The sequence below is a fragment of the Aplidium turbinatum genome, chromosome 13 (assembly GCF_918807975.1).
Source record: "Aplidium turbinatum chromosome 13, kaAplTurb1.1, whole genome shotgun sequence".
Classification (NCBI taxonomy): Eukaryota; Metazoa; Chordata; class Ascidiacea; order Aplousobranchia; family Polyclinidae; genus Aplidium; species Aplidium turbinatum.
The window spans coordinates 14738444-14810532 of NC_137484.1; the positions used below are offsets into that span (position 1 = coordinate 14738444).

The 72089-nt window shown below is 38.9% G+C and overlaps 2 protein-coding genes and 1 non-coding gene across 3 annotated transcripts; 2 read left to right on the plus strand and 1 right to left on the minus strand.

Moving 5' to 3' along the window:
* Positions 1–402: 402 nt before the first annotated feature.
* On the plus strand, positions 403–12509 carry LOC145781677 (uncharacterized). Its single transcript, XM_082593352.1, has 8 exons — positions 403–487; positions 1109–1276; positions 7087–7267; positions 8834–8908; positions 9410–9590; positions 10006–10144; positions 10772–10932; positions 11266–12509. The coding sequence occupies exons 1-8, from the start codon at positions 403–405 to the stop codon at positions 11569–11571; spliced, it is 1296 nt and encodes a 431-aa protein (XP_082449478.1). The 3' UTR covers positions 11572–12509.
* A 366-nt stretch (positions 12510–12875) lies between these two features.
* LOC145781989 (uncharacterized) lies at positions 12876–32234 on the minus strand. The gene is made up of 11 exons (XM_082593710.1): positions 30155–32234; positions 26571–26692; positions 25481–25529; positions 25162–25311; positions 23243–23425; positions 19305–19517; positions 18288–18393; positions 16398–16525; positions 15731–15898; positions 15067–15223; positions 12876–14757 (listed from the first exon to the last, which is right to left on the minus strand). The coding sequence occupies exons 1-11, from the start codon at positions 30410–30412 to the stop codon at positions 13622–13624; spliced, it is 2670 nt and encodes an 889-aa protein (XP_082449836.1). The 5' UTR covers positions 30413–32234; the 3' UTR covers positions 12876–13621.
* An 11697-nt stretch (positions 32235–43931) lies between these two features.
* Positions 43932–44034, plus strand: LOC145782655 (U6 spliceosomal RNA). Its single transcript, XR_014290879.1, has one exon. It is a non-coding gene; the product is annotated as a U6 spliceosomal RNA (small nuclear RNA).
* Positions 44035–72089: the final 28055 nt, after the last annotated feature.

Sequence of the window (72089 nt, forward strand, 5' to 3'; positions counted from 1 at the left end):
GTTCATACATTTTTTTTCTGTAAGGGGCCTATTTATGTGACGTTAATTTTGTAAGGATTGAGACAAACCACTGAAAATTGGTTGCTGAGTTTTCAGAAGAGATATTTAACAAACTCTGTTGCTACCGCAATGCAACATCGCCTGATGACATATTAAAACCAAATATAGCATATGCGTGATAGGCAGAATATTCCATTATTTAAGTTAAAACTCAAATGCAATCAGCATTTCCGTTCTTGTGTGGTCTGAGCCCTTGTGACCTGTGTAGGCTACAACGCTTTGTAGGTAGGCTACAGCTTGGACGAAATCATAAACCAAATCTGCAAAAAGGTTTTCTCAGGTTAGTTGCGAAGAAAGGTTAGAAAGTCTATAATTTCAAGGACAAAAATCAACGACGTAAATATGATTAGAAAAAGGTCAATCAAGGAGAGACGTGAATTGGGGACTGCAGCACAAGAGCTACCTCTTTGTGTGCAAGTGAAAATACGTAAAACGTGATTTAAATGCAAAACAACATGACAAATGTTGCTGATCATTAGCGCCAACTTATAACTGGCTTGTCGAGACTTAGTAGCCTAATGAGAAGCTGTGATGAGCTGTCTATTGGAGTGAAAGCAACTTTTGTTTTTTTTAATGTAGCCTAACGTCTTGAAATGGCACTAAAGTAAAAAACGGAATGCTTTTATTAGTTTACCTGTAGCTTATGCAGGTTTGTAGCCTACATTTTTAGCTGAATATTCTTTGAAAAGCTTAGAGCAAAAATGAAATTCGATTTGCTAATCAATGGTATTTTGAGAAAAGTATCTCAGTAAAAGTTTTCAAGGGTAGCCAACTACTCAACCAGCATGGTAAAGCAGCAACATGAATCTACGAAGTGATACACCATGTTCAGTTTCCAAAAATTGAATTTCAAACTTTCTCTGCTTGAGTCAGTCAGTCGTTTTAAGCATTGGTAGCCCAAAATTGTCTCAGAGAAGGATTCTACATCAGTCTACTGGTCAAATGGCAAAAATGTTTAGGACTGGTTAAGTGTAACGTCTTAAAACTTTTATTATGCTTTCATTGCCTAAAATAAGCACAAGGGTTATCAAAAATCATGTTTTTGTAGACATTCATTTAAAAAAAAACATTGTTGCTGGAGTAAAAATCATCATGAAAAGATCACCTGCCCCAAACAGACGTCAATCCAATTCCCTTGCACCGCGTCCATATTCGATGTTTGTTAGTTCACAACAGTATTCGAAAGTCGGCAACACCGAATTGTCTCTGCCTCCCAGTGATTACAACTCTCCTTCGCTGAAATCAAACACCTTTAATAGAATTTCTGCTGGAAGGTATGAAAGCCTATCTGCCAGCGAAGTAGCCCTATTAGTGCATCCATTCAACGTCTGCGGACGTTGGATCAATTTAAAAAGGGCTTACTTGCTGGTTGGATTGTGTTCTACAAATGTTTTGGCGTCGAGCCACTGTACACTAGGCATGTGCAACTTTTTTTTACTCGCGGCCTAATACGAAACTTTGAATGATAACGCAGGCCGTATCAATTTTTTACAAGAAAATTTAATACGATTTTTTTTATGAAAATAGTAAATCAAGAAACAGATTTAAGTACGCTCTACTTTGTCATTACAACTTTTTGTTTCCAAAACCCTGAAAACTTTTCGAAAACAATAGTGGCATATTATGCTCTTTGCACAGCAACACTGTTTGATTGATTGAATCTTTATCCTCGGACTGGGAAAGCTTCTTGCAGAGCTTAATCCTGGCAGTTACACATACTTCTATAGAGTCTAGACTTTGAATCATTGACGCAGGCCGGTCACCGAGATAGACAGAGTGAAATTTCCGATTGTTGAAGTCTTGTTGCCGGGGAATTAGTACGATTCATGCAAGTTTTTACGATTCATTACTCCCTCATTCCGATTCTACGCCCAAGGATGAAAACAATGAAATATAATTCGAGAAGGCTGGTATACAGCATACACTTTCAGCATTATGCTGAGTAAAACGCGGCCGCCGGTTGCACATGTGTGCACTACACCATTCGAAAATACACCTTTTGCGTGAATAGACTAAACCTAAACTAAAGTGTAAGGTACAACAGCAACAGGCCTACTGATAAATTAATTATGTTGCATGTTGAATCATCGTTTGCTGTGCTAGTTCTAGTCCTTGTTTTTGTAGGATACTTTAGAACTCGATGTTTGGTTGCAGCTATAGCTTCTTTGTTTCAGAATTGATAACTTTCAACCCGGACAGCAAGTCAACCGTTTTTTTTACAAAAGTCTAAAGACGTTGAATCAATGCAACAAACGGTTGATGTGTTGTCTGAGAAAGTGTGTTGTTTTTGAGTAGGTCTCGATTGCAGACCCATTTTGGAGAGGTTATGCTATAGTGTACGCCAGGGGTCACCAAATGGCGGCCCGCGGGCCGCATGCGGCCCGCCACGCTATATCGCTGCGGCCCGAGGAAGGTATCAGCGTACAAGTATAATCAAAAATACTTTTCTTGAGGAGTCAATGAGCATGAAGGTAAAAAATACTTTCCGGGAAGCATATTATTTTTGCTTTGCATACGATTCCACCGACCATTCAGATTGTAGTTCTAGGTGGGGGTCGCTCAACGTTATTCCAATGCGATGTCCAGCCACACTGTCCCAGCGGTTGATTAAAACGTCTGTTTTCGAATTTCGAAATTGTCTGTGAGCATAGGGTTGCTTATTTTAAGTTTGTGAGTGTCATGTAAACACTAGTGTGCGTTTCACCCTTATTGTGTTTCACAAGCAGTGTTCCCTTTAAGCAAGTTTTTGTTAGCAAAATAGGCCGGTGTGCCAAGTCAATTTATAATAAATTGACAAAGTATCATATATAAATTTAAAGACTTTTTCTGGTTGTATCAATAAAATGAAATATCTTCTGACAGGTGTTGTTTGTATTAATTCTGGTTGTATTTTCATAAGACAACTTCTGGTTGTATTATGGTTGTATTTTCATAAGACAACTTCAGTTTGCATTATGGTTGTATTTTCATAAGACAACTTCTGGTTGTATTATGGTTGTATTTTCATAAGACAACTTCTGTTTGCATTATGGTTGTATTTTCATAAGACAACTTCTGGTTGCATTATGGTTGTATTTTCAAAAGACAACTTCTGGTTGTATTATGGTTGTATTTTCAAAAGACAGCTTCTGGTTGTAGGCCTATTATGGTTGTATTTTCAAAAGACAACTTCTGGTTGAATTATGAAAATATTTAGTTTGATACTGCAAAATGTTGTTAATCAACAATTCTTGCCATGCTGATAAGCACCGCAAGTAACAGTTGTCAAATAATCAAGAAATACGGTTTTATAGACTCTCACAAAAAGATGAAGAACCAACTCATTGCTTTTTTAGAAGGAACACCGTTCATGAGTTACGATAGAAACGGTTTTTTTTTCGGTAATTTCTACAAGTGTTTGTTTTATGGTGCCTACTTTCTTTCTCCCCGTTATTGGAGCCTATTTTTCGCTGATATGTTAGCAGCATAGCAGGTCACTGTTGTTGCCTGTATTGCGATGTGTCAAACATTTGTTTGGTTACTGAAACTGTTAATTGCAAGATATCTTTTGCGAAGCGAAGTGACATCACTCTTGCTTGGCGATGAATATTCTAATGAAACCGTTCGCCTCGCTACAAGTGCGCAAAACAAGTGGCCTCGTTTATTCGACATTGTTAAAGAAGTCAAAAGTGTTGTTAAAGGAGCTTGGCCTGGCAGTAGCGTTGTTCGATTAATTTTGTTGCCGCGGTATTCTAACATAAATATTAACAACATGTAACGCTGAATACTGGGCACGAAATGCGTTCATTTCTAGCATAAGAGTCAACCTACCTAAAATTTTATTAGTGCGGCCCGCCACAGCTCTCCTTAGTGCCAAAGTGGCCCGCATGCAAAAAAGATTGGTGACCCCTGGTGTACGCTATTGATATAGGCTAGCAATCTAGCATACTTTAATTGTTTTTAAAGTGGTTGTTCTAACAATACTAAATTTTAGAAACGTCGTTGTTTTCGGTGAAGAGGTTTGTATTCGGTTTCTTTCCAATTTGAAATGAAATAGCGAGATACTATGCTGTACAGCAAGTAAGCTATGGGCGAACGCAGGATTTTCTGAAGGGAAGGGGGAGCATTCGAATTTTTTTCGAATCGAAATGAAAACGAATTAAGAAAACGCCCTTTGCTAATCAGTAATCTACGTCAATGTGTTAATTAGCTTACCACACTCAGCTTTCATTTGCGCATTTTTTTTTTGTTTTCAGCAACTATAGTTCACTCGTTTGGATAGATTTTGGATTTTGTATTGAAAACAAAAGATATGATATAACACTCTTGAAGTCGCATATAATGTTTTGCATAGACGACGTAATTAGTTTACTTAACCCAATGAATTAAGAGTATTGAGAGTACGTTCAGTGACGTAGCCTACGTAGAGTTTTCTTCCTGGGGGCAGGGAACGTTCAATATAACTTTTTGACATTTTTTATCAAGAGTATCGGTAGCCTAATGCTACTTTGCATGGCCTAATGCCCCCCCCCCCCCCCTGCGTAAGCCACTGGCTATACAATGTTGATATTCAGGGATAAACTAATAAGCTATTCAGTGATGAGCTAAGGGTATAGTAAATTAGTTATGCAAACCCTCTATAAATAAATTGATTTTTCTGATTTAGTGTGATACTTTAAGTGTGAAAAGCCTACTGCTTTTCAGTTTTAAACAAGATAATGCGAATTTACAAAGTAACATTTTATTTTTTTCATGAGATTATTCTGAGAAAATTCAGCATTTTGTAGTGTTGGCACCAATTTGTTGCGTGCAGATGTAGCTTGTGATGTTTACGTTTGTGATTTCTGCTTTTGTCACTGATATTTGAAATTTCGGACAAAACTAATTTTTTGTCATTTTTCTGTCATTAATGAAGTCTAGATGCGTTTCTATCTCAATTGAAGTCTGGACACGTGGGCGATCAAAACGACAAAGACCGAGCGATTTTAACCTTACGTTTCACAACGAAATTTCGTTTCATATTCAAAATGTTGTAAATTGATTTTTGAAAACTCTTAAAGCCTTCATATGGAGCAAGGAGACCTACTTTGAAATTTTGGCACTTTCTCTGCTGGCATGCGTTTGTGTTGTTGTTTTTTTCGGTGACGTAATAAAAGTGCTTCGATTTCCTAAAAATAGAATCGAAACCAAACAACCCTTTTAAGAAGCTTACTGGAGAGTAAAAATATTAGCCCACTCAATGCTAGTCTTTATTTTTCAACAACATGTCATAGGCTGACCCAGTGGCGTAGCCAAGGGGGGGAGGGTTTTGGGGGTTACAACTCCCCCCTTTGGCACGCGTATGACGTCACGATATTGAGAATAATGCTTTCAGTCTAAAAAAAAATTGCCTAATTTTAAACAAAATTGCATTAAAAGAGCGAGTTTTGCCAATACCAAAAATCTCAGCCAGGAATTAGCAACAAGAAAACACAGAGACTAAGCTTTATTTCCGAAAAATGCCGAAGAAAACTTGATCTTATCCTTTTGCTATGCTACCGGACAGCACCATTTTACAGGAATATTCGTACCCACATTTTTGTTGAAAATGCTCTCAGAATGCACCAAATTCAAAGTAATTTTTCAAAATTTTCTGGGGGAGGCCCCCCGGACCCCCCGCCGCTGGGTGGTCAAAACCCCCCCTTTCAAAATTCCTGGCTACGCTACTGGGCTGACCACACAAAGTTTATTATGAGATTGCCTTATTCCACTATATAGGCTTGGCAGTGGGATATTTGCACAAAATCACCCAAGTTTGCGTGTTTACTTGTTTATTATTAATTGCACACACGTGACGTCATCGCTGAGGTTTATAAACTAATCGAATCCAATGAAATGATAATGAGATCCTCGGTTTGTCTTTAGCATAACTTGTTGCTGTTTTTCTAAATAAGTTCAGTTGCTTGCAAGCATCTAGCTGAAGCCTGACGTCATTTCAGAACGGTCTATTCTGCAATTTTATTGCACATTTCAGCATTCAGACCTGTTACGATGTAGCCTATATCAGTTGATTGTTAACGTCCAATAGTTGCCTCATCTTGCTCTTGCACTATTTGAGCATATTGACTTACTTAGTAGTCTGGAAAGAGCAAACAAACATTTGCAAGTCGTTTCTTCTATCTGTCAACAATGAGCTTGCCCAACTAACGTCATTTTGTGAGTTGTGATTCTGTCATTTAGTCTTACCACGGTATGGAGCAACACCCAAATTCAAGGCAGTTTGCTGTGGAGTAACATGCGGATTCAAGGCTAAACACTGAGTTTACACTGTAGCTTAAAAAGAATCATTTGCAACTACATCTAGCATACAAGCAGAAAGCCTACTCGGCAGCTATAATCGTAGCAGTGAAACTCTAGATACAGAACACAAAATTTCGGTACGTTTAACTGGAAAACTGCAGTTGGTATGGCAAGAAAATGGAACGTTCTCTTTTTGCTGTGTGTTACCCTTGACGCACCAACTAAATTTAAAACGTGTAACAGAGTAGCATTTCAAGCAAAGCTGATACGGAAAGTGTTTTACTTTTGTGATCATCTCAATTCAATTCTTCTGATTTTCAAAAATAAGAAGAAAGTTTAGTTCAACAAAGAATAGATTAATATTGAGCTAAAAGCACATGCTTTTACCTTGCTTTTTAATAATCTAACAACTTTTACCTGTCCAGATGTAACAGTCAATCAGAAGTTATCAGGATTACCAAATAAGCTAATTTTATTTTGTGTAAAACAAAAGGCATCACGCTTAGATGAACTAAAACGTCAAATTGACTGTTATTGTTCGTCAAAAATGAACAAACTGTAGCTATATACAGTAATATAGTATGACAAGATGTATTGCATTGGCATTAGCAAGCTTGCTAACTACTCTTTAAACTATCTCCTTTGATTTTAGCGCAAGCATTGGGCATTCCGAATCTAACGGAAATAGGACTCCACTGTGCTTGCACTGAAAATCAAACAACATAGAATTTTTAAAATTGCTGGATTTGTACTGCTGTTGCCTATAAGATAATCTACTCTTGAAATCAAATTCTACTCAAATCACTCAAATCAATTTTTTGTTTATCCACAGACTGAAAAATAATTCACCAGCAGAACTTTCGACCCCAAGCAGCGGTTTTGTTGACAGTGGCTCTGACCTTGAGTGCATCGCTCCTGTCGGTAACGAAACAAAAAAGAACGGGACAACGTAAGTCTATTAGACTTCTTGTTTCTTCGATTTTCAAATTGCTATTTTGGTTCTACAGTGTAAGCGGTTACCTGAACGACATACGTCGATTCGCCTTTTGTCAGGGCTGTTGAGAGGATATTTTTGTGCCGATACCAATGAAATCCTCGCCCTCCAAATCAAGAAAGAATGCGAGATGGTTTCTTATAGTTCCCGGGCCCCTTGGAAAGGTTACGGGCCCCCAAAATCATTTAGAGCCCAGGTCCAAAAGTAGGCTACCCCCTTTCAACGCTACTGCCTTGAGTCTGTGATCCTGCTGGCCTGTGCTTGATTTAGCGTAAAGTTACTGTAGAATTTTACAAATAGCCTACCGTTTTCACCTGAGCAGCTTCGGTCTGGGTTTTCAAAAAAAAAAAAAAGCTTCGGTCTGGGTTTTCAAAGAACAATATCTACAAAAATCAAATAACTTTACAAGCAGGCCAAACTCAATTATTTGTCCCGCATAGGCTACAGGTTGTTAAGCAGCCACAGTTTTACAGCGAGGTCCTAGTCCAACACGTTCGACTTTTCGCGGCAACATTGAACCACAGCATGAACTATGCAGGCGCATTATCCACTTATACAGTCCATTTCTATAAGTTTGTTTGGTATTCGGAATTTTTCGTGAGCCCGGAAAATGGCAAAACTAAACTGTATCTTCGAAAATTTTCGAAAAAGGCCTTATCGTGTCAGAAATGGTGAAAAATTCAATAGGCCTACAGTGAAAGTAGATGCATGTATGCTAACTTTATTTACTTTTCGCATAGCAGTTGTGTAGAACTCGTACACACGTACAGTCATTCAGTGACAGGGTTGTTTGACTATATTTTTGGTTGATGTTTGCGATAAGTCCATTCTCCGTGCTCCAAATTACAATAAAAATTTTTTTATAGCTTTTGCGGAAATAATTTTGAATCAATGGCAAAATTTTCTTATTCAGTAAACTTCGTAAATTTTGCTTTGCGAGTCCAAGCAATCAAAATGTCACCAAATCCTACAGCTTCGAGCTATGTGCAATCTTCTACTCGCAATATTTTCGTCACCATAATGCAAATCCTAAAAACTTAGACTACGTTAATTAGCTACAATGTGCTAGTTATTAGCCAGTTAGCTACAATGTGTTGGAGATTATAAGAAGTAGCGTTGATTGGGGATCCAAAAAACACGTTCGCGCCCAGTATCATTTTAAGAGCCTTGATAACAACATTGACATCGCGTAATTCTATTGTTTTCTTTGGAGGTCTCTAGTTTAAAAGCTGTCCGGGCTCTCATTTGTAACGGGTCAAAATTATCTCAACGGTCCTGTCTATATGATGACAGAATAGTAAAAATTAAAGTATGCTATAATCTACAACACTACTCATCTGCGAATAGAAAATAGGCAACACCATCTAACAAGCAGAAGTTAAAGTCAAGTTTGCAATCGTTTCGAAATCTCAAGTATTTTCATCATCAGTTCTACCAATTTTCTACTAGCTTCATGTACGACATTCCATCCTTTAAGTTAAACCCAAATCACATGTAAATGCAATCTTTCTCTCTTTTCAGGTCTCGCCGAAAAAAGTCACAAATGTCTGCTGTTGGACCAAGTGCCAAAACTTGGATTGTTCCAAAGTCTATAAAGTAACATAAGCTTAGGCTGCATATACTTATTCTATAAACAATACATCCTTTAGTGCCATATTTAAAGCCTAGGCTCTATATTGTATATTCCAAATTATGAATGGTTTGGTTTGAATCTTTATCCTTGGACTGACAAAGCCTTCGTAGGTTATTCCTGGTAGTTTCGCATACTGGTAGAAGCTTTTGACGCAGGGTCGGTTACAGAGATTGACAGAGTGACGTTTCCGACTGTTAAAGTGTTGTTGCCGGGGAATTATTCCATCCATATTCTGCTGAATGGAGAGCAGTCATTAGAATGCGTTGCTCAAGCGCACACCCCGAGAGTGGAACCGTGGAGTATTTTGGCTGTGGGGCGTGGGCTGATTAGAGATTGAAATGGCAACAGGTCAACACAGTAGCCGAAGTTATCCTAGTGACAAACGTTCGGCCAGTCTATGTTTTCATGCGTTGCGAAGCTTATTTTTCAATTCAGCAAACTAAATGGATGACATCTCTTGTTAGAAAGCTTCACATCTCTGGGAATGTGTTTGGCGTCCACATTGGCAAATCGGGCACATGCTACGTGTCGGTGGTGACAGATAAAGAAGAAAGGTTGATTCAAGCGTTCGACAGAAATGGAAGTCTTCTGAAATCATTTCAATCACGTGCAACGAAAGCTGGAAAACAATTTGAGCCTTATCAGGTTTGCTCACGTTTTCCCAGACTGTAAATTAATGCGAAAATGCATCTATTTGCTGGCTAAGTTATTACCAGCAGCAAAGCATGGTTGCTTTATGTTTGATTTTTAATAGGTGTTGAGACTATTTTAGCAGATATACCACCACCTTAAGGTAGGCTACTACTGCATTGGCCAATACTGAAGAAGCCCAATCGCTTTTCAGTGATGAACTTCAAGGTTGTAACGCTGTCATTTTTCATGTGCAATCCATGTTTTCGGATAAAAACGATCATGTTATAGCCTATGAACCTATGATGTTGGTTTTAGCTGAAGTCAATATTTGCTGACTGATGTAATGTAGCCTACGTGGTTTGCAATTTAATAAAAAGATGCAATTTTACATGTTAGGCTCGTTCGTCTTTATAAAATGTATATTTAGATCCACGAGACTCCAGAAGGTCATCTAGCGGTGGCGAGTGGAAATTGTGTGACAGTGTGGTCAAAGGAAGGCAAACTGGTGACTGAACACGGGAAGAATATGTTCAAGTTTGCTAAATGTCTTGCTGTCAGATCATCAGGTAAATATTTTCATTTACTAATTTTTTGTATCATTCTTGATGATTTCCGTTTTTGTAAGTTTAGCAACTACCAAATTAATATGAAAAGTAGTTCATTGATTAAATTAATTTGCATTGCTCGAAACGTAAATATTTTTCTTAAGCTCACTGCTAAAAAGCCGCCTATTCCTGTCTGTCTGCAAACTAACTCACAGATACAAGTTTATCAATAAACCAATTCTGAGTTATCCCATTCAAAATGTGCACATTTAGTTTGTGTGCCTCTAAATCGTTGTTGTGTAGCATACAACCTACGTTTCTACACTTTTAAGACTAGGCTGTTAACCAATCGGCTATATTTTTGTTGCCTGCTTAAGGCTTACCTGCGTAGCCTACGTGTTACTCCGTTTGATTACATAGAGGTGACATGAAAACACTGTGAGGAGTGGCAAACAGCCTAACATGATTATGAAAGTAGCCTACAAATGTAGCCTAACAACATTCTAACTGAATAGTTTCACAAACCACGTTTTAGTTGTAGATAACCCATATTTTTTTAAATTAAATAACTGAGGCTACATATCTGACATGGTGCATATTTTAAACTAAATCAACTGTCAGCTACTTACAGTCATTGATTCGCTTCAGGTGAAATTATCGTCACGGACACAGACAACAATGCAGTAAAAATTATATCCGCCAGTGGACAGCAAATTGATAAACTAGAAGGGGATTTCAATTGTCCTGTTGGTGTTGCTGTCGACAGCAACGATAACATTATTGTATCTGATTGGACTGATAAAATAAGCGTAAGTATTTATCAATACTAAATTCAGAAAGATATTTGAATGTGACATTTTTCAAAAGCAGTTCTTTAGGCAATTTTGCAAAATTTCAGCAGTTAAAATCGTATTATAGGCCAACACTGGATCCACGGGGGGTACTTAGTCACGCCCCCTCACTAAAAAAAAGGAAAACTGTAACGTATTTTGTTTTTACCAAAACGTGACAGGAAATCTTCCCCCAACCTGCAAGTCTTCCACCACTCTTACCCTCGAAACGGTGGGCCAGAATTCAGAAAATTAATTTGTTTCATTTTGGGGAAGTTGTGTACGATTTTGATCAAATAACTTTGTCTTCAGATATTCGACACAGATAACGAGCTGGTGAGGTCATTCGGAATGAAAGGCAGTAACCCAGGAGAGATGGACCTGCCCTACGGGGTGTCGGTCGACAGTGAAGACAACATCGTTGTAGCGGACATGTGGAATCATAGACTGTCTGTATATTCACAAGAAGGCGAATTTTTAAAACACTTAGCTGCTGAGCCAGGCCAGTCGGTAAGAATGCCTGCACATGTATCCGTTGCAGCCGGTTTAACTGCGGACGACTACAGATTAGCTGTCACGGACTTTGGCGCCAGCTCTGTAAAACTGTTTAGTTACTAAAAACTGTAAGGTGGCGGTAAGGGAGATAAAACATGCTTGTTCGCCAAGCATATTGTTTACTACTAATTTCAATTTCGGCAATTGCTTTGCACTTGGTTTCACACCAGAAAAACGTCGGCATCCGAGTATGTGGAAGAAAACCAGCAAAGCCAGCTTTGCATTCGTGAATCGTAATGTTCCGAATTACGCAAAAATCTAGCTTCATTCACGATGTAAACGAAAACTGTTTTTTTAATGAATATGCTCTTTGCATAACATCTATGGCGGTTTTTTTACATTCATTTTTTCGCCAATAAGAATGATTTTCACTAAAAAAATTTCTAGAAGGGAAGATTGCTACAAGTTATTGAAAATACTGATGACCCAATAATTCGTTTTCTAACTGCATCTTGCGATTTAAAGCTACAAAATTGCGCAATGAAGTCGTTCATTTCATGTAAAATATTGTTGCGCACTGCTCGTATTACAGTTTACTGCAGTGGGCTTGGCACACATGATCGTACTGAAAATGAGATCACTGTACTTCCTGAAACAATTTGCAGATTATAAACGACTAAATACCGCACACAAACTGTACTGAAAACTCTTGTAATGCAAAGATTATGTGGGCCAATTTGTATAACACAGGCTAAAATCAAATGTTTAAATCAGTGCAAAAAGTGTTGAATTCTAATTTAATCATGTTGTATTTTAGATGTGTAGCCGCTTTATCATTGCATTCTTAAACCAGCTTAACCTGAGATGAGTAGTCGCGGCGTATCGATGCTTGTGAATCATAAGCAGTGGTTGCGTAAAGCTGTTGCTGTATTTCTGTGCATCGATGATATCTTTGAAGCATGACTGTTTTTTTGTTTTTTTTTATATATATCTGTATCACAACCTGGGCTGTCGCTGAATGGAATTCTCTATTCGTTCTTTTGTTGCAAGTGCTGGACTATGTAGTTTGCTTCTTTATTGACAATATTCTTGTTTTACGGTGAGAAAAATATTTAGAATAGTCTGGAGGTTCATGTCATCGATTGAGGAAACGAATGAAGTAAAATCACGAGTACGTGTGAGAATTCAAGCTCAAATTCGGCATCAACTGCCCAGCTAACAAATCAGTTCTTTTACATTTACAGCGTCTGCAGACGTTGAATCAATGTAATAACGGCTGATTTGCTCTGATCACCACCCAGACAACAAACGTAAATACATAATATTGGGACCATACCACTTCTAACATTTGCAAGATATGGCAATAGTTCAAAAAGCTGAACAATGTATTGTACCCGCAATTGTGCAATGTCGTTGTATTACATTTAGCATTGAAAACGAGTTGAACTTTCAATCCACCCAGCCACAGTGAAGACTTGACAAACCTTAAAACATACCTGGAATAAGCGAAACAGTGGTTGCTAACCTTTTCGAGTAAGTCACTTCTTTGCTAGAATCCCGGTTACCCTGAATCAAAACTTTGTAAAATTTAAGTTTCACAGTTTAAATTTTTGTACTTCATGAAATCTGTGAATTCATGCACCCACATGGGTCCGCGAGAAACGGGTTAGGAACCACTGGACGAGGACATTTCGGCGTGACAGGAGTAGAACACAACAACAAAACAAAACGGAATGAGGCGATACAAGAAACGTCACATTTCTTAGGTACGAATTCGAAGTCTCCAGAACAAAAAGCGAGTTGAGAGCTCTAATAACAAATGGCAAAGAATAAAAACACTTTCAAGCGAAAAAAAAATTGCATAACATTTGCGGAATAGAACTGTTTTAATCAAGCGTTAAATCAGGCAAGATTGTAAATCAGACAAGATTTGGTGGTCTTCGAAAGCAATATAGAAAGTACACAAAAAATGAAAAAGCTGGTTAGTCGAGAATACAAACTGTGTATTTTGGTACTTACAAAGGCATTTGGCGGAACAATATCTGCTACAATTTCTGACGGCATTGACTGAATTGCAAAATATGGGCGTTCACAAGTCCAAGAACAATAGTTGCTACTTCTTAGACTTGATCTGACAAGGTGAAGTGATTTCACCAACCTCTCGTTCAAAGTGTTACCGACGCACTTCTTTGCCACATGGGATGACAACGGGATCGCCACAACTGCTCATGGGACAAGGTGGTGGAGTGATGCGCACTGTGGATGGCTCCTCCGGAATGTCCCAACTCACATGGTGGTTGTTGCTGTACTCGATGTTGGGGGAAGTAGTGGAATGTGTACCGTCCTCTTCGTAACCAGAATCCCGGTTATTCGACTTTGTTCCAGGAGGAGCATCTAGAGTGGAATCAGGTACACTGTGGCAGACAGGATTATTATTGTTGAGGTTGGGTGTCCTTTCAAGGTGACCTCGCCGCTTATCTCGAGTGATATCCCCACTTTGCAAAGTCATAACCAAACCTTGGTTGGAACTTCCAAAAGAGCATGGATGAGGAGAAGATAAAGTGTAATCTTTATCCGGTTGATTTTTTTCTTCCATGGTCGTATCACCTTGTATGGATAAATGATTGATGTGCAGTTCCTCCGCACCAGGATCACCATCAAGAAGAGGAGCTGCTGCATCACCAGATACGTTTTGCATATCTACAGTGATTTTGTCAAGAGATTTTTCAGAAGAAGTAATCTGAAGGCGACCTTTGTCAAGCTGAGGAGCACATGACTTCAACCTGATTAAATCCGTTTCACTCTCCTCCGCAATTGAATCTTGCTTGGGGTCATCATACAAGACTTCTTCCGAAGTTTGGGAGCGATGAAATCTTCCAGCAATGATAAAACGTTTGTCTTCCACAGATGCGCAGTCTTCGGAAGAATGAAATAAAACTTTGGTTCGCGACAAGTCAGGCAGACTGATGCTGTGCCGTAAGGTGCGAACATTCCGTGATAAAAGTGCCATGACAGTGGCAAGAGAGTGTCTTTCGTTCTCAATACTCGACTTTACAGAAGTCAGTTGCCGACTGCACCACCAGGATGCAAGATTATTTCCAAGAGGAGAAAGGATCATTGCGCGATGAAGAGCTCTTTGATAATTACAATCGCCACAATGCGTTAGTGTCTCTTCAGACGTGCTTGCACGTGGACTAGGAGGAACACTTCTCGACTCAGAAGGATGAAGATTGCGAAGAGAAGGATCAAGGTGTAAAGGAGAGACAGGAGACTGGGGAAAATGATGATTCCCAGAGATATGGCCCTCAACTGAAACATAATGAATGGCCATCTATTGATAAATGAGGTTACATAATTCAACTCATAAATTGCATAATATTGAGTAGTACTAGTTTATCATTGTTTTCATAGTCCAAACTGTAAAGAGACCAAATATACTGTAGGTCGACTAGCTGTTCTACCATTTACTTGCTCTATCTCATCACTTACTCCAATTCATTTCGATCGACAGAAAGGCTTATTTTACCTTTCTTTGTCCAGTCGATCAACTGTGTAATAGTCTTAAAAATTAAGTACATCGTTTTGCCACTTTCGTGTGCTATGTATGCAACCACATACATGTAAATGTTGACTTTGGTCTACTCTTCTTTGGCATCGAGTTTGCAGGATGACCCCACGACGACTTCAAGCTGTCAGAGGTCGCCAGGTCAAAGGTCATTTCCAAGAGAGCGCGACTGGGTTCATCGGTCAATTTCATTCGCCCTCCTTCTAGCAGCTGCCATGAAACAAATAGTATTCTGATCATAAAACCAGTCAAACAAAACAGCAATGTGGCCACTTTTCAGCTTCACAAATTGGTTTCACTCCAATTTGAAATGACGTATGGCTACTTCAGATAGGTTGGTGGTGTCTCAACAAGTTAAGTTCTTGCTTAGTTGCTTAAATTTGTACATAAGAAACACGACTGCACGTACACCTGCTAGTTAACCACCTCACTTTAGTCTTAACTAACGCAGTCACGTTGATATCCAGAAATCTCTGCAGGGTTAGCCGATAAATTAGAAAATTTAAAGCAGAAACGTGAATTGTTTCAACAATTATTGCAATTTATTCACTCTGAAGATACGCATTGTCATAGTGCGCGAAACGTAAGTGAAACAAAGAAAACATGCTCTATGTTCCTCTCTTTACTTTCCAATTCGTAAGGTCAATATTACAGTAACCGTTAAAAATATTAAATAAATCCACGACAATTCAAGTCCTTTAATGCAACATGGCTCACCTCCAAGGCGGAAAAGGGATTCGCGTACTCATCATTCTCTTCAGTTGACTCGTCATCGGAGTTGAAGGAAGATGAGGCGACCATGTTAGCAGCATGGCTGAGCAGCTCCCGGGAGATATCAGAAAAGCTTCGAGACAACTTTGCAGAAGTTGAAAAATATCGTTTCCTCTGCAAAATGCATCCAGAAGAATAAAGATCAAAGTCCAACTGGGGTATTAATATCTATATCTGCACTGAGGAGGTACCAAGGTCGGCTTGACAAGAGAAGACGCTTTCGACAAATCAATATGGGTGAAGGTAGGGTGTGAAGGCGATTGTGGCACGTAGAGGTGGATCCGGCCACCCTCGGTAACGGGAACGTCACCGGATTACAACCGGCTTACTTCTACTACATTGACAACTTCTGTGATCTTTTTCAGCATCAATGGATGGCTAGGAAGAATTTACTCAAACAAAAAAATCACTTAAAAATATCTATTTGAATAAGCACATCTTAAAAATCTGTTTGGGGTAAGGGTGAAACATATTATCGAAGAGGTTGATATGCTGTATACTGCTACGCGTCACGATGTACAGTAATGCACCCCTGATGTTGACTTTCTGCTAACTATTCTATGCATACAAGTCTACATTAACGAAGAGAATCTTTTAAGTGCACACGACCCACCTTCTCATAACGGGGTGACTGGTCACCATGGGGCGATAGATGAGTGCCAGAGTCACTTCTCTCCTTTGGGTGACGTTGAAGACTGCTCTCTCTTGACGGAGCTTTAAGTCTTTTCGAGTTCCTGTAAGCTGAAGAAAGAAATCAGTTGTCGCCGCTTGTTTGAAGCATGTGAAAACATGGAAATGTATTTTTTTATAAAATATTTTTAATCAGCAACTTGGTTATAATGAAGCAGCCGTTTCCCAGACAACAAACAAACGGTTTTATCACAAAACAAAACAAAAAACTGTACAGGGAGCTCTGTTTTAACCAACTTTAGAAAGATTTTGCTCTACATCCGTGACGCCACAAACGAGCCACTTGCTATGTTTTGCAAAAACGTCAAAATTCACAGCAAACGATGGTCACAAAGTTGCAAGCAAATTTCTCATCTGTTGGCCTCAAAATGGCACAAATTTACAAACTGCAACTGTGCCACAAGAATGCCAGAAATCATCACGCGACATGGCAGTTTCATACAGAAGTTGCAACTGAGATGACTAACACTATCCAATATCCATTCTATAAAAATAAACGACAATCCAAAAATACATCGGCTTTAAATGGCAAGCGAAAATGATTGTTTTGATGACAAGAACATCGTGGAATATCAATTGCTAGCTTGATGCTTGCTTGGGAAAGAAAATTAGTCACAACACAACTACGCTTCCTGTTGGTTGGTAGTATAAGAAACGGCGAAGAGGCGTTGATTTTTTACGTTTGTTAAATGTAAAAGCCATGACTTGACGATTTGGAAAACAATGTATAAAATAATACGCGGAAAATCAAGCGCATTCTTGGTCAGCAAACCAGCCTCTTTTTTATATTGAATTTGAATCAGTAAAAAACAAACTGATTTCCTAGTTGATAGTGCTTAACTGTTGCAAAATCAGTGTAATAATATCATCAGTAAATAAAAGTCAGACTTTTTCAAAACAGGTTTCAAATAGATGCCACAACAAAATGAAATAAAATCAATATGAAAACGTCATCTCATCGCACTTGTAAACGTCCAATCAGAAATGCAGCGGCACACGACTAGTTCATGCATACCTATAAGATTATTATCAGGTATAGGCGAATTGCCGGTATAAGTTGATAGTTTGAGTAGTTGTTGATAAACTTGGTTCATGTGTATAATTTGTGCAATTTCGAGGTATTTTTACGCTACGGTTATCAAACAAATAATGGACTAGATTTTGGCAATTGTGCTGGAAAACCGAACAACACTTGGCAATACTGCTAACAGAGTACGATTTGTCCTTCTTTTAATCTTTGGCAATTTAAATTCTCAAAACTATCATTTCAAAGGGATATAAAGTAGCCTACATTTAACTCAGAGTTCAAAATCAAAATTACACCGGCCTCCAGTTCGCACGGTGGCAATGCATGCGTATATAGGCTGTCGCAGAGTGTCGCTATGAAAAAACGGGTCTGCTACTATTCGGTGAGTCCGATTCGATGAGTTCCTAACTCCTAACCCTAAAAATTCAAAAAATCACCGAATAAGGAATCGGACTCACCGAAACGGGCCATTCCGTGAAAAAACATAAGGATCTCAGGCAGAAAATGTTACCTTTTTAGATCTAGTTGTTTTAACAGAGCGAAACAACGTAAAAATGACAGCTTTGCAGACTGGACTCCTCATTGCGCTAAAGCAACGACAGTTGCTTCTTATAAAGCTTTCGGTAACCAAGTGTCGAACCAGGGCGTATGATTGAAAGCCAAAAGTCCTATCAATTCGGCTACTCCTCAACACAAGGTAAGTTTTTGAGATAAAAAATAAACAGGAGCCACAATCTATGTAGAGAATTGACTGTGCAAAGAAAACAAAGCTTGAACTTGCAATACCTTTGAATGATGTTGATCTTCCTACGTGCTTACACTTCGCCACTGCAATCATGTCTTCAAGCCGTGGGATAATCTCATTGAATGGCGGCCGGTTTTTCGGTTCAAGCTGAAGAAATGAAGGTTCAAAACGCATGTTGAATCAATGTCAAAATGACGGATTTTGCTGTCTGAAGTCACAGGTTGCAAATTACGTATATTTTACGTCTACAGACGTTGGAGCAATGTAAAAAGGGCTGATTGTTAGCTGTGATCGATGATGATGATAATGTGGAAAAATTGTTGTTTAATTCGCTGGATTATTTCTGATAAACTTTGCACCCAGACAGCACGTGGAAAATTCAGAAAAATGCGGAACTTTATTGAACTGATTCACGGAACTAAAAATCAACCACCAAAACAAAGAGACCTTTGCTCCGAAACTGTAAATCAATCAACTAATCGAAACGAAAGAAACAACAAGCTGAAAGAGAAAAGAACTTTAACAATTCTCCTTCAAGACATACAAAATAATATCGCTAAAATTTCCAAATTAATATTGTTTAGGTCTGTTAAAATACCATTTTGTTTAAACAGCAACAGAACGATAGTGTAGATATAACGGCAAATAAATTCAAAACAAACAGTCCAGTTGCTTTGCCCTGGAATTATCTGCTTGCGTACTGCGCCTCAACTCGCGGTGTTTAACAGGCAAATAAACACGTGACGTTATGCTGGAAAGACCCATTACATTGTTCTTCGATGATTTTTATAGTTTGACTACTAGGCTACATCAAAGACAGTAGCATCGCGTTTGATTAGGTTGCAAAAATTACCGGTCCGACAGCTGTTGAAAAAAGTAATTCTGCTGGGGCTAATGTTGCAGTTAGCCCAAAATGTAATTGCAATTTGGATCTAAGTTTTAAAAATTACAAATACCCAAAAACAAAGTCTCAATTACAATTACATGAAAATGTGCAATTAATTACATTCCATACTTCCATTATAATTGTAAATCATCCAACTCTGCTTTACACCAACCTGACAACAATCGTAAGCTAATTGTAGGAACAACTTCGGAGGCGGAAATGACGTATCGGGATTCGTGTCACGTGTGGTAGGAGGCGCGGCAACTATCTTGCTAAAGAGATCACGGGAAAGGCCAAAATCCGAGCTCCTCGGTAGTTCTTCTGGATCGCAGGTGACGAGAGCGATGAGTTGGCAGGTTAGCAGTCCAAAGGAGAAGATATCTGCCTGCATCAAGTCATTAACATTTCTCAGTAAATGGGAAAAAATGATGTAAAATATTGCTTCGCTGGAAAACTTGAGGAAAAACGTTGTCTCATCTTGAATGGGCGCATCAACAAGCCTTTTTTGTTACGTACGAATACCATCAAATGTTTGTATGTCATTAATATTTTCTTACGTGCGTGTTTATTTGAAGTAAAAACAAAAACCTGAAATAACGTTTGCAGCTAATAATCGATTTACTGCATGTTGCGTTCTCTTCACAGAACCAGATACAATCGACGACACCTTTTGGCTTACTTTAGCCTACATATATTTCTGAGGAAGTTTTTTGCACATGGCTAGCAAAATGCGTCATGTTTACATAGATTCAACGTCTGCAGATGTTCAATTAATGTAAAATTCGACTGATTTAGTGCCTGGAAATGCACAGATTTTGCGAGTTGAGTAGGTCAGTGAAAGCTCAATCACTGAAAAGCAGCAAATGATGAAATGCTATGAAAGCAGGAAAAAATCCACAAGAGCTTACAAATTCGGCAGAAAATCTGGCAACTTTAACCTCAAGTAACAGCGCACGTGAACACTGAACACGTATGCAGAAAAACATAAAACACTTCCGCTGATTTAAAAAAACACAATGTTCATCCACGGAAAGCGCAAGGTCGTTTGAAGGACAATGCATAACTTCTCCTTCCGTCACTACAAGTTTGGTTAAGCCGAGTTAGTGATTTTTCTATGTATATATTTGAAATCAACGTAAAGATAGCTTGTGAATGGTGGCTGGGCTTTCAGTCAGTAGGAAAAAACAAAAGCAGGGAACCATTTCACGAACTTCGCTCACGACCAACTCGAATGCAGACTATACTTTTTCACAATTTTGCAAGCTAATGCAACTAATCACACACTGGTGACAAGACGTAGCTGTGCACAACGCAGTTTTCATTGCGTTTCAAACTAATTTGAAAGCAACAATTACGTGAATGACTCCGCACTGTACACACAAACAAATCAAAGTGACATGATTAAAATGAGAAACTACCGTAGCGATTTGAGCTCATTCGCTCCGGTAACGCCGAGTTACGTTAAATAGATGGAATTTGATGTTATCTCAAATCAATGCTAGCGTAATTGTAGAGAAATTCGTGCATTGAACAGCATGCAATGGTAACCTAGTTGTACGACGACAGACGAAAGTGCTGAACAATGCCTACTTTGTCCGTAAAACATGATTCCCAGACAGCAAATCAACTGTTGTTTACGTTGAATTAATGTCAAAAATGGTTCATTTGCTGTCGGGGTTGTTTCCCCCCCCCCCCCCCCATTCGGACACTCTTTGCTAGCACATTCTTGCATAAACACAACGCTAACAAACGCATATTAAACAAAACATTAACCAGCAAACAGACTTTCGGTTCTATATTGTTTTGAAAATTTTGTTGAGAATAATTTTATTAAGAAATCGAAAATCTATTGAGAATGAGGTTAGCATGACTCAAAGTGGATTTATAACTGGTAAAGGAACACGAGAGGGTATACTTAACTTCAGAACAATTTGTGAGAGTTACAATGCAGTAAATAAAGATGTATATGCATGTTTTATTGATTATGAGAAAGCATTTGATAGAGTTAACCATGAGAAACTGATTCATTGTTTGTCCAATATTGGTATGAATGGCAAAGACTTACGTTTTATTATTAATTTGTACTGGAATCAAAAAGCATTTATTCGCATGGAAAAAGATTTATCTAAAGGAATTGATATCAAGCGTGGAGTACGCCAAGGATGTGTACTTTCTCCATGTCTTTTTAATTTATATACAGAAATGATTTTTCGATCAATTGATGATATGAAAGGAGTAAAAGTTGGTGGCTTGAATATAACAAATTTACGCTATGCTGATGATACTGTTCTGTTGGCTGAATCACAAGAAGATCTTCAAGAAATATTGGACAATGTTAACTCAATTGGTAAAGAATTTAATATGAAAATTAACACTAAAAAGACCAAATCAATGATAATCTCAAAATCACCAGACACCACAGTACTCCAAATTATAATTGACAATAAAATTATACAAAAAGTAAAATCTTTTTCATATCTTGGTCATTTAATAACTGAAGATGGGAGGTGTGACCATGAAATTCTTAGACGGATAGAAATTGCAAGAACTACATTTGGAAAAATGAAAAATATTTTAACCAATCAACGTTTAAATTTATCAACTCGTCTCAGGATCTTAAAATGCTATATCTGGTCGACCCTATTATACAGTTCTGAAACTTGGACAATATCACAAAAAATGGAGAAACGGATCGATGCCTTCGAGCTCTGGACATACAGGCAAATGTTAAAAATTTCATGGAAACAAAAAATCACTAACGATGAAGTACTCTCCAAATTCAATTCAAGCAAAATGCTCTTACAAACAGTCAAAAGAAGAAAATTGAAGTATTTCGGACACACAATAAGGCAAAATTCATTACAAAGATCATTAATAGAAGGGAAGATAAACGGTAAAAGAAGTAAAGGCAGACCAAGAATGATTTGGACAACAAACATCACAAAATGGACAAAATTAAGTTATGAATGTGCAGTACGCACAGCTCATGGTCGAGAACAATGGCGCATTGTATCCAACCCTCCAGACGAGGAAGGAACAAAATGATGATGATGATTGTTTTCCCCAGACGGCAGCAGTCCTGCACTGACAAATAGATCTCCTCGTTTCAACAAATGTTCAACACACACAGGAAATGACATCTTATGTGTCGTTTGTCAAAATCTAAGACATCACGTCACATCAGAAACAATATTGTTCGTCAGTTCTCACATGACCTTGAATGACACTGCCCAGACAGCAAATCAACCTTTTTTTACATTGAGTCAACGTCTGCGAACAACGGTTGATTTGCTGTCTGTGATGATACCATTACAAAAAGACTACCCGCCACAATCCAGGGTTGGCACAGTGACAGTAAGTTCTTTTTCAAAACAAAGTTTTATTGCGAAGGTCTTGACATTTTTCAGACTTTTAGTTGTGCTGTGAAAACTTCTTAAAACTTTAATGTTCCGTGTTTTAATTTTAATGAGATAGAAGTCGAAAACCAAGAAACCTGGGGATGCAAAATCGCATTTTCTGCCGTTTTATCGTCACATTACCAATGTCATTTTCGTGGTTGGTTTGAAAAATTTAGTTTTGATGAAGGATAAAACTTTATTTGAACTGTGAATGTAGTCTGGTGTTGGGCGAATAAGCGAAGATTCTTCTTGCTTATGAGGCAGCAATTCAGGCAACATCTCCCAACCGCTGCAACACTGACTCAGTGTTACGGTCTATGTCCACATGCCCTGTAGGTCGCAAAACTTCACAATGATGTAAGATTCATGGCCCGTGATGTAATGTCTTTATTACATCATGCTACTACCGGCGTGAACAACTCGTAAGCCATGGTTAATGGGATTCTTTCAGGAAATGTTTTAATGCACGGAACGTGAGTTGGCCAAAACAAGACGAAACCTGTTTACGGGTGAACCATGAACATGACTAAATCTCTGTTACAACAAGATAGTGATCGACAAAGTAAATTGTCAATGCTCGATGGACAAATAGATCAAGTTGTTAGAACATTAGAAACAAGAACTAAAAATGCGTACAGGCAGAAATGAAACAGGGAACATGTTTCGGGTTTGAGAAATTAACTTTGTGTGTGTTCAGGAGAAAAGCATTTACCGTTTCATTATACGGCTTTCCCATCAGCACTTCAGGAGCCATGATATAAGGTGTCCCTACAATTGACAATCGTTCCTCGTCTTCTGGGCATGTCGGTATCTTCTCTGCAAGACCCAGGTCAGCAACGATGCAAGTGTACTTCTTCTTTCCTCTCTTGTCAACATTGACTTGGACGAGACAGTTCTGAAATGAAAATTAGTCACATTCAAAGCAACATGTCTATGCATCGACGCTCTCAGAATTTACATATGGAGACTAATTGCACTCTGGCATGCCGCAAGGACCACAGAAGCTAATCAATTCATCACTGTCAGAACCGCTATGAAGCACAAAAAAAAAAGTTTGTTAGAAGTGGCATCTGCTGGTGGTTCGACTCATTTTCGATGCAGTGACGTCAGACTGTTATTGATGACCGCCTACACACCACAGTGGTGTGTGATGAGCAAAAACAATGCTGTAAAAGCTTATCAAGCAAAGTGCAAAAAAGTAACAGAGATTTTCACATGAAAGTCTGTTCAGTTCAAGCGACTTCTGATGAACTGATTTCAAATCAGAAACTACAAGTTTACGAAGCATTTAATTTTTTTGTCATTTCTCACTAAATTAACTTTTTTGTTCAAGTGAAACTTTTCTAAAAAAGTTATATACTCTATCTGGCTTACTGGCCTCAACTAAAAAAACACGGTAAAAAAGCAAATTTGAACATTGAACATCACGTAACCATGCGTTCTGAGGTTAACTTGTGAACTAACGGGTTATATCAATCTAATTCTTCCCGCCTTATTCTAAAGTGTACAAAAGCTCAGAGTCGAGACACACGTCAATGGTTGTTGCTGTGACGCAAGCGCGCTTGACGATAAGATCAGAAGATTATCCTGTGCAATGTGCATTACCTTGCGCAAAAATGGCTACAGTCAACGACATAAGGTACGTCTATTATTTCTATATAGGCAACATTGCCACGCGCCTACTGACAGGTATTGTAGACTGATCGAGACAGCAAAATCCGTCACTTTTAGATTGATTCAGCATCCGCAGACGTTGAATCAATGTAAAAATGACGAGTTTTTCTGTCTGGGGAGTGATCAACACTTTTTCAGAAAAGGACAGTTGAGTATCAAGAAAGCATTCAAACAGTAGAACTGCGTATGTGAGCTTGCTGGCATTGTTTGACATGAAACGTCAACGAAATATTCGATCACAACGTGGAATTTATAAATGCTCGCACAACAACCAAGTGCAGTAATTAATCTCTCACATTAGTTCGACAGCTATTGGCTAATTCAACCGTCACCAAGTAGCAAAATTTAGTCTTTTTATACATATATCAGTGAGCTTTATCCAAGCTCCAGCCGATCAGCTTGAGATAAGAAGGTTTTAGAAGCAATTCCTGAAATATTTTATGCATTTAATCTTCTAGATGCGTTTTTGCTAAGTTTGGATTGGTTTTTGAAACAACACCAAACAACGAAAACCAACAGCTTGCAGCCAAAATGTTTACATCACCTGCTGATCAAAACCAAATAAGTACCGTGTCCATGTTCTTCTCACCGCTCATAAATTATTTATTTCTAATAGAAACGAACTTTTTGCTATCTTACAGAATATCTTTTTTGTGTTTTTTTTTCAAGTGGAGTTACTTATCTTCCAATTGCTGCAATTCTGGATTTTGTAGTTAAGTCAGTTTTGTAAAAAGCTGATATCACGCACCGCCAATACGCAGCAAGTTGACAAGCTATGGTAAAAACTAACCCGACTTATAGTTTTTTAAAGTTAAATTTTTCTGCAGTGAACACTTTAACAACAAAAAACAAAATACTTATGTCACCATTGAACATTGATATATATAACAATAATGATCACAAACTCAAAATGCAAAGCAATCTTGATTTTATTCAAGCGAAAGAGAAGGGTCTCACCTTGGCGCTCAAGTCTCTGTGGAAGATTCCGACGGAATGAATATATTTCAATCCGTTGGCCACATCCAGAGCAAGATGCATTCGCTGCTTCCAAGTAAGCACTGGATCTTTCTTGATGATCATTTGCTCCAGATCACCTCCGTTGATGAACTAACAAGCAGAAGAGCATCAGAAGTGACAAAGCTTGAATATTTTCAAATTTTTCTTCAGTTATATGAGAGATATCAATGTATGAGACATGGCGGCTTTCATACTGTACAATAAGATATCAATATCTAAAGCAAAATCAGCTATCAATCAAACACTATTAAGCACCAACCTCGGTAAGAGCATGCAGTTGGCCTTCGTGCACGCAAACTCCCTTGAATCTAAAAAAAAAGAGATTGTCATGCATTGAAAAATGAGAGACTTATAGATTTGAAAAGGAAAACTGGGGCATTTTACCACGACGATAATAAATCTTAATGTTTGCAGAAGTGGAGAATATTATGAGCGACAATAATTTGAAAGTATTGTTTTTCTCTACAACAACACTGCAAAACATGCTGTTTATGCATTGATTGATCTAGAAAATAACTTGACTTCATTCAGCAAGCAAACTTCAATGCCAGATAATCCTGGGACTCACGAAATTCAGCACACCACGTTTTAAGATTCTAACGTCAGCGCCTTTTCTGACAGATGGCCCACTGCAAATACAGTGTTAAAATATCCGCTGCCGGCAAACCTTTTTCAAAACCTTAACACAGCTTGTTCAGAGTAAAAGGTAACGGTGAGTCCCATGCTTGATCCAAGGATCGGGGGATGAAAAGATGTTCTCATTATACTAAGCCATCGGCACCAACGAGAGTAGAGTGGCCAGTGCCTTTCCTTCAGCAACCACGCCGACCCAATTTATTACTTCCTGGGTAGAGGTGAGCATTGTTCTTCAACAACCAGCTTAAGCCGGGAGTCAAACCAGGATTGCATGATTGGAAAGCGAGCGCCTTATCCGCTGCGTCATCCCACCACCTTACCTTTTGTACACAGTAGTAAATGAAAATTCTCGCAAATGTTCAACGTTAGATAACGTGAGAATTGAAAAATATTAAAAAAAAACTTTAGTATTTGGAAATTGAAGACTTGAGTTGAAGAGCTACTAAAGTCCAAAATGCGACTTTTGAGAAATAGCAAGGTAAAATTCTTGCAAACTTGTTTAATATTTTATGTCCATGCGAACACCAGCGTGTGTTATAGCGAGATCAGGTCGTTTTTTAAATCAAATTTTGCGAGGGGACAGGTATTGACTATTATTACACAATTGACAACGTATTTTTGATGATAAGTCAATTTGCACAAAGTGTGACTTAACTAGTTTTTCAACTCAGGTCTTCCGTTGCAAACAACAACAAAAAAAGGCATTCCATTACTTGAGTATATTCGGGTGGGAAAGTCTGTTCATGAGTTGAACTTCTCTTAAAATATTCAACTTTGTATTTGTATCTTTATTTCTTTTCAGCACCAACACCTTCCCGGTTTGCTTGTGAGTTGCCTGAGCAAAAATCATTGATTATTATTAATTATATATTTAGCAGTGTGAGCATGTCAGTGGTGGCTGCAGTTTTGGATCCATGTACGTGGCATTTAACGTTAAAAATGCCACAGTATGACAAATTTGCATGACTTAAAACTGCACAAATAATTTTGCGTTAGTTTTCTATTTATAAGCACATTAGCTTGAATTACTCCACGTTTTCGACGCCTCTGCATGCACTGGATCCTTTCGCTGGTAGAAGCAGCAGTGACGTCAGCAGACAAGTCAACACTTCCTATTTCGACGACGATCAAGTCGAGCCATAGCCAGCTGCTTGACAGTTCAACATAACAAGATATCCTTGCCTTCTATACAACTTCCTTGAGACTCCGTAACCATATTGGAAAGTATGATCAGTTCGCTATGCAAACCGAGTTTCCTGGTAAAGTGCTGCAATTTTAGAGTAGGCGTGCTTGCCCTTAATTTGTGTGATTATTTATTTATGACCAACGCCACTATTTTGAATTAAAAAAATACAGATGCTTATTGCTTACATTTAAATGCACATGAGAATTGCGCTTTTTTAAGAAAGTATGGTAGGATCTATACATAATGTGGGAATCAGTTTGAGCGTTATTCGAAAAAAAATATATATATAAAAAATAAGGATGTGGCTATTTTTCCACAATCAGGTGTTGCCAGAGTTAGGATTAAAGTTAGGAAGGGTTAAAGTAAGGGTTAGGGTTTGGAATAAAATTAGGGTTTTGATCTTCCCAGGATTAAAAAAAATTTTCAAAATACAAATTTTTGTTTTCAGCAGCTACTTTTTTCAAATTAGTGCAGAATTCTTTATGTGGCAACACTATTGAGGCTATTATTACACTATATAGTGGAAATATAGCCACAGCCAAAAAATAAATAAACTTCATTTTGTTTCAACGTAAAAATACAGACATTTGCATTAAGTGCAAAGTGTCACCTTTGTGAAATCTGGCTGTTGCATTTCTTAAAAGCAATCAAATGGGTTTCTATATTAAAATCAAATGATATGTTACAAAACTGCAAGCTATCGCTCCACAGTCCACATGTAATTAACAAACGAAAACACAAGATCGAAAAACTGTTTTGTTAAATGCTTTCCACTGCCAACAACTTGCAGCAAAGCAAAGACAATACAATTTTACTTTACGGCACATTGATTAATGTGGACTGAGAATTCTTCATGGCTTGAGCGCAGTTTCACAAAAACACAAGAATAGAAAAGCTTGCATGTAAAGATTCTGACTTCACATGTAAATGTGTACCGTGGTGTGAAAAACAACACAACTTATTGTACTAAACTCATCATGAAAAACATGGTAATACAATTTTTTTATAACTCTTGTTGATCGATCAACGTTTTCAAAACGTATATCAAAGCTTTTATTATTTTCAATTTTGTAAAAGATGTTCCGTGTCTTACAAACCAGTGTACGCTAAAGATAATACAACAATTACTGACCAACATTACTTTGCTGTGCAGATCACAGCATTTGCTTAGGAATGACAAAAGGATGACTCAAATAATATAAATAAACTATTCACCAACACCAATTATTGTTAGTTAAACATAGCTATTTCTTAATAGGTAAAACTGTTTTGCAAATAACACGTCACGTGGACACTTAAACTCTTGCGCAACAAATCAAGGATTTGACAAAAGACACCCAAGTAGATTTAGCACGTTAGTCGTCGACTAGTTGCAACGTAATCTTTTCCTGCAAAATTAACAACAAACGCTTAGTGCATCACCATTACAATATCTAGCGTAATACCATGGTAACACTACATGTAACACTACCATTCTGGCAACGGAATGGCCCGTTTCGGTGAGTCCGATCCCTTAACGGGGGATTTTTTCAATTTTTTTTTTAAATTATTGCATACCGTAGCCTAATTATCATTGCCGTTTTAGGGTTAGGGGGTTAGGGGTTAGAGGTTAGGAACTCACCGAATCGGACACCGAATAGTAGCAGACCCTTCTGGCAAAGCAGTAGTAACCACGACTAAAGCGTAATGAATGTGAAGGCATAACTCAATTAAAAAGTTATAAGATACGTAGATTTAAACTTTATAATATCTAGTGTATCTGCTGTCATCACATCATCACAAATCTTAAAAACTTTACTTTGAATGCGCTTTACATTGTGGCCTGGTTTTACAACAAGCAAATACAAAAAAAATCGTTTAGCAGACCTCAAACACATTTATCTCATTGTGGTACGGTCATTTCAATCAATTAATGCATTTGCATATGTAGCACCTGCAGCACATATTCTAACACCTGTTGTAACTATCATATGTAAAGGTCACCATCACAACCTCGCGCTTTTAAATTTAGACAGCAATCAACAAAAGATGGTTAAAAATAAAAAGGTTGAATGGAAAGAATTAGTTTTAGAAGGATTTCACAATCCATGAGAAGTTTACAAGTCGTGCAACACAATGATTAAAGCTACACACTATTACCTTCACAGTACAATAGCTATTAGCTGACAACATTCGATCAAAATACGCTATAACACAAAGGCTTGTGATCTACTACCATCAAACCAAAAGACAAAACAATCTAGGTTTACCATAGTAAACAAGTACTGTATCATACACAAGATAAACCCCCTGAAAGGAAAAATCCATCATTTTTACATTGATGTAATGTCTGCAGCTACGTTAAATCAAAGTAAAATGGACAGATTTTGCCATCAGGGTACAAAGGTGGCAATTCCATCATTGCTTCACAACCAAACAAGGAATCAGTAATTGTTTGTTTTGTCTTTGAAGTTATTTTATGTACCAGAAACACATTTGGCTAAAATGATAAGCCATTAGCCAATAGCCATATGATTATTAAAACAAAAAATAGAAATCAACTACAGTCGGCCTACATCTAACGGTCTACAGTCAAGACAGATCAATGTAGACCTTAGAAATCAAATAAATACAAGTTCAATGTGATAAGAAATCACAGAAGCATACCAGTTTTATATAAATTAAAACAGATAGGGCAATACAAGGGCCACAAAAAGTACATTTATTCCGACATATCATTGATATATTTCATTAAAACTATATAATATATAAAACAGCCTATATAATAAACTAGTGCATGCCTTCTTTCACCAGAAAGAATATATACATTTCTAGGATACATATGTGTGTGTGTAGTCCAGTTTTAATCCGGACTACACACACACATATCAAAAAGATTATAAAACATATTCGATAATGCCGAAACAATACACAAAATATAATACTGAAGAAATAATTACAAGCCAATTGTTTTAAACTTTTTTGACTTAAAAGTGTTGCATTTGCAGAAAAATGTCTTTGGAAAAAATTTGCAAAGTGTAGTTAACTAGTTATATATATGTTCTGGCACTGCAGCATGTGCACAAAAAATATCACACCAAAAATTTTACTACGGTTGTAAAAGAAACTAACCTTAAATACATCTGAAAAAAAGCCATATCCCAATTCTTCTAAGTCAAAGTCATCGATCCTTGCTAAATTTGAAACTGCATTTTGAAGAGCGTTAAAATGTGAGATATTCAAGCTTCGCCTTTTGATTGATGATGATTGAACAGAAGAGACAGCTTTCCGAAGAGCAACAGGACGATAGGCAACATTTTTCTTCATTGCTTTTGAGTTTTCATGCAATCTGCTGATGTGTGAACTTTTGTTCGTTACCAGTAAAGCCATTGTTCAACATAGCAACCACAATAAAAATTTAGCCATTTTCTGCAATAAAACTGTTTAATTATATTGATCCTTCACATGTGTGATATAACAAATGGAAGTAAACAATAAATGCAGGTAAAAATTCCTGATGAAAAATAGCCTCTATAACAAATATCTTACATAATATTGAACAGCCTGCATTACACAAATATTTTATTCAGTGCTTATCAGTAAAAAGAATACGGTACTTGCTATTTGTAGATTATTGTCTGAGGAGTTGTTTCAACTTTTCATTAATGAAGTGTCACATTGTATACAATTGTCTTGAAGTGTAAAAATACCCTGCAAGCCATCTGCTTTAAATTATCACTAACAAGAAGGGGTATCAAAGTAACAATTTTGCAATTGTAGATGGCCGTGCAATGGCCGAGTATAGTGCTCAGCTTCCAACCAGATAAACTTGATTTAATTAATTTAATTCCAGTTTAACCTGGATGTTGAAAAGCACCACTCACACATGACAGAAGTTGTCTATCTAAGGTTCAAGAAAAAGGGTGGATATAAGAACAGAAAAAGAGAACAGGAAAAAGGAACTACCTGCTTCACTTTTCCAATGTCATAGCCAAAGTAACCAAGTATGGCGTGACGTGATCCTTATTAACCAATTTCATTCTATTAATGAAACAAATGACATCATAGTGCACTGTGTTTGGAAAATTCATGCTCAGCAATATTACAGGAATCTATCGCAATTAACAATGGATCCACTGTTTCTCTGCAGTCAGAGTTCTCAACAATGGATCCACCATTGGGTTGTTTCCCAGGGGTCGAAAAGCACTGCTGCAGAGATCTCATAAACAGAAGCATGCAGAAAAATTTTTGAGCTGTGCCAAAAGTTGGAAATGTCAGATCAATTGCCTCATCAACCAGTCTTACAATTTTGGTCAAACTACATTATTTATTGCGATATGACATGATCTAGAGAAGCAACCCTTAAGTCCAACCTCTACAGAATGTATCTGTAATCTGTTTAATTATACTCACGTACAATTAGGCACAAAGAAGTGTGTGTCTCAAACAAAACACATTATCAGTAAAAAAACGACCAAAACAAGTAGAAAGTTTGTCAAATTTGGACTAGAGTAAAATAAAATAGTGGGCGATCACTAGGAAAGCGCAAAAGCGAAAACTGTTTGAATGAAGTTGTTTGTGCTCTTTGATACTACAGTACGATATAATATTCTGTATTTAACAACTTATAAGTTCATAATTCATGACACTTTTCACACGCAACCTTAAAATATGAACACTCACTGAAAAATCTTCTTAGAGGGAACACTGCTCATGACTCCTTGCGCGCACATTTTGGCATTTGTCACTTGTATAATATCACTACAGTGTGGTTCAAAAAAGCAAACTCTCTACCAAAGCTTTATTATTAGTAATAGTTTTACCATACCAGTACTATTCTCGCAATAGACAAAATAAAAAGTTTTCTCTCTCAGCATTCAGCAAGCTCTTCTTTGTCGGTAGGCACTTTGACCATAGATGGTGATAAGTACGGTAATCTCTGCTTTGACCAGGGCTTCCACAACTTTATTTTCCATTTCCTTATCAACTAACTATTTCCCCTTTATTTCTTCATTTTGAAAACTTATTTCTTCTAAAATTTCTTTTTTGCACAAAACCTTAAAGTACGAAACATACAAACATAGGCTATACCTTATGAGTTCCATACCTAAACATTAAACAATAAGCATGCTGATAAAGCACGGTTCTTCTTTGTCGTATGAGCTTTCTTCCGGACTATATGTTTGGGCATGAGGTCATCAACCACTCGACAGTCTCATCATCCAGGGCCTTCAGTCCAAGCGTTCCATGTGGTGGTTGATGGATTGGGCAGTCATGGACGACATGGTCTACTGTCTGATCTGTGGCACCACACTCGCATCCCGGTGAGGGAGCCAGGCCCCATCTGCACATGTCTGATCGAAAGCGACCGACGCCGGTTCGTAGGCGGTTAAGCCGGACCCACGCAAGTCTTGCGAGGGACATTCCCGGATGTAAACTTGTAACAATTAAAAAGCTATAATTACTTTATATGCAAATATGATGGGTCTGCTACTATTCGGTGAGTCCGATTCGGTGAGTTCCTAACCTCTAACCCTAACCCTAAAACGGCAATGATAATTAGGCTACGGTACCCAATAATTTTTAAAAAAAAATTGAAAAGTTCCCCCGTTAAGGGATCGGACTCACCGAATCGGACTCACGGAATCGGACTCACTGAAACGGGTCATTCCGAATATGATACAAGGATAGTGAACTGAAATATAACATAAACATGAGTAAAAAATCAACAAAATGGCTATTGGTGTGACTAATCGAACAGGGCTAACGTATTGAAGTTGATGAATTCATGTTTAGTCAACTAGGCCCATGTGGAATGCGGATGCAACCTATTCGTCCCCTGAACACTTGGTAACCCAATTTCATACCCTGAAATCAGGTTGAATCAGGCGATGAAATAGGTTGAATCCTTGGCTTAAACATTTCTAACCCTGACGTCATTGCATAGCATGAACAATTGTTGCAAGAATATAATTTCCAGAGCATTCTAGAAAATGTTAATACTGTATCCCTTAGCTTCCGCAGAAAAGCTTTGTATTTTTATGTTGCTTTAACGATGGATGACATTGAATCAGCATAACAAAGGTGAATACCTACTTTCACACTAATCAGCACAATTTAGTTCAAGTCTTATATACATCACAATGACTGGCTTTGATCTCCGAGTAACATTGATTTTGGCAAGGTTGGTTACAAAATTAGATTTGGAGTAGGCTAAGGTTTGGTATTACAGTAAGAAAAGGCCTAGGGAGCCTGAACTTGCAACCAATTGATTCTGGTAGATGCAGCATCATGCTTTCCAACGATAGTGAAATTGTTAAAATCCAATCAGAAATGAAAAAAATAGCACATTTGGTTGAGGCACTATGAAAGTTTTAAAAATCTATATCCATTCCGCTTCATCACTTATTCTGCGGCTTTTCACCCTTTTCCTTCTTCCCGAAAGTAGTCGTGCCTTTTTGTGTGACGTCACATCGTCTGATGACATCAATGACCAAGGCGGCCGATTCAGTGGGAGAACTGAAAATTCTATGACTGAGTTTGAGGACAATGAACCTACTTGCTCTTCATCACTTTCGCTCACATGACATGCAAAAACAAACCTAAGAAAAAAAACCTCGTGAAACGTTTGACTCTTCAACCGCAGGTCCTTGGTCTGATGAAAGCCTTTCAGAGTGACTTTGCTGAGATTTTAGAAAGTCTTCCAAACCATAGATATAGTTCAAGATAAAGTAATTAAGTATGATGATGATGATGGCGTATGAGCGATCTTTCCAGGCTAGATTGGAGGGCAGGAAATCATCAGCCACTCAGCAGTCTCGTCGTCCAGGACCCTCAGACCATGCGCACCGTGTGGAGGCCGGTGGGTTAAGCAGTGGTGGATGACATGGTCTGCGGTCTGTTCCGTGGCACCACACTCGCATTCTGATGAAGGAGCCAGGCCCCACTTGTGCATGTCCGAACGAAAGCGGCCGACGCCAGTTCGCAGGCGGTTAAGCCTGACCCAGTGACCCACGCAAGCCTTGCGAGGGATATCCCTGGTGGGCGGGGATCGGCGTCGGGTATGAAGTCACGGAGCGTGGAGGTGTGATTTTGCCACTCCGTGTTCCATACGTGGTTCATCCAGTGTGCCGCACTTAAACCAAGTTCTTCTGCGTTCTTAAGTAGTTGTTGTGCGGCAGGCACAAAGGGGCGTCTTGATTTCAGCCGCTGCTTTATAGGTGGTGGTCGCTTGAACGCTGCTTGGAGAAGATGGTCGGGGTCCAGAGCGCGGCGAGCGAGAGAAATCGTGGCTCCTTTACGGCGCAGCTCAGTGGGTTGGATACCTGCTAGGATGGGTAGGCAGTCCGTTGGAGTGGGACGCAGGCATCCAGTCACAGTACGCAGTGCGTCGTTGATGGCGGTATCAATCTGGTGGGTGTGAGAACTACGACACCAGACTGGCGCGCAGTACTCAGCGGTGGAATGAACAAGGGCTAGGGTAGCTGTACGAAGAGTTTTAGCACCAGCTCCCTAGCCGGAACCCGCCAATTGCCTCAAAAGTGCGACGCATGTAGATAGTTTTTTGCGCAGTGACTGCAAGTGCCGGCAGTACGTGAATGACCTGTCCAGGGTAATGCTGAGGTATGTAGGTTCGGCACAGTAGGGCAGGCGTTCCCCATCAATGTTGATGTTTATCTCACGCTGTGCCTCCCGGTTGTTAAGGTGGAAGGCCGCCGACACTGTCTTTGACTTGCTGAGCTGTAGCTTCCATTTCTGGAGATATGCTGATAGTGTTTGCATGTCTTGGCTGAGGTTCCTCTCCACTGACTGCCAATTTCCTGCTGAGTGCAGGAATGCCAGGTCGTCTGCGTAAGCATATTTTCTGTAGATGGTGGGGGCAAGTCGTAGGTGTATATGTTGAACAGGAGAGGAGCCAAGACTGGGCCCTGTGGGACGCCGTTTTTAAGTCGGCGTAGTCTGCTTCGACGACCGCTACCGGTTGCAGGGTTGAGAAAAACCCGGGTTTTTTTTAAAAAAACCCAACCCGCCCGGGTTTTTTTAAAAAAAACCCGGGATTTTTTGGGTTTTATTGGGTTTTTTTAAAAAAGATGTAAAAAAGGTAGATTCATGCTTATTTCACCTCAAAACTACTTTTTACGAATGAAGTGCCTTTCACTCACAGTACATACTTGCATAACTCAATAAAATAATGCACTAGGGCTGTTGTTGCTTGAATGTTGCATCATCCATTAATTTCAAGATCAAGTTGGACGTTGCATCATCCACTGATTTCTATACCAAGTTGATGCTACCGTGGTAGAAATCACATTATTGCATCATTTGCTTTAGATTTGAAGGCAAGGAGCATTTATGCCATCATGTTTAAATATTTTTTATCATTTATATATATTATATATAGTAATGACTAATGGATGAGCAATTGCGTGGCCAATGGCCATTTAGGCAAATGCTCTGAAACAGCCATGCGTTAGAATCCAGAATCTGTAATTGGTAAATAGCCTCCTAAATTGCATTTTACATCATATATACAGACTACAATAGAGTAGTACTTTCACCAGTTTAACTATAAGGCCTTCTTGCATAAATGAGTTTTAGTGTAGTATACACAAAGTGGCATTACTTGATTTTTGTGCACTGTGCAATATCCACTGCGTTTTCAGTTTATTCTTGGAAATTTACTTCACAATCATATCCTTAAGTCCTAATTTAAAGTTTGTTTTAAGCGGAATGGCCCGTTTCGGTGAGTCCGATTCGGTGAGTCCGATTCGGTGAGTCCGATTCGGTGAGTCTGATTCGGTGAGTCCGATCCCTTAACGGGGGATTTTTTCAATTTTTTTTTTAATTATCGGGTACTGTAGTCTAATTATCATTGCCGTTTTAGGGTTAGGGATTTGGGGTTAGGGTTAGAGGTTAGGAACTCACCGAATCGGACTCACCGAATAGTAGCAGACCCTGTTTTAAGTGCCTTGTTGTGTTTTTGTTCATTTTTTTAATTTTCTATTAAAAACTGGACAAATATGATGCTCTGGGTTTTTTATGGGTTTTTTTAAAAAAACCCACCCGGGTTTTTTTGGGTCGGGTAAAATACCGACAACCCTGACCGGTTGTGAGGGCAAAACTGCGGTTTTGCACAAGTTTCATCATCATATGGACCATGTGTCTGTCAGGGAGCAGACGGAGTAACTTGCAGGTAAGGCCGCTATGCCATACGGTATCATAGGGAGCCGTGAGATCAACAAACACGGCGCCAGCCTTCTTCTTAGCCGAGAAGCTGTCCTCAATGTCTTGGGTCATAAGTGTGACCTGATCTACGGTTGATCGTCCGTGTCGGAAACCAGCTTGTTCACAGGGGAGCTGCGGATCTATTATTGGTTCGACACGGGCGTAGATGAGTCTCTCGAGGATCTTGAAGGGGATGCAGAGCAGAGAGATTGGACGGTAGCTCTTCGGATCCTCTGGGGGCTTCTTCAGCTTAGGAACTGCAACCACAAGGGCTCTTCTCCAGATTCTGGGAATTCTCAGGTGGCGCAAACAGCAGGAAAGGAAGTCTTTTAACCAGGACTTTGGCAGCAGCATGGAGTATCAACTCCGAGCATAGGTGCTCAGGGCCCAGGGCTTTAAGTATGATGATCAACATTAAAACTGGTGTGTCTACAATGAGACTTAATTTGTCCACCGAGATAGCTGCTCAGACTGGACACATTTGTCCGCTGTCAACAAAATTGAATGTCAAGGCCTGCAACCTCTTTCGTCCCCTGAAAAGATCGAGAGAAATTTTGAAATGTTGGCAACTCCGATCAGCAATTTCGGCTCTGTTGTATTTTTTTCTCGATCTTTTCAGGGTACGAAATGGGGGTATGAAGTTTTCAGGGGACGAAATAGGTTGCACGCAGCCCATGCTTTAAAATTGAGGTTTTCTAGCATTGCAAGTCATAGAAGTTCCTTCCCTGAGCTAAGTTTACATTGACCTTTTGTTGGTACATCAAGTTGAATGCATGACTGGTTGAATTTAGTGCATAGCTAGGCTAATTATGAAGCAAATAGTATTTCACTGAGTTTACACATCTACTATGACTTCCAACTGGAATAAAATCTCAAGCCATCTAATCAACGAATTAGTCTAAAAGTGAATGCAACCTAATTTGTACCATGAACAATTTGTACCGTCAGTTCGTACCTTGAAAAGATCGAGAGAAAAAATTAAAAAAGCCGAAGTCGCTGATCGCAGTTTCCGCAAACATTTTAAAATTTTCCGCAAACAAACAAAAACTTTTAAGATAATTTAAAGAAATTTTAAAATGTTTGCGGAAACTCCGATCAACCCTAACCCTTTTAAAATGTTTGCGGAAACTCCGATCAACTTTAACCCTTTTAAAATATTTGCGGAAACTACAATCAGCGACTTCGGCAAACTCTTAGGATCATTACTGAAAATTTTAAAATGTTTGCGGAAACTGCGATCAGCGACTAGGGCTTTGTTCTACTTTTTTCTCTCGATCTTTTCAGTTTGTTTGTTTGCGGAAACACCCTAGCCCTAAATCTTATGTTTGCGGAAACTCCGATCAACCCTAACCCTTTTAAAATGTTTGCGGAAACTGCGATCAGCGTCTTTGGCAAACTCTTAGGATCATTACCGGAAATTTTAAAATGTTTGCGGAAACTGCTGAAAAACGGAAACTGCGATCAGCGATGTTCTATTTTTTTCTCTCGATCTTTTCAGTTTGTTTGTTTGCGGATACCGATACTCAGTATGTTTGCGGAAACTGCGATCAGCGACTACGGCTTTTTTTAATTTTTTCTCTTGATCTTTTCAAGGTACGAACTGACGGTACGAATTGTTCATGGTACAAATTAGGTTGCACCCCTAAAAGCTAACTCGATAAGCAATCTTACTTGTGGTGAAAAATCTGTAAAAGTCTAGACTGTAAAGTTTGAAAAATGTGAAATACAAAGTTTCTCGTTTACTGTTCAAGTAGAAGGAGTAAAATAATAATAAAATATTAAATGCTGCTTAATTATCTTTCTATTACATCCAAAATAATAAACAAACTATTAAAGATAATAACTAGAGTCGATATACCGGTATCCGGTATGCATTTGCGGCCATGGAGGTAATTGCATCTACCGATATATACTTCAGAAATTTTTCAAAATATTTTGGAATTGAAAATAATCTGACAGAGAAAAATTAAAAAAATTAATTTAATAAATTTAAAAATTATTTATTAATAATGTTGTGACAACTTGTGTAAGTTTTATCTTTTTATGCCAATTATGTGACTTGTTATGTGGTTTTCTAAAAATAAATGTCAACGAGTTGTGCTTTTATCAGGGTCAGAGAGTTGTTGCTGTCATCGCATTATTTACTATGCATTTTTTTTACAAATTGTTTTATTAGGTGGATCATGCAGAATTATTCCGCCAGAATGACAGTGGTGTTCGGACGCATTTATTTGAAATTAAAACCATAATTGCAAAATATGCATTTGTAATTTAATACACACAACAATACCACCAAATTATAACATGCTTAACAGTTTGAAAATATTTTTCTAATAAGTGAAACAGTACAGAGGTAGGCCTAACTGTTTAAGTTAACAAATACAATTTTTAGAGGTCCTTGAAATAAATGGTTGCAAATATGCACATAGACTACTGAAGTTGACAGTTGGTATCAACAGTGATACACACGCAAAACTACAGTAGCCTATATGTACCGTAATATATCAGTGTGGGACTGCAGTAGATAAAAAGCATAGCTACAGTAGCCTATAGAAATCTTGAATTTCCAACTATCCTATTTTGTTGCGAACTCTCCCTTTTCCTGCTGATTTCCTCACTTTTGTTCATTTTCTCTTTTATCAATTTTGAAGTCAGGTTGCCTCAAACGAGAAAATTTTCTCAGAAGTGGAACTCTGGATTCTGGAAGCTTGTTTCAACCTACACCAAATCACTAAAGCACCAGAGCAAAAACGCAATCATGCGTGACATATGACAAGACTGGAGCCGAACCAAACACAAATATGAAGTGGCTAGATGGAGTGACCTTATAAGCATTACGCATATAGTTTCAGTTTTTTTTGTTTTTTTTTGTTGGCGAAAAAGAAAGACACAAAAAGCAAAAACACAATAAACACAAATAATTCGCACAACAAGGATGGCAGCGAAAGACCAAAAGGTCACCAAAGTCAGCTGCCACCCAAACATTTAAACAAAAGACCCAAAATTAAGAACATTAACACATACGGTATATAATATATAGCACAATACCAGCACTTTAATTTGTAAAAATTAACAATGGAATTAACAATACATTAACAATGAAATAACACAGGGCAACATAAAAAAAACATTGTGTAGAGAAATAAGCGGATGATACGTTTCAGGAGTGATCATTGCACAAATTCTTTAATAAACATTTATATTTAAATTTAAAAACATTGTAAGACTTTTCTTTTATTTCTTTTGGTACTTGATTCCATAGTTTCACTCCATATAGGCTAAGGTAAGATAAAAAACATCAAGTACGGTACCAGTAATACCACCGCTCCGATAGCTCAGTGGTTACGCGCCCGGCTGAAGATCACGCGGCGCTGGTTCGACTCTCGGGGTGTGCGTTTGAGCAACGCATTTCAAGATTGCTCTCCATTCAGCGGCACCTAGTAAATGAAATAATTCCTCGGCAACAATCGGAAAATTCCACTCTGCCAATCTCGGTAACCGACCCTGCGTCAAGAGCCTCTACAACAGTGGTTCCCAAACTGGGGTCCGCGGACTAACTGGGGTCCGTACAGCAGTTTCAGAGGGTCCGCAATGAGATTTTTTTTATTGTGATTCGATAATGAAGCTTTCTCGCGTGTAATGCTTGCTTTATTATTAGTCTTTAGTTAGCGAATGTTTTATTGTTTTAAACATTATAGCTGTTCTATTATGCTGTACTAGAAAAAAATTATTAATTTTTTTTTAAACATTAGGTGTTATGAACCCCCTTCAAATCTATTCCTTTTTTTGCAATCGTAAAATTCTTTATCCACTGTCTTGTCGTGACGTCATCTCGCGGTCGCTTTTGAATTGTTTTTTTGAGACCGACATCGTTAGAGTCAGGACGTATTGCTGTCTCTAGACAGAGACAGTGATTGCTTAAATATTCGGTAATCTTTTTCATCAACCTCATCACTCTAATTAACTATCTTACGTTGGTTATTTATTAGTGTTTGCATCTGCAGGGGTTCTACGTTTTTATTTGCATTATAAGTTTATTCCCCTGATAACAGCAGATACGGTGCTGGCGTAACAAAGCTTCGATGGCAACATAGTTAATAAATATACCATGGTATATTTATTAACTATGATGGCACAGAGGTAACGCAATGAGTCTCAAGGAATTTCTTTTTTTTGTGAGTTCGAATTGCAGAATTTAGAACACCAACTAGCGTTTTTTCAGAATGAATAGAGTTTTTAAATTTGGAAATAAGAATTATTGTTAAGCTTACATTATTATTTTTTTATGTGTAAAACTTGTTTGTGCGGAGGTATATAAAGCACTTTCGAAATAAAAGAAAAAGCAAGCAACTGCGTAATTCAAAATTGGCAAATTCCAACAATATGTTTGCGATTGTAGAACAGCAAAAGGTGAAATCATGTTAAGATCTCGTCATGGAGGTGAATTGCGGAGATATCGAATAGTTGTTATTTCACAGCAACTTGAAACTGAAGCTATTTCTTTAAAAGTTATTGTTGATAAAATCACACGAATTTACGTCATGATCAGTGCAGGATTAACCATTAGGCAAAATAGGCACGTGCCTACAGGCCAGTCAAAAATGCAGGCCACTTTAAAATCAGTAGAAATTTAGTCATGTTTTCAAAATGATTATTTTCTAAACTAATAAGTATTTAGGATAGGACCTGTCTTCCGACTTCCCATCAGAATTTCGTCAGTTTATGTGCTGGTATAAAGACTATAAAGAGCAAAGACGCGATGAAACAACAGCAACAGGAAGTGCACAGAAGATGTTTAAAATGCTGCACACTACTGGTGTTTATAATGCATTTCTGAACGCTGAAGTAGCACTTAGAATGTACTCAGGGCCGTTGACAGGATTTCTCGGGCCCGGTACCAATTTATTTTCTGGCCCCCTTCATCGACAATGTTATGAATATAAAAGTTGTGTACAAACTTTTCTTGGTGTCGTTTTAGCATGGTCATTTAACAAATCTTGCGCAATCTGAAAATTTCTTGAACCGCAAAACTTACTATCTCTATCTAGCGGTTGCTTTTTTGAACTTTTATTTGTCACATGGCGCTAGAGTATTACTTCCCAATTGCATTGATGTTTCACTGGTTATTCTAGGCTCACCATAAGAGAATTTACAGCAAAGTTAGTGCAGACAGTCAGAAAGTTTTCAATTTGATTTGGGAAAGGTGTTTGGGTCTAGGTCATGTCTAGGTCAAACATTTGCTGATTGCTGCCACCTGAAAAGTGGTTTTGGTCTAATTTTTGGTGCAAAAATAGTGATAGCAATCTTCTTACCTGTGCCATTTCAGTTTTTGAGTTTGAACAAATATTAGCCTGTTTGTTTTGAAATTCGTGTTTCGTGTAATATTCGTGGTTAAGGAAATCAATATACTAGACTAAATTCTTATTTTACTGTTTGGTAGTTGAAGTGGCTATTTTACCACCAGAAAGCTGAAGTGGGCACGGTACCCAGAAAGGGGCCCGGTACTTTACCATCTGACGGCTGAAATGGCTGTTTTAACCTTTGATGGGAATTCCTTTAGATCTGATTATATTATGATCTTGATAATGTTTGATCTCGCGGAGAATATTTTAAATCCGGGTCCCTTAAATATTCCGGGCCCGGGTCCAAAAGTACCACCTAGACCCCCCTGTCAACGCCCCTGAATGTACTTGTCTCTAATGGCTACGAATTGCTCGGGGGAACGCTCGTTTTCAAAACTGAAACGAATTAAAGACGTTAAACGATCAACAATGTGTCAACAACGTTTTGGTACACTGGCACTTTTGTGTATTGAAAGCGATCTACTCCGTAAGATTGACCTCCAAAAACTAAACGCGTTTTCAATCGCAAAAACGCGCAAAGTTGTTATTTAGTTAGGCATGTGACCAAGTTTTGCACGGTACCCTGCGTTATAGTTTCAACAACGATCTTTGTGACAATGATTTGGCAACACTGATAATTCTAATTTTTTAGTTGGCAACCCTGATTTTCGGGCCACTTATAAAATGTGCCTACAGGCCAGCAGACCCTTAATCCGGCACTGGTCATGATGCAACGTTTTGCTAAAACGGAGAAAATTGAGCCATCAATCGCTATAGAACAGAATCCTGGTAAAAACTGCGGTTGGGTCATTGCGTAGAAAACGATCCATCAACCACTTTTGCTCAAAACAAGTGACCTTCCCAAGAAACGCAAGTATTATGGGAGAATTCTATTTTGTAGAAAGTTAAAAACAATAGAAATTCATCACGGGTCCCTAATCACTCCCTGCAAATTTTAAGACCGTGGGATTGAAGATCACACGTCTTAAAATTAACAAAAAGTGAAAGTCAAATAAACATGACGTGTGGACGTTAAAAATCGGATTGAAGACGCTTCGATGACAAAAAGCATGAAAAAATGACGCCTGGCAAACAAGCAAACACACAAAAATATAGGAATGCATTAAAAATAATCACAAGTTACTCCAAATGTATTTTATTTATTTTTGTTTTAAAGAGAAATCGTGCGAGCGTGGCGTGTGTTCGTCTTTAAGTCTCTGATTTGATTCGGATAATGTCTATATTCTTCAGAGTTGGTTGTGAAGCATCTATATGGCTAGGCCTTTCGTTTCTCACTTCATTATAGAGTCTTATGTTGCGCTTCGAGCTTTTACGAATCGAACCAGACTTTATGCGTCACTGCCAGTAGATATGCTCTGATGATTTCTCCTGAAAAGTAATGAAAATACAGGGTGTAGGAATAATGTTTTGTAGCAAAAACAGTAAACAAAAACGAAACCAAAACAATGCAAAGCGAATTAATTCACGCAAGAGCAATTAACAATAAAAGCAGCACTCACTACAGGACGTCTTATCCCAAAAAAATCAAATAGTCGAATTATTTATTGGTAGAGATAATTTAGATGTACCGAAAAGATAAATCAACAGAAAAAGCTCGCAAGATAACGTTGAAAGAATGTAGAGCAGGGGTCACCAACCTTTTTTTGCATACGGGCCACTTTGGCACAAAGGAGAGCTGTGGCGGGCCGCACTAATAAAATGTTAGGTAGGTTGACTCTCATGCTAGAAAAGAACGCATTTCGTACCCAGTATCCAGCGTTACATGTTGTTCATATTTATGTTAGAATACCGCGGCAACAAAATTAATCGAACAACGCTACTGCCAGGCCAAGCTCCTTTTACAACACTTTTGACATTTTTAACAATGCCTAATAAACGAGGCCACTTGTTTTGCGCCCTTATAGCGAGGCGAGCGGTTTCATCAGAATATTCATCGCCAAGCAAGAGTGGTGTTGTCACTTCGCTTCACAAAAGATATCTTGCAATTAACAATTTTAGTAAACAAAGAAATGTTTGACACATCGCAATACAAGCAACAATAGTGACTTGCAAACATATCAGCGAAAAATAGGCTCCAATAACAGGGAAAAAGAAACCAGGCACCACAAAACAAACGCTTGTGGAAATCACCGAAAAATCGTAATTCTATCGTAATTCATGAACACTCTTCCCTCTAAAAAAGCAATGAGTTGGTTTTTCATCCTTTTTGTGAGAGTCTATAAAACCGTCTTTCTTTTATTATAGACAACTGTCACTTGCGGTGCTTATCAGCGTGGCAAGAATTTGTTGATTAACAACATTTTGCAGTACTTGCTTCGGCAGTACATATAGGCTACATGTACTAAAATTGGAACGATACAGAGAAGAATAGCATGGCCCCTGCGCAAGGATGACACGCAAAATCGTAAAGCGTTCCATAAAAAAAAATTGCAGTAGGCCTAGCCTACTAAGCTAAATATTTTCATAATACAATCAGAAAAAATCTTTAAATTTATATATAAGATTTTGTCAATTTATTATACTGTAAATGGAGTTGGCACACCGACCTATTTTGCCAACAAAGAACGTGGGGGCCTAGTTTGGCTCAGGAGCGGATCCAGGTATTCACGTTAGGGGGGGCGATGTCATTGACTTTCAGGCAAGTGATAAGCCAGGCACAAATAACGACGGGGGTCTCCCCTAGAAAATAAGATCGAGCTTGATGCGTTGAGAGCATTTCGAACACAAATAATGAGAAATTGACATTCTATAACTTAAAAAACCTTCAACAATGCTGTTGTTTAACAAAGGGAGGGATAAAGAGCTGATATGCCCTTGCCATGTCAAGTTGAAGCCTGAGCAACCTAGCCGCATTTAAAGTTGAGACTGAAGGTTTCACTCTTGATTGTTTCACGGCAATTTAAAAATTGACCTCGGAAAGATAATAACAGGTAATTTTGTCTTCCCAATATTGATGCAAACATTGAGGTTATAGATTTACTGTATAACTTCGAGGTTTTATTCCTCTGACAAGTTTTGAATCGTTACAAAGAGCAATGAGGAAAGGTTATGCATACATTCAACATAATGAGCAACAAAAGTGGGAGCCAGGTCAAAACACTGGGTTATGCTCCACCCCCCGTAAAATCGCCAGTATAGGCTAAGTATAGATTGTAAATTTTTATTTTGGACGAGCGAAACACTACAATTTGTGCAATAGAATGGCAGTTAAACATAGTTAAATGACGACCAAAAGATATAGTCCTCCTTAAAACGTGTCATGCACTGTCGCTGCACCAGACAAAAAAAGAAACTAACAATAACAGAAACAACTATTTTTGTGGACTTCACAAATAAAACGAAAATAAAAAGCTACTTTGCCGGTACGGGTAATACTAACAGGTGTCGTACCTTTGACTACAACACTAAGTTAAGTTTACGGTTTCTACTGTTGGCAAATCGATTTATCACGGAGTCTGTGTCAATTAAAATGTCCCGATGCTGGTATCGTAAGGCCAATCCATTCAGTCTTTCCTCGCCGATGTTGTTCCTCAGCCAGGTTTTCAACGACCGAAGAGATGAAAAGCTTCTTTCGGCTGATGCTACGCTGACTGGCAAGGTTAATAGTATTTTTAGAAGAGAGTCTACGATTGTGTACACATTTTCATCACACGGTTGTAAAGCTTCTTCGGTAAGACTGCAGTAGTCGTCATCGGTAAGACTGTAGCAGTCGCCGGAACAGTTTTATTTTCCCACTTATCCTTCCATAGTTGGATCTCTAAACCTAGAGCAGATTCCACACTATATACATGACGTAACAAGCCGTTGTAGGCATTGCAAATGACTTTTGTCAATGCTATCGGGTCGGTACTTGGGCAATTTCGTGGTAGCAATGATGTTAGGTGTCAAGATGCTAAAGTCTCATTGAAAAAAATTGAGCTTTGCTGTTTCTAGATGCAATTTCAAGGTTGAATTTCAATGGTTTTAGTTCCACGTCTGACCGTCAAAGTTGCCAATAACCTGCTCTGTCCAACCAACTTATCTAGGCTAAGGGATTTATTGCTATGCTCTACAGTGCCGGAAAAAAGTTTAGAAACTTTTTTAATTTTAGTAATTTCGTTCGGTAATTAGACTCTGCGACGAAATAATAGCCTTATAGGCCTACTATGTTATTGTTATAGCCTAGCCTAACCTAATCTTTGAACATGGCGAAAGACTTATTCAGCATTGCTTTCGATATGTTGTTTTCCAAATCGTATACATATAAATAAAGAATAAACTTACTTTCTTGGGTTTTAGGGGGGGAGATCGCCCCAATCGCCCCCCTCTGGATCCGCCCCTGGTTTGGCTCCATTAGCCACGCTGCTCAGAGAATAAACAAAAATGTTCAAGCATAGTAGCTTGTAGAAAAATCAGTGCCATCTAAAAAAGCGTTATTACGTCAGAAGTTTGGTCTCTCGTCAACAAAAATAACGTCAGTGCCAGTTTGTGTATATTGAGAAAGGATAGCGATTTATTTGTAGTGAGAACTATGCCGAAATTATGTAGAACAGAGAATAAAGATAAATGAAAGAAAATGCGAGAGAGTTTAACCCAGGGTTTCCTAAACTGTGGTCCGCGGACCACTGGTGGTCCGCGACGACTGCACAGGTGGTCCGTGGCGATATGACAAGAAATTAAAAAGTCACACATATACGTTGTAGGCTACAGTACGTACCCTGTAAAAAAGAATTGCCGCAGTTCTTTACAACTTAAATGATTTCGAAAGCCTTTGCTATCCACTTTCGTAAATCTTACTTGTTGCACCTTCGTTGCAGTAAAAAGTTGTTTACGAAAAATTCTCGTATTCCTCAAAACAAAATAACAGCATTCATAAAGAATTAAACTCAGCATATGGAAAACAAGGATAAATGATAATGTTGTGGATATGTGGTTTCCTGTTCTGTGTGACTACAATTACCAACAAACCCTTAATTAATACAGAATTGATTTTCTCTGACGTTACACAACGTTTGGAATTGCTTTCTGCACATTTTTTTATCGTGTTTTTATTTGCGCCCATTGCGATAACATACAAAACACTGCGATCACTATTGCGATACAACAGACGACAGGAAGCAGCAAAGTGACATATAGTCTTCGAGTCAGCTGCTCCCCTTATTTTGGCTTGCCATTAAGTGTCTTTGCCGAGACACAGCCGCATGTTCTGGAGCGGTGTCGAACCCACGTCCTTTCGAACGTCGTGCAGATGTTCTCACCACTCGGCTACGCAGCCGACAATTCAAGAAGTTTTTTTAAAAGAGACTTATGAGAATTTTAACTCGATTTTAAACTCTTTTGTTGTTACAAAAGCTGATCTGTCAGAACGCGAAGAAGAAGAATTAGCCGAATTATCATCTGATCAAACTTTAATACTTAGTTTCAATCAAACAGCTATTGCATCTTTCTGGTTGAGTGTTGTGGAGAAATACCCATTGCTATCGCAAGGCAACTAAAATTTTATTGCCTTTTGCCACGACCTACATGTGTGAGACCCTCTACGAAATCGGAGTGTCCAGGGAGCTGACTTTGTTCAGCCCCCATCTTATGGAGATGCCTCAACGTGGTGTAGAGGTGAACCCAGGCTGAAAACTAGGCTCATTCCTAGCAGCTCCTGGGGCTAATAGACACACGTAAAGTCCCCAACGGCAATCTCTTTTTGGCGGAAGAAGGCAATGTCTGACAGACAGGCATCCTGTAAGGCGGGCCTCAATGAACAGAGCACCCGGCAGCCCGTTGCAGCCGGTTCCCCTGAATCTGCACGTTCCGATCTTATTGGACCGCAGTGGACATGGAGCTGGCCAAGAGTGTGTGCGTAGCCCTCGCGTAGTCACGACCACCTTAAACAACCACACAAGCGAATGGCCTTTGTCTCAAATTTGGACCAGGACCGAACAAAGCCCAATGGCGATGATATTACGGGTATCAGGGGCAGGCTTGGTAGAGCTGGAAGCCTCCAGCCCGGTCTCACACATTGGCGGCGGATCTATGATGATCGTCTCCCAATCACCCTCCATACAATGTGACCTTTGCCCACGTCTTTTCCATCATAGACTGGGCCTCCAAAGCCACATACGACATCACCATCCAAAACCAAATTTAATTTGAAGACGAGACCAATGCTCGGACACGAGCTGGAGCCGACGACGACGTCATGTGTGAGACAGCATTTTCAGCTCTTATCAACATGAAGACAAAGTATAAGTCCACACTTTCCGTGGACACTGACTTACGAGTTTGCCTTTCACAAATAACTCCGAGAATTGATGACTTATGCAATCCCATCCGTCCCATTGATGTTGTCAGTTTTTTAAATAAACAAAATTCGGTTTTATTCATTTTTACCTTTGTATTGGAGCAGGGGCGGCGCCAGCCAAAAATGAGTGGGGTGGACAAACATATTTCGAGGTAATATACTACCGTAAAGTATGGTCGCTAAGATTACCGATTGCGATGTGACTCACTGCAGCTCGGTTGCGAAATTTATTGAAAAATAAACAAAGGGAATTTAAAGGAGGCAAAAGCTGGTTTTCCATTGAGCGCACTCTAAATTATGAACAAAATAATAGAATGGGACCAAACGCTCCCATACATTTCATCTGTGGTCCATAGAATTGCCCACTACGATCTTGATGTTAGCAAGCTTGTCGTTATTTTATGTCATGGAGCTGCTGCAATGATAGGCGGCCTCATAAAAAATTATTGGGTTGTCCCTTAAACATAATTTTTAAAAACCTAGCTGTTACCCAATATTACCCATAGCCATAGGTTAAGAATCACTGCACTAAATTTTTATTTTGCGCTCACAGGTCAGTTTAAAAGCTTTCACCAATTTTTGAGGACCAGTGTTATCGACAATGTCTCGCTCACTGCTGATCTGCAGCAGATGTTCAAGTCTTTGTGATGACATGGCAGGCCGCAGATAATAGTTTATTGTCTTAACTTTGCTGTGGATACGTTCACAAGATGCCACAGTCATGGGCAAAGTAGCAACAGTACCAATAATTTGAAACAAATTGCTGTAGCCTACAAATGATTTAAGATCGTTTTGTCCACACAAATTCAAAAGTAAAGGCGAACACAACCACGCGGTCTTGGTCAATCCACTTTGGTGCTTTTCAAATTCTAGTTTCCACTTGTGACAATTAGCTGACCTCAAAAAAAGAAGATCCTATTGCTGCCCAACCTGATTTTCGTCGAAATTATAAAATTTGACTAAATATTCAACTTTAGGCAAATTTGATGGAGACATGTGCGTGAAATAAAATGCAGTTGCATTTGACATTAATTCACATGCTTGATCCGAGTAACGTTTTTTAAGTTCATTTAGCATTCTGTCAAAGGATGAAGAAAAATCTCTTCTTAACTTTTCTGTAATGGATTCAGATTCACTCCAAAAAAGACTGTTGCAACCTATCAATATAATATCTTACCATCTCGGAAATGGCTTGGTGGGTAGCGGCATCGCTTAGCCAGCGTAGTGGTTTCACGGGTAATTTGATTTCTATCCGCAAACAGCGATGAGTTGAAAACCAATTTGTTAATATCTTCCTCTGAACGCAGTGAGTCAAATGCTCTTGTCAAGTCGTTGATAGCAATAACCCCAGTGGTGAGATCCATTTCTTCACTTTTTAAATAATCTGAAGCCTGTTTACTTAACGAAAAGCATTTATGAGGAATAAGACTAGCAGTAACAAATTCAGATTGCTTGATGCGGAACAACAAACCAGTAGCCACATCATTACCTTCGTTTGACATTTGTTGGAGCATTGACAGCAGTGCTGGATAGACGCTACATTAAAACCCCATCCAGATAATTTGAACGTGCAGACCATCTACTGTAGTAGCCTATCAGATAACGAGTGCAATGCAATTTTTTCAGACGTGATTCCCTCCTTTTTCAAATGCTCTTCATACAAAAAATCTCTCTTGGGAGAACAGTCCATAAAGTGGTAGATGTTACCAATTGTTTTAAAAATTGTTTTGACTGTCGCTACGTTTTTAACACTGCGCCCAAGCACAAGATTTAATTGGTGTGCAAAACAATGAAAATATACCGACAGTTTTTGGCACTCGCTGCAACTAGGTGTTGCTGTACACTTTCATCCTTGCCTGAAATGTTGGTGGCCCCATCAAAACCTTTGCCTATTAGGTCTTATAAAGCTTGTGTCTCAGTTGTGATAAAAGCCATCACCTCAAAATAGTAAAATTAGACTACAATCAATCAATACAACAGAGCGATAACAATTGAAGATTCTTCATTTCTTTGTATGTCAATGCTGCAAAAGTAATTTATACGTAAGAAGTTGAAATTAATTTATGACGCAGTCACTAGACCCCCCTAACCCCCTGCATACACCCCCCAAGTTTTCTCATCGGATCTCGACGAATTACAAAATTGACCCTAAATAGGAGTGGGGTGGACATGTCCACCCCAGTCCACCCCGTGGCGCCGCTACTGTAGTGGAGGTCCGCGAATAAACAAATTCACAAATAGTGGTCCGTGGCCCAAAAAAGTTTGGGAAACCCTGGACCACGCGTACCAATTTGCAATTAATAATACTTTCCAAAATGCTGTCAAAAATACTACGTGTTCATTCATTCCAACAAGCCATTTTGTTAGTGCATTGTGATTAGAAGGCGAAAGTCGTCAACAAAATTACTCGTTGTAGCTTTTGAATTACAGGCATTTGTCTCTATCAACGATCATTGATGTAAAATAACGTTGTTTTTGTGAATTAGGCAAAAGCGCTTTTTGCTTAACAGTTAAAATACAGTATGCAGGAATGTATGAGAGACAAGCGTAACAGGGTGACCCAAAAAAACGGGCCCGCGTACACTTTATGTCATATCTCCTTTATTTATTCACCGATTGCCCTTATCTTATAGGACATGGCAGAATCAACGACCGTGAGTACACCAATACTCCAGTGGGAGCTGGGACGAAGAATACACTGTGTTAAATTTTACTACAAGACAAGCTCGTTTAAGAAAACTCAGCACAGTTTCATGCATCAGTTCGAATGTGAAAAGGCTCCATCCAAAAGCAAAATTCAGAACTGGGTGGACCACTTCGAGAAGTATGGGACCGTGGAGAACCTCAACGCTGCCAGTGAGAACCGTCCAGGCCACTCGGGACGTCCCTAGAAGCGGGTAGCCGAGCTGGTCGAAAGTGTGAGGGAGTCTCTCCAGCAGAGTCCGAAACGCTCTGTGCGTAAACAAAGTCAGTCTCTCGGTATGTCCCGTGAGACTTGCAGGAGAGTGCTGGTGAACGATATCAGGGCTTACCCATACAGAATACAGACGATGCAGACCCTTACAGCCTCAGACAAGAAGCAGAGGAGCGCTATGGCAGTCAAGATGCTCGAGAAGATCGAGGAGACACCAGGTTTCCTTAACCTCCTTTGGACCTTGAAGTAAACTTAATTCACTTGTACAACAACCTTGCAAAGGCTTTAATAAAATAGAAAGCAACTACATCTGCAAATAAAAGGATACATAAATAACTGCTTCCGAACGTACATAATGCTGCAACAACAGAACTGAATGAATGAACGAATGAAGAAAACGTAGAACCAAGGCGTGCAGAAAACAAGGCAATAATTAACTGAGTAATAAGCTTGAGGGACAGAGCGCCGTGCTCAGAAACACACGACATTCTCCCCCTCTCAAAATTGCATTATATATAGCACAAACACGCAAAATATAGTTCATAAGCGTAACTTGGACAGCAGGCGTGATTTTACATGAAATCAAGCAGACTGCTAAAAATATGGCACTGCACCATAACGATCAACCGAACGACGAATACGAGTAGATCTGCGTAAGTGTGTTGTATCAGTGGTGGGCGAAGACGATGACATAGAGTGATCAGTAGTTTCACGTTGTACAATGTCGCCATCGTCACTACGCACACTTAAATTTACATCCGGTGATGTTGAAGTCACGTCATTATTTACAAATCCATTGGGTAGAGCAATAGCCTCACCATTCGCCACTGGAGGAGGCAAACGTGTTAAGTTTGCTTCGACTAGAACATCCTGGTCAACTGGTAAAACAGGTTCATCCGATTGTCCCAATGGTGCAATATCTTTGAGAGAGACCGTTGTTTCTCTGCCAGAAGGAAAACGAACACGAGCATAGTTAGGGGTGGCATGCATGAGCTCTACTTCGTCAACAACAGGATCATACTTTGATAAACGAACATGACGCCGTAGAAACACTTTATTTGGTGCTGATAACCATGTCGGCATAGAAACTCCAAATGACGATCGACGTTTATACACAAATAACCTTTCGTGAGGCGTTTCATTTGTAGCGGTGCAAAGCAAAGAGCGGATAGAATGCAAAGCGTCGGATAGCATGCTTTCCCAGCGCGACATGTCAAGTTTACGAGACTTTAATGCTGATTTCACTGCAGACCAAATTATTCCATTATACCTTTCACATTGTCCGTTTCCAGGAGCATTATAGACAGACGTCCTACTGCATGCAACACCATGACTATTAAGATACGATGATAGTTCTTTGGACATGAAAGCCGAGCCCCTATCGGAGTGTACATACGCTGGCATACCAAACAACGCAAACAATTGGTTTAAACAAGAAATAACAGTTCGGGCATCAGTACTTGCACAAGGAAACGCGAAAGGAAAACGAGAAAATTCGTCCACAACTGTTAACATGTATTTGTTCTTGGACACAGACGGCATAGGGCCTTTGAAATCTAAACTCAGTCGCTCAAACGGCTGGGTAGCTTTAACAAGATGCGCATTAGGTGGTTTATAAAAGTTAGGTTTGATTTCTGCACATACGCTGCAGTTTTGCACCGTTTTCCGAACGTCCTCGACAGAATAAGGTAGATTTTTAGTTCGAACAAAATGAAGCAAACGAGTTATACCAGGATGGCATAAAGATACATGAATATCGTGTAGCACATTATTATGCATCGTAGCAATGTATGCTCTGGACAGTGCATCGGGAGCGGAGTTATATTTTCCAGAGCGGTAAACAATGTCAAAATTGAACTCACTTAGTTCCATGCGCCATCGTTGCACTTTATTGTTTTTAATTTTGTTATGATTTGTGCTTGAGTACATAAATGAAACTGACCTTTGATCCGTCACAACCGTGAAATGACGACCACTTAGGAAATGCTTCCATTTTCGTACTGCTTCGACGATCGCTAAAGCTTCCTTTTCTACGCTGGAATATCGAATTTCACTCTTGTTTAGCATCCTCGAAAACAAAGCTACAGGGCGTCCTTGCTGATTCAGCGTTGCTGATACTGCGTTGTCAGATGCGTCGGTTTCAAGCACAAACGGGAGTTGTTCATTTACTGTCCCAAGAGTAGCAATGCTCAAATCTTTTTCAACGTGGAGAGAGCTTGTATTGCTTGCTTGTCAAGTGGAAAAGTTTTTGACAAAACCAAAGGTTTAATTTTTTCCGAGTACTGAGGGATCCACTGCGCATAGTAAGCAAACATGCCTACCACGCGCTGAAGTTCTTTAGCAGTGTTAGGAACAGGCATTTCAATAACTGGTTTTACTCTTTCAGGATCTGGTTCAACCACACCTTTCGAGATGCGATATCCTAACAATGTTATTGTTTCTACGCAAAAACTACATTTGTCTTCATTAAACGTTAGATTACAGTCTTTTGCAGCACCCAGGAAAACTTGAAGATTTTTATCGTGCTTCTCGCGCGTCTCACCACACACCGTAACGTCATCAAGATAGGCAAATGTTCCTTTGCAAGCATATTTCGAAATGATTCCATTGATAACTCGTTGAAAACAAGGCACTGCATTCTTAAGGCCAAACGGAATCCTTTTAAAGTGATACAGCTGTCCGTTGGCTTCAAAGGCGGTGTACTCTTGTTCTTCAGGCAGCAAGGGAACTTGGTGATAAGCGTTGCGTAGATCCAGAGTAGAAAACCATTTGTACTGAGAAACATTGTCTATAATGCTTTGCATGTTCGGAATCGGGTAGGTATCGAGCAAAGTAAATTTGTTTACTGTTTGACTGTAGTCCACGCACATGCGTTTTTTATGGTTTTCATTTTTTACAATCACCAATTGAGCACGCCATGGTGAGGTGCTTGGTTCAATAACATCATCACGCAAGAGTTGAGCGACTTGATTCTTTATAAAACTTTGATCAGCTTTAGAATATTGACGTGATTTGGAAGCGATTGGGCAACAGTCTCCTGTCATATGCTCAAATAAACGTACTGGCATTGGGCTCCTCAAAGGTTTTAAGGCCCCAAGGTTCAAAGGTTGTTCAGATCCTCCAAAGTTAAAATTTACGCATTTATGTTGTTGTAAAAACTCACGTCCAAGAATTACGTCCCAGAGTAGTCCGTCCATGACACTGAATTTCACATCAGCATAATCGCGATCCAGGAGTTGTAGAGTTGCAAAGCAGGAGCCTCGAGTTTTCACTGATGAGCCTTTTACAGCTAAATCCACATGCTGCTCGTCACTATAGCTTACTTTCAAGTTAGCGCGATGACTAAATTCATGGCTTATGTGGTTGTTTTGGGCGCCCGTGTCAATAAGGCATTTAGCTAGTTTTCCATTGATCTCAATGGATACGTTTACGTTTTGATCTGATTTAGACAGCGATGTGAGAGCTGACAAGCTTGTTGATTGACATGCAGCGGTTGCGTTACTGCTGGTCGAACGGCACACATTAGCGAAGTGGCCTTTTTTGTTACATTTGTAGCAAATCTGTTCTTTGGCAGGACATTTGTCTCTGGGATGAAGTCTTCTGCCACAAAAAAAGCATTTTTTCTGCTCAATTGCAAGGCAGTCGCTTTTGCGAGGTGGCGTTTTGTTGCTGGATTGGGAATCCCAAGAACGTGACTCGCACACAGCTAGAGGATCATTCAAAGCTTCGCCGCCAGGGGGCATAACGTACGCTTCGGCATTACGTTGGGCATCATAAACCGACCGAGCTTTTTCAAAGACTCTTTGTAGTTCCAAGACATTGTCTTCAAGAAGTCTTTGTCGGATGTAACTTGAAGTAATTCCCGCAATAAAGGCGTCCCGAATGGCTGCTTCTTTGTTTTGAGCTGCAGAAACTGCACTAAAGTTGCAGTCAGCACTGAGCTGTTTTAGTCTTTGAAGAAAACTTTCCAGGGGTTCGTCCACACTTTTTGCCTGCATGTGTTAAGTCGGTGTCGCGCAAAAATTTCGTTGATCGGTTTATTGTAGAGGATGTCCAACTGAGCAATGGCGTTATCGTAAGTGTCACTTTCACTGATGTGCGCATACACATGTGACTCTAGTAAATTTACTAGGATGTCGAGCTTCGCTTGCGCATCTGCACCCTCAATCCTTGCTATGTAGTTTCGAAACGTCCGCTTCCAATGTTGCCACTTTCTTGAGGCTTCCGGGGAGTTTGTGTCGACCCCAAACACTTGGGGTTGCATGAACTTATGCATAGCTACTATTTTATTAAATTGAAGTAAACTTAATTCACTTGTACAACAACCTTGCAAAGGCTTTAATAAAATAGAAAGCAACTACATCTGCAAATAAAAGGATACATAAATAACTGCTTCCGAACGTACATAATGCTGCAACAACAGAACTGAATGAATGAACGAATGAAGAAAACGTAGAACCAAGGCGTGCAGAAAACAAGGCAATAATTAACTGAGTAATAAGCTTGAGGGACAGAGCGCCGTGCTCAGAAACACACGACAGACCTCAGATGAAGCCCGCTTCCATCTTGACGGAAAGGCGAAATCCAAGACAAATGTCTTCTGGGGGTCCTCCAGTCCAAACCCACTGAAGTAGCCACCAAGCCTCTGCACTTTCCTAAGTGCACGGTGTGGGCTGCAATCTCGGCCAGAGGCATCATCGGACCAATCTTCATCGAAGAATCTGGCGCAGCAGTGACAGTCACCAAGGAGCGGTATGTGGAGGTCCTCAAAACCTTCAAGAGTGAGCTCCAGACCCTCTACCCTTCGCTCATGAGCAAGTTCTGGTTCCAGCAAGACAGCGCAAGTTTTCACACCTCAAACCTGTTCCGAGATTGGCTGAAAGAGAACTGCGGAGGCCGAGTGATCAGTCTCAAGACTGATTTTGAGTGGGCACCCCATAGCCCGGATCTAAGCCCCCCAGATTTTGTCCTTTGGGGCTATCTTAAGGACAGAGTGTACGCAGGAAAACCCAGAACCATCACGGAACTCAAGGAAGCCATCAGGGAGGACATGAGAGCCATTCCCAAGTCAGTCTGTAAGAACGTCATGGACAACTTCGTGCTGCGCCTCAAGAAATGCACGGAGGTAAATGGAGGCCATCTAGAACACATGCTGTAGAACGAAGAAAAAAAGGCCAAAGACCCTAGTGTTTTGATGTGATGTTTTGAACATAATAAACTAGTTATAAGCAAAGTTTCATTTCATTCGGACGAAACACTAAGAAACGGGGCCTAATTAAAGTTGGGGCCCGTTTTTTTTGGGTCACCCTGTATAAGTTAATTGTCAACATAGTTTCTACAACGTCTAATAGCGTTGTAAATGAAAAAATATTTAGCAATACGAGATAAAACATTAACGCTTTCATTTGAAAATTGGGCTTTTGATGAAAGACAATCGGTAACTTAAAAACAAAATTAAAACAAGCACTTGTCGTTAGTTGAGTTCTCCGCTGGAATGTTTCGCATAGCGGAAAGTCTTTGCTTTTCGATCTTCGGCTTGAAGTTGACTATTCCTGTTTAGTTGAATTTTCTTGTTCTTTTCTTCTTTCTTTCAAGAGAACACTCGGGTCACCAATGCAGGGGTTCTACGTTTTTATTTGCATTATAAGTTTATTCCCCTGATAACAGCAGATACGCTGCTGGCGTAACAAAGCTTCGATGGCACAGAGGTAACGCAATGAGTCTCAAGGAATTTCTTTTATTCGTGAGTTCGAATTGCAGAATTTAGAACACCAACATAGAACACCAACCAGCGCTTTTCAGAATGAATAGAGTTTTTAAATTTGGAAATAAGAATTATTGTTAAGCTTACATTATTATTTTTTTATGTGTAAAACTTGTTTGTGCGGAGGTATATAAAGCACTTTCGACATAAAAGAAAAAGCAAGCAACTGCGTAATTCAAAATTGGCAAATTCCAACAATATGTTTGCGATTGTCGAACAGCAAAAAGGTGAAATCATGTTAAGATCTCGTCATGGAGGTGAATTGCGGAGATATCGAATAGTTGTTATTTCATAGCAACTTGAAACTGAAGCTATTTCTTTAAAAGTGATTGTTGATGAAATCACACGAATTTACGTCATGATGCAACGTTTTGCTAAAACGGAGAAAATTGAGCCATCAATCGCTATAGAACAGAATCCTGGTAAAAACTGCGGTTGGGTCATTGCGTAGAAAACGATCCATCAACCACTTTTGCTCAAAACAAGTGAGCTTCCCAAGAAACGCAAGTATTATGGGAGAATTCTATTTTGTAGAAAGTTAAAAACAATAGAAATTCATCACGGGTCCCTACACATCATAGGCTTGAAGCACAATTATGTCGTATTACTGAATCTGTCAACTTTGTCAACCTGGCTTTGCAAGGAAAAGAAATAAACGCTCTTCACTCCCATGAAAAGTTGACAACTTTTAATACGAAAATAGTGCTGTGGGGTTCCAAATTGGAAAAGAAAAACTTTGTCCCTTTTCCAGAGCTTAATCAATTTTTGGATGATAACGAACTTGAAGCAAATGATGATATTATTGAAGTGATGAAACAGCACGTGTCCCTTATCAGTAAAGAAATCTCAAATTATTTTCCAAATTTAGCCTACAGGAATTTGACAAATTGCACCTTTTCATTTAACACCCCATTTGCACTCAAGTTGGACGATTTACCTTCAGAATCGAATGAAGTTCAAGAGGGGTTTATTGATATGATTAACGATGATGGCGCAAAACTTCTTCACGGAGAAATGCGCTGCAGTGATTTTTAGATAGAAATGGGACACTGGGACAGTCTTATCCAAATCTTTCCAAAATGGCTCTAAAAGTGCTCGTTCCTTTTGTAATCACCTATGAGTGTGAGACAGCCTTTTCCACTCTACTCAATATGAAAAACAAATACAGAAACGGATTGGATGTAGTACACGACATGAGAGATGAGCAGTGGCGCCGGCAGGAGGGGGGGCAGGCGGGGCAGCTGCCCCCCAATGTTTTGGGCATCATCTTTTTAATTCTTTTTTTTTTATTAAAACATATTAATATTAATATTTTTAATATTTGGATCCCAACCTCAAGTAATTCAACTCAAGTTGCAAGGGGGGGGGGGGGGGGGGGGGGGGGTAAAAGCTCTCTCTTTAAAAAAAAGTATAGATAACCTTGATGACTAAATTGTACAGTAGATAAAAAGATTTTCTACAGAAGCAAAGATATAGACTTTTTAAAGTTTTAACTAACGTCACATTGATGTAGAAAAATAACAACCTGTTAAATTATTGATATCTCACACTCCCATGACATCTTCCGCGCGCATTTTGGCATTGGTTGCTTGCAGTGATTCTTTCACTTAAACAAAACGTTTTGTTTCAGCAGTTTTGAGTTGTTCGATTCTTAAGTTGTAAAGGAGACTCAATTTCTCCAATATTTATCATTTATGTTTCTTCTTTAATCTCAGCAGAGTATAAAACTTGTAAAAGTTTTTCATCCATACGACGTCATGAATGAAATTATATCTCAAATCGGCGTAATGACGTGACATCATCTAAACATTTTACCGAAAAATAAATTAACAAATTCGATCGTCAAAAGTGGTTTGGTGGTAAATATTACGTAATGAAAAAAATGTGATAAGGTTGGAAGACATGACGTCATGTATTTTCAATACAAATTGAAGTTTAAAATTTATTCTTTTGTTCATAGTCGTAATCCACCTTCAAAGCGGTACTACAAAGAACAATTTTCGATAAGGGGGGCATCAAGAATAAGTTGACATGACTTTTAACCCTTAGAAGGTTGGGCTCCTGGAGTCTTGCTCAGTTTGGGGGGGGGACTGTCGATTCTTCTTATGCTTTAGGAGTGATAGGCCTATCTCTGTTATTTTGGCACGGTTTTAAAATTTGCGATTCACTTTGTAAAAGTATTCACTCTGAGCATATCCGAAAATTAAAACTATGTGGATTTTAGAACTGCTCATAGACGTTGAAATGTTGAGGTCACTTATGAGTGTAATTTGTAGCGTGAGTTTACACATTATTTTTTGGTAGAGTAGGCTAATGAATAACGTGCATTGTAATGTTGTGATTAATTTTTTTTACATTATTTTACATACAGCCAATGCCCTTCACGCTGTGAAACAGTTAGGATTAACGAGACATGGGCCAAATTAATTTCATCCAGCTGGTGGAAAAATGTTTCACAATAAAATATGAAATATTTCAGAGGATGTGCTGAGAAATGCCTTACATCTTTCAATTTATAACCTTTATTCGCTCAAAATTTCAGCTCAATAGAGGTGAATAAAAATTAGGAAAAGTCAAGAAATCTCGTAGGCACAGCCTCAGTGGTTTTAGAGATACAACTGTTGATACAAAAAAGTTGAATTGACAGCCCCCCCCCCCCCAACCTTCAAAGGGTTTGCATTGAGTCAACAGATCTATGCCTTAAAGTTTACGTCAGCTCCGGAGATCAGTAAAATATAAGGTTGTCATCTTCGGTGCAACAAGACCATTGATTGATTGGTTTAGTGAGGATTCGTAGTCCCATTGCTTTCATTTTGAGTGATCATACTGATTTTCAATTTATTCCTACAAGACGTTACGTAATGAAAAAATATATAACTAAGGTTGGAAGACATTACGTCATATCTTTTCAATTCAAAATGAAGTTTAAAATTTATTCTTTTGTTCATAGTCGTAATCCTCCTTCAAAGCGGTATTACAAAGAACAATTTTCGATAAGGGGGCATCAAGAATATGTCGACATGACTTTTAAGGTTTACGTCAGCTCCGGAGATAAGTAAAATATAAGGTTCTTATTATCGTGATTGTAAGCCGCGGGAAATTTTTTCTCTAAAAAACAGATTCCCGGGAAGGTAAACATTTTTTCCAGCCCTGGTAGAAAACAAGAGAAATTAAATAATATACCACTGTCTTGCACCAGTGGCGTAGCCAAGGAAAGGGGGATCGGGGGTTTCAACCTTTCAAATTGAATTTACGGATGTTAACACATTGTTACAAGAAAAGCTTTAGCCTATGATGTAATTTCTCGTCAAACTGTGCAAGGATGCAAGCCATCTGCAACTGCTGAGATCGCTTGTTCGATCTAGATTAACATCTAAACAGCTATTCGTTATACAAAACTTGAATATATCAGAAATAGCCTAAAGTAACTTCATTGTCTCAAAGCTTTTTGTTTGACACTCATCAAGATGTATGACCTCTATGACATGTTTCTCGGCAGCCGATTTGTAGCAAGAATTGACAGCGATAGACACCGTGTTTCGCCCATGAGGCTGGGCTCGTCAGTATCGCACCACTAATTCTGCCACAAAGGTATTCGACCACCGCTTTACCAGTCAGTTTAACTCTTATAACCTCTATGACGTTACATTTTCTAAACTTTGGGTTGACTTCAGAGCATAAAAGTTAGTGACTTACCGGAATAAGATCGTTTTTTGAATCAACCAAGGAGAAAATTGATAAATAATAAAACTGTAATAATCTCGCAAAAAAAAGCAATCAACCTATGTCTCTAAAACAAAGTTTGCCTACTTTTAAACGAAACTGCATTAAAAGAGCGAGTTTTGCCAATACCAAACATTCAAATATCTCAGTCTGGAATTAGCAACAAGAAAACATAGAGACTTAGCTTTACTTCCGAAAAATGCCGAAGAAAACGTGATCTTATCCTTTTGCTATGCCACCGAACAGCACCATTTTACAGAAATATTTATACCCACAATTTTGTTGAAAATGCTCTCAGAATGCACCAAACTGAAAGTAATTTTTCAAAATTTTCTGGGGGAGGCCCCCCAGACCCCCCGCCGCTATGTGTCGCCTTCGGCGAGCACGCCATCTGGCTTCGCCCGCCGGCTGTCAACACCCCCCTTTTCAAAATTTTTGACTACGCTACTGTCTTGCACTGTCCATTTTTTGCCCCCCCATTGTTGAAGGTCTGGCGGCGCCACTGGAGATGTGCTATCTAAAACCAAACCAAAAATTGATGATTTAATTGCAGCAAAACAAGTGCACCCATCCCATTAAATGCTTACCGTATTTCATAGTTTCTGCTTTTTCTTTAAATGGTGTGGTTTTTGCATTTTTTCTATAGCATTCTTTGATTTCTATAGGGCCGCAAAATATTAAAATAATTGCACAGGGTCTACCAGGAAATTTTTTTAGAAAAGTTTGGGAACCGCTGCTCTACAAGTATGGGAAACTACCAGGAATAACCTAATCAAATTTGATGCAGTTAACTTTGATTCTCGTGAGTTTGAGCTTTGAGCTAGTTGACTATCGTTGAGTTTGAACTAGTCAGAACATTTGATGTACCGTAATAAACTTGAAGATGAAACTTGATCACGTTACCCGGCTTCGTATGCCTATGGTTCAACAAGACAAACTCTCTACCGAAGCTCTAAACCATAAATGAAAATGCTAGACAAAAAAATTGTAGCGTAAGTGTAGATTCTAAATGAAATATTGACAAGTTTAGGTTACCGGTACAATGGTAGGCCTACCTACTTTAATTGTCAATTGAAAGTGAAATATTTCAAATAAAAACTTATCAATGCAAGGTCCTTTTGTTTAGTTGCCCCGGCCCCCGTGCAATAGGTAATAGCGCTGTGCCGGCGGTAGTTAGGCCCATGGGCTACGGCCCTGCAGTAAATTCAAATTTTTTCTAAAAGTAGGCTATATGACTTAATTGTAATACTCAGTCAAAAAAGCACTTTTTGTACAAACTGTAGGACTAAAATGATCGATTATATTTATTCAATCCAGAGATATGATTCTATCAAAACAACAACCAAATCGTTCAAAAACTGTGCTTCACCACTACGATTTCATGTCGTGAAGAGGTTTGTTTTCCACGTCACGCTTCATTGGTCAGCTATGGAAAAGGTCTAATATTATTAAAACTATTAATTAAAAACATTAACTTCACAAAAGTTTAGAGCTATAAGGACCAGAACTGAATTCAAATATTTTATGGATAAATTAATTACTTCATCACAGGTTTTCATGTAACTTAATTGTGTAGAGTAGATATATTAAAGCATTGGTGTAGAGTTTGCTTTGTTGAACCATAGAAAAACAAAACAAAGCAAGGTAAGGTAAGCAAGGTTTGGTAAGTTTAACATGCTTTATCACAATGGGATATAACAAAGTTACAAAATAAACTCAAACATTTTCGACACGTAGCCTACGTGCTTGTGTCCTTATCAAGAATTACTTAAATCTGCAATATGATAAAATGAAAAATTATAAGATAAATCTGACTATGCACTCTAACCAGGGTTGCCATACCGTCCTTATCTTTAAGATTTGTCCTTATTTTAAAGGGCAATATCTTAGAAAAATTAATTGTCCTTATTTCTAAGAAATGTCCTTCTTTTTGACTTGAGTCCTTGTTTTGTCTTATTTTCAACAATTACAAATCTTGACTCAGCTGAAACCAACGCTGAACCAAATGACGGCAGTTGAAACAATGTGAAACCTTGAATGGCTGTTTTATAGTTTTTAGTCTTCATTATAATTTTAATCAATTACCGTATATGCCTGCAAACATACAAATATCCGATTAGTCATGGACACTGCATACAGGATTTTAAACCAGATTTCAAGTTTACTTTGCATGCTTAGCAATTTTTATTCAAGCAAAGTTTATCTTTTAAACATTCACAATTGATAACAATGGCTGTTTTAATGTCTATTTTATAGCATATTATAGCATATCTCATATGTCGTAGTATCATTGTTCATATCTGTTTTGTACTTTTCTTTCTTTTTAATTGATTTTCAAATTGTTTGCCCCCCCCCCCCAAAAAAAAAAACTCCTAGATCCGCGCCTGTTTTAACCTAAAAAGAGATCATCAGAAGGTCCTTATTCAAATAGAATCTATTAGATAATTTATTAATAGGCTTATAGCCTACCCTTTTTAAGAAAAGACTTGTGTCTATATTTTGTCCAGGCGATTTTAAAGTTATGTTTTCTGTCCTTTGAAAATGTGATATTGATTTAGAAGAAGTCTTAAATATTAGCTTCATTGTGCGCTTTTTCATAGTAAGCCTAATAGCCTATAACAGCATTTTTCTTCTGCGGCTGGTTTCAGTAGAGTGCTGTCAACAGGGCCGTTTTCAGAGAATAGTATCGGCCTGGTACCAATGAAAAAGGCCGTCTCCAAACCTTGCAATCGCATCACTATCACTCTTGAAATACAAAAATTAAAAACAGGGAAAATAATGCCGCAGCGTTTGCCTTGAAAAAAGTAAGATGCTAGGTTTAATGCAAAATATTTCAACATAACAAGGTAGCTCCTAAAAATTTGATGTGGAGTTCATTCCTAATGTAAACCTCCCCATACAGTGTTTTAATTAATACAATCCTGTTCGATACAAATGTATACATTGGATGATCCTTATCAACACCACTGGCCGCCATCATCAAACATTTTCGGTATTTGATGTTGGACAAGTTTTACTCTATCAACCGTGGAAAGACATTTTCCAAGAAAGCGACTTTATCTAACTTGTTTCAGTGATAGCCTATCTGATATGTATGGCCTATTTAAGTAACTTGGCAAAATTTTACTATTCAAAAAATTTGCTAATTTGGTTATTTGCGATTAGGTTGAGGGGCCATGCCCTTCGCCCAGTGGCTCCGAGAGGGGGGGGAAGTCGGGCCAGTTTCCCCCCTAGCAAAACATTGTAAAGGAAAAACGAGTAGTTTTTTGTTTTTGCACTTTTGAGGGGGGCCCATATTTAGTACTAAAGTAAAAATGTACCAACTAAATAATCAACAAATTCTTAAATGAAGTGCGTAGTTCCAAGTATTTCTCAATCATTGTAAATGTCACTCTCGATGCTTCTCATCAAGAACAAATCATTTTCGTGTTAAGGTAGGCGATGTTGAACAGCTTCAAGACGTAAAATCTGAAACTGAAATGATTTCTGTATCACTGAACGGTTTCGATTGTTTTGATAGTTTCAACTTGAAAACTGGCGCTGTGTTAGCTAAGCGGGAACTATTTTTGCTTGACAACTGAACCTTAACTTCAAAATCTGCGTTGGCCAGGCATAGGATGTTGTATCCAACATAAGTTATCTGTGAAAGTTAAAGGTATCAGTCCAAGCACGATTAAAGAAAGTAAATCCTGTATATTTTTTGTTTATGGATCATCATCAGTCATTATCTCCGCCTGCATCACATTGCGCATCAACATGGGTTATTTGCTTCCAAGAGTGACGATTTGAGCCAGCTCGCCCAGTGTCGCCAAGTTGAGTCCGGTCCATGATTGGATGTTGTCTTGCCATCGTTTTGGTTGTCTGCCACGTTTTCTTTTTTCTTCTACTTTTCCTTCTGTGCAAACTTTGCTGATTCCGAATTGTGATCTTTTAATGTGGCCGAACAGTTTTAAAACTTTTGATTTTATTAACTTATTGCTGGAATTGGATGTGATTTTGTCATAGTTAAATAATCTTCTGTTTTCGTGTGGTCAAGTAGCCTTTTGTTGGTCATGCTTCTCATGATGTGATTTGGAAGGTAGTGAGTTTTTTCTTTATGGATGTTGTTGCTTAAATCTAGTTGGAATTCATAATGTTGCCTACAGACAGCGTTGTTCAAATGTCTTATCCTTTTTGGAGTAGGCTAATTGATTAATTATCTGTAAGCTTGTTGTGGCATCTTTAAAGTTATAGACCAGTCACAGAAGAATTTCTGAAAAATCTAAAGAAAGCTGTCCTATCATCTTGCAAAGAAAATTGACTTCGAGAATGTAATCAAGGCGGGGTGCAGTCAAACCCAATGCTTTACATTACTCTTTTGCAATTAAAGCTCTAAAGACGTTTCTTAAATGCATCAAGTTAGAACCAACAAGAGCTTGATCGGAAGCTGAGTCAATGCTAAAGTAGCCTACAACTAGCAGTTTTAAATTTGTGACTGCTTTGCATTATGTGGATTACGGTCCTAAACAAGATTCACTGATGAATTTAATGAAATTAAAGGAAGATGCAATCTAAGTAAGAGAAAGCTGAGAAGAGTAGGCTACTACTCGCAAGCTAAAGTTGCAGTGGCAATTATAAATTTAAAAGAAAATGACTTTGTTTTCCTGAGGACAGAACGCTTTTATAACTCCACTTTACTAGCTGAATCATTCGAAGGAAATGTATTCTACCGTACATTGCAAAGGATTCGATCGTTGTTGGAACTGACAAATGTATCAACAAACTTAAACATAGGCCTATCGTCGATGAGTTTGAAGTTCCATGAAAATTTCATCGTATGTCTGTTGTGCAGTTGCGGGCATATGGGACAAATTTAAACCATTTGTAGGCTACAACAATGACATTTTTCAAGACATTTTGGATGAGTTGGTACTTTTGACAGAAATTACCCACACAGCAAACTTCAGCTGCAAACCAGAACGAACCACCCCATAATCTCTACACAAGGAATCATTGATTGCAACTTTCGAAAGGTTTTTCCAAATAATTTTGTTATGAATTTTTTTTGTGTTCCGGTAGCTACCTCCAACGGTTGTGCTTTGAGAACGTGGTTTCAGCAATTCCTGAAATTTGTAAAGAATTGTTTGCGCTCCAGTAGGTCTATGACTCAAAACGATTGAAAAGCCTAACTAGACATGTTGTGCATCAATTCAGACGTCGCAATATTTTATCATTTGATGCTGTGATCCGTAACTTTGCATTGCAAAAAGTGCAGAAAGGGTTGAATTAAATCAGGGATGTCCAAATTCCGGCCCGCGGACCAACTCCGGCCCACGAAACGTTTTTGTATGGCCCGCGCCTGTTGTACAATGTGTTATTTTTGGCCTGCAGACACACAAAAATCATATAAATTCAACTTGCAGTTTTCAGAAAAATTATTGTGGCTGTTGGCCGCGAACACTTATTATCACGACTGGCTCGCGTGGGAAAAAGTTTGAACACTCCTGAATTAAATGCTTGGTTGAACTATTTTCGTTGCCTGTAGGCCTATTGTGTGTTTACAAAGCTTTCTAGACAAAATGGTTTGCCTCAATGGCGTTTTTGCTGCAAGTGTAATCCAGTGATTATATATTGATGATTTTTACATTGAACGAAGTTCTTTTCATGCTGAGGAAAGTAGGCTAATTTCAGCTTAACACGAACATGCAATGCAATATTTGCTAAAAAATATTATGGGGCCCATTTTTCGTGTTGTTTCCCGACCAGTGCTGATTTCTCTCGGAGGCCCTGCCTTCGCCTCATGAAAATGGGCCCCTATGTTTAGAAACTCACTGGTTAATGTAAAGTTTATGATCAAGGAACTTGCAAACATTTTCTACTTGTGTCATTAGAAGCATTGGATGCAGTTCAAAGTATTTATCTTTTTGCATGTCAGTTTGTTTCCTCATACAAACCAAAACATCGAGACTTTAACAGGGTACGGTAGGTACCGTACGCGGAAGTCCAGGTAGGCTACTTAATATTCGTCACATAAAAAAGACAAGAAAACTTTGAAAGCTTGCCAAGAACAATGCCAAACGGGATTTCAAAGTTTGCGAGAGAAAATATCGTGCAATTACTCACCTTTGGATTATACTAAAACAATAATGTTATTTTTACGTTGAATCGTTGTTGTTGAATCGTTTGTTTCTCGAGTGTTTCCAAATTTGCAGGGTTAATTTTCTGTATCAAGAATTAAAGTTTCCAGTCACAATTTTGTCCCCGTTTGGAAATAGAGGAAAATGTCAAGCCCGTTGATGGCACAAAATTGTGACTGGAAACGTTAAAGTCCTGATAAAGCAAATCTAGCCAACAAATTGGGAAACACTGGAGTTTGAGAGAGACAAACTATTGTTTTAACCGAATAAGATCACTTAAAAAAGGTGAAGACAACAATGAGAAGACGCTTGTGAAATGCTAATGCAACTGGGTAATTTTCAAACGGCAGTGGAAAAATTTCTTCTGGCCTCTGGCAACGCTGGTTGTTTTTACTCAAATTGTCATCGTGCCCTTTCTCTGAAATAGAACCAGGAAATAGAAGCCTAAATCCGTTCCAAAAATGTATTCAAAGACTTATTTATAGAAAGGCATGCAGAAAGCAGCAACTTTCGGAGAAAATTGCACTCGAATCTATAATTTATATTCAATTAACCGTTTAAAACGTTTTACATGTTTTATCCCAATCACAGATGTGTTATTGGGTAGCGAAAGACAAGAGTCCGTCGATATTTGGGCTGATAAAAAAAAGGTTAACAGAAATAAGAATTTATTTTTTTTACAGATTGCAATGCAAAGGCATTTGTAAAAACTATATCGGATATAGTTCAGTTAATTTGTTTCTGTTGTCGAGAAGAATAAAACGTATAAATACAAATGGCAAATAGGCTAGTTTGCACCACAAGGATGGCGGTGAAAAAACAAAAGATCACCGAAGTCAGCTGCCACCTAAACAATTACATAAATAACCTCAAACATTAACTACAATAATTAAACACAGGCAATAACGATAACAGATGATAACAATTAGCAAAACAAGGTGCATAGAGATAGACTTGGACAACTAGAATTTTTGTAGTCTTTCAAAATTAGATTAGAATTATAATTAAAGTAATCAACTTCGCTCAACTTCTTATCAACGAAGCTGATATACAAGAAATCTCTGCGGCTACATGGGCGGACCATAAATGGAGTTCTGAATGGAACTAAAGCGCCACCAGACTCCATTCGTTCATCCCCGACGCTGACACACGTCCCATCGGCCTGGCACTGCCAAGACAGGCATGGGTGCGCATCGGCCGTCTTCGTACGGGCGTCGGGCTTTTCCGCTCAATGGGGAATGGCCTATTCCTCCTCCTGTGAATGTGATGCCGAGGAACAGACCGCAGACCACATCATCAATGACTGTTCCATCTTCAAGTCACCTAACGGAGTGGAAGGTCTGCGTGTCATGCATGATGAAACCAAAGACTGGCTGCTCTCTAGTAGTCCGGGCTGCTCTCTAGTCTATGGGGGGCCCAAGGGGCCCGCCCCCCCCCCCCCGAAATTTTGTGAGAAATTGTTGAATGGTTTGATATGCTTCAAAACAGCTGATATTAGTCCCACAGCAAAATTAACTTATCCCGGGGGGGGGGAGGAAATTATTTTTTTGTTATTATTAAGGTTGAAATTATCCATGGATCATACATTTTAATAGCAACATTTGTTGGAGCTGGCTCAGCTGAAACCAACGCTGAGCCAAATGACGTCAGTTGAAACAATCTGAAACCCGAATTGTTTTATAGTTTTTAGTCTTCATCATAATTTCAATCAATTACCGTAGGCTATAGGCTATGTCTGCAAACATACAAATATCCAATTGGTCATGGACATTGCATAGGCTACAGGGTTTTAAACCAGATTTCAAGTTTACTTTGCATGCTGTTAGCAATTTTTATTTCAGCAAAATTTATTGATGAACATGTCGTATATATCGTAGTATCATTGTTCACAGTGGCGTAGCCAGGGGGGGGGGAGGGGTTAGGGTTACAACCCGCTCTTTGGCACGCGTGTGACGTCACGATATTGAGAATGATGCTTTCAGTCTCTATCCCCATAAACATTGGCTCGTAAAAACACGAGAAATATACGTGTATTACACGAGTTTCCTCAGAATTTCACGTGTTTTTCACGACTAATGTTTATGGGGATGTCTCTAAAACAAAGTTTGCCTAATTTTAAGCGAAACTGCATTAAAAGAGCGAGTTTTGCCAATACCAAACATTCAAACATCTCAGCCAGGAATTAGCAACAAGAAAACATGGAGACTTAGCTTTATTACCGAAAAAATGCCGAACAAAACATGATCTTATCCTTTTGCTATGCCACCGGACAGCACCCTTTTACAGGAATATTTATACCCACATTTTTGTTGAAAATGCACTCAGAATGCATCAAATTCAAAGTAATTTTTCAATATTTTCTGGGGGAGGCCCCCCAGACCCCCCGCCGCTGGGTGTCGCCTTTGGCAAACACGCCGTCGGGCTTCGCCCGCAGGCCGTCAAAACCCCCAAATTCATGGCTACACCACTGATTGTTCATATTTGTTTTACCTTTTTTTACTTTTTAATTCATTTTCAAATTTTCTGCCCCCCCCCCCAAAAAAAAGTCTTAAATCCGCGCCTGTCCGGGAACATCGTGAATCTGGGGTGGTAAAAAGATAGACCCTCGGCCCCAGAGACTCACACGACGACGACGATTAAAGTAATTTAAGCTTTTACAAATTAGAATTAGAGCTACCCAAGTTTTCACAAATTAGAGTAGAATTTAAACTAGATTAGAATTAGTTGGACGCACTTGTCACATATCTTTTTTTAGTTGGATAAAAACGCCAATGTGGCAACTCGGGATCAAAGTGTCATTCCAACATCACAGCGCCATAACCACTTTACGTCATATAATATACATACCGTATTTACTTGATTGTAAGCCGCGCTTGATTGTAAGCCGCCCTTGATTGTAAGCCACATGTAATAGTGATAAAAATTTAATGTAAGCCGCCCTTGAATGTAAGCCGCAAATACTGTTTACACGCAAAGCTGAAACTGTTTACTGTTAAGTACCATAAATAAAACTGACAACTCCTTATTTTCTTTCGAATGCACGTCATAAATGCATGTGACAATTTAAAATGCACGTCACAACTTCACAATTGTCGGCATCAGACAACGCAGTACGGCAAAACATCTATGGCAAAGTCGACAAGGAAAAAGGCAAAAAGAAAAAAGAAAAAATGTAAGCCGCCTTTGATTGTAAGCCGCCCTTGAATAAGCCGCAAACATGATAGAAAAAAAAACTTTATAAGCCGCGGCTTACAATCAAGTAAATACGGTAGTAACTTCAGTGTGGTCACAGCGGTAAACCATAATCTCTTCGTGGGAAAATTGTAACATAAGATTCCCGAATCCGTTCGTCTGTATGTATCGACCGAAAAAGAAACACTCCTTGAAACGTCTATTCAATAAGTGTATTCCTGTAAAATTAGCCCGCGGCTATCGAAATGGGGTGCAACGCGATACACCACTAAAAACTGTCACTACGATACAGATTACTTGGATAAAAGACGGAACTTTTGTCCAGTTAGCAAGCACTAAGCAAACAGTTAAATGTGCGGCCAACTTTCAAACAATCATTTTACGAATGACCAGAATAGATAGCAATATCTCAAACTCACATATGCAGTACTGTGACGCAATAATGAAAGACAATTATGAAGTCATTCAAACAGGTGTTTAAAGCTGATGTAATATTTCCTGTTTAAACAGGTTTCAAACTGAAACAGGCCCAAACAGGTCCAAACAGGTTTGACACAAGTCTTATGAACGATGGTGCAATTTTGGCACATTTTCTAGCAACTTCCATGACGTAATATTCAGTAGACTTGAACGGTTTTTTTATATGACGTTTGATTAGGTGAACCATTGTCTGGAACATAGCGGCCCCTAGTTATGACAGTCTGACATGGCATAACTAAAAAAGAATTGACGACAATTGTGAGCCAATGAATAAAAACACATGATACACAAATTGTTTGAATCACTCACGTTTAAGTTTGTCGTCGTCGTCGTCTGAGCTTCTGGGGCCGAGGGTCTATCCTTTTACCACCCCAGATTCACGATGTTTCCGGACTACACTGGAAGGCTGCTAGAGAGCAGCCAGTCTTTAGTTTCATCATCCATGACGCGCAGACCTTCCACTCCGTTAGGTGGTTTGAAGATGGTACAGTCATTGATGATGTGGTCTGCGGTCTGTTCCTCGGCACCACATTCACAGGAGGAGGAAGAAGCCATTCCCCATTGGTGCATGGTTGAGCGGAAAAGCCCGACGCCCGTACGGAGACGGTTGAGGCGCACCCACGCCCGTCTCTGTAGTGTCAGGCCGATGGGGCGTGTGTCGGCGTCGGGGATGAATGAATGGAGTCTGGTGGTGCTTGACTTCCATTCAGAAACGTTTAAGTTAATACGCAAATACAAAGGGCATGCAAAGAATGAACAGCAATAAGAATAAACACGACGATACATGAAATTGGTACCATAGGTACACACTAAAATGACGCTATATACAATGGTTGCGATAATAACCGACTGTTCCGGGCTCAGACAAGGGTCGGCCACCCCAGACAAAACCAGGCTCAAACCCTAACACTTAGGTGTTCTTTACGGGGGCGAGGCACGAAATATCCCTCAACACATAGTCTACTTTCACTTTCCCCGTACTCTCATCATAGTTGCAGACGGCAACTTTAGCTCTACGAACCACAGGCTTCCCTTTCCTAATTTGTGGAACTACCTCATGCACCCTCCCAAGTTGATACTTCCCACGTTTACCAATGTCCTGGAGAGAACCTACCACTACAAGTTGACCAGGCTCCAAATTCTCGGCCATTTTTAGCCATTTTTTCCGGCCCTGAAGACCTGGCAAGTAAAAATCGATCCATTTACTCCAAAACTGCTGAGAAAGTGACAAATTGAACCGATAATCCCTTCTTAATTGGTCACGATCATGTGGTTGCCCAACAGCACAGTATGGGTCTAAGTATGGGGTCAAAGTGAGGCAGGGGTGATGACAGTAAAATCCCTAGGGTCATCACTCAAAGGTACCAAAGGGCGTTCGTTCACGATCCGAACGGCACTGCTGGTGTACGTAAGCAATTCAATAAAATTAGGCTTACGTAGGGAAGCGTCCAAAATGTGAAAAAAGTACTTGGTCATATCGGCCACGAAACCAAATCTACCAAGCCGAAATCTAGCCAAGAGATCTGCCAGAGGGTTTAACAAGTCAGGACATGAAAACATTACATCATTAACACAAGTTCCTCGAAATTCAGACTTGCCATCGTAAACAATACGTTTTTTTAATTGTGACGTTACAAAGTATGGTAAATACCATTCAAATCCCGTTACATTTTCTGCTTCACCAGCACGCTCAATATAGCCATTAGATTTAAGATCTTTCATGGTGCCGGTAAGAAAATCACAAAGTTCAGGTTGTTTTAAAGCCTTCTTTCTTAAAGCAGCAGCTCTATCTGACGCCAGCACAAAATTGTTAGGTAGATCAATATCTTCCTTCAACGGAACAGGTATCTCAAATCGACCATCTTTCAACTCAACATTCGGTTCAACAAGTTCTCTAGCCAAAATGTCATTGCGAGACAATTCACAGGTTTCATTTTGCAAGGTCAAATCCTGAATGACTTTATTCAGGTCTGCTATTTCCATATCACGAGACTCAATTTTACGCTGAAAGCCAGA

Bases quoted from the DNA above. Each gene is read 5' to 3' on its own strand.
- LOC145781989 (XM_082593710.1), bottom strand. From the start codon at position 30,412: ATGGCTTTACTGGTAACGAACAAAAGTTCACACATCAGCAGATTGCAT. The intron at 25,312-25,480 runs GTTGGTGCTTAA...TCTGCTTGTTAG, and splicing joins AACTGCATGCTCTTACCGAG to TTCATCAACGGAGGTGATCT. The intron at 15,899-16,397 runs GTGGGTCGTGTG...TGCATTTTGCAG, and splicing joins AGTCACCCCGTTATGAGAAG to AGGAAACGATATTTTTCAAC.
- LOC145781677 (XM_082593352.1), top strand. From the start codon at position 403: ATGATTAGAAAAAGGTCAATCAAGGAGAGACGTGAATTGGGGACTGCA. The intron at 1,277-7,086 runs GTGATTACAACT...GTTGCCTATAAG, and splicing joins CGAATTGTCTCTGCCTCCCA to ATAATCTACTCTTGAAATCA. The intron at 10,933-11,265 runs GTAAGTATTTAT...CTTTGTCTTCAG, and splicing joins ATTGGACTGATAAAATAAGC to ATATTCGACACAGATAACGA.